This window comes from Osmerus eperlanus, chromosome 14 (genome assembly GCF_963692335.1).
Source record: "Osmerus eperlanus chromosome 14, fOsmEpe2.1, whole genome shotgun sequence".
NCBI lineage: Eukaryota > Metazoa > Chordata > Actinopteri > Osmeriformes > Osmeridae > Osmerus > Osmerus eperlanus.
Genome location: NC_085031.1, coordinates 7323951 through 7393757, shown reverse-complemented (window position 1 = coordinate 7393757; position 69807 = coordinate 7323951). Strand labels below are relative to the sequence as shown.

Genomic DNA, 69807 nt, shown 5'->3' with positions numbered 1-69807 from the left:
CACTTGACAGCACATAGAGGCTATGATGCATCATGTGACAGCACATAGAGGCTATGATGCATCACTTGACAGCACATAGAGGCTATGATGCATCACTTGACAGCACATAGAGGCTATGATGCATCATGTGACAGCACATAGAGGCTATGATGCATCATGTGACAGCACATAGAGGCTATGATGCATCACGTGACAGCACATAGAGGATATGATGCATCATGTGACAGCACATAGAGGCTATGATGTGTCACATGACAGCACATAGAGGCTATGATGCATCACTTGACAGCACATAGAGGCTATGATGCATCACTTGACAGCACATAGAGGCTATGATGCATCACGTGACAGCACATAGAGGCTATGATGTGTCATGTGACAGCACATGGACGGCCGGGCAGTATTTACTTGTATCAGAAATCCTCTTTGTTCATACAGATGAAGGTTATTTGTTTTAGTTTTTTTCATATTTTGATACTGTAATTTTCAAATGTATTATTCAGTGTCATCATACGTTTACTGCATCTTCCTGGAAACCGTCTGTCAGATATATTCCAGAAAGATATAGGAAATGTTGATCTGTGTTCACAGAATGTAGTTGTGTGGATAGAATAGAATATCTTTATTTGTCATTGTACAATGAAATTGAGGTAGCAGCTCTCAGACTCAGTGCAGTTGAAAAGTATCAATAAAAAGTAAAGACTCGATAGCCGTATCTGGAATGGATGAGTGGAGCCAGGTCTCTTATCAGCAGAATGCAACAGTCCTGTACAAGTCAGTTTGCTGCCATCTGTAGCTTCACAGCTCATCCATTTTATTCACGATGGATATCGTAAATAAAATACAGTATGTGCATTGTGTTTGTGCTTGTTGTATTAACTCTTACTTCATAGTAAATACACAGGAGAAGAGGAGATAATATCTAATATTAATGTGTACATTTCAGAATGAAAGTCTTGGAGTAATTTTCATTTCCATTTCACCTCTTTGACATTTAACGGTAGCTGTTGGAGGGTGTGATTCTCATGGTGAGGAGAGAAGAGGAAGAGGGACAAAGAGGAGAGGAGAGACAGCAAGATTAGATGTACTGGGACATTGAGGGGGTGAGAGAGGGAGGGAATACATTTTTTCCTGGTGAAGTCACAAAGTCTGCGGTAATAGTAGAGTGTCTCTCTCACACACACACATATCCTTGTGTGTCAGTTTGTGATGTGGAAAAGGAGAGAGAGAGGGAGAGAGAGAGAGAAAGTAAGTTGAAAAGTGTGAGTGGCTCAAACGATTGGAGAATTAAGTGAGAAAGAAATAGTCTAAGGAAATAAGATAGATGCCAATGGATAGAGAGAAAACGGAGAAAGAGATGGTGACAGAATTGAAGAGAGATGAAAAATGGAAGACTGAAAGAAACAGTAAAAAGTGGAGATTGTGATGGAGGTGCATTGCTGGAATGCATGCTATCTTAAGGAGGTGGAGTACAGAGGTAAACCCAGCCAAAAAAAGAAAAAGTAGATAGGCCAAATAGACTTGAGGAGTAGGTGGAGTAGGCATTCAAAGCCACTATGTGTGAAAATGTTTCCATTTTCATTCATTTTCTGCAGTGGGGCGGACTTCTGAACAAATAGTTTTCTCGTCTTATAAACAAAATAGGGGCATTGTTTTCTTGGGGACAGTAAGCTCAGTATTGTGTATATTTGTTATTCTTGGGTTTGTTCAAAACACTTTCATAGGGTATCTTCTTATGTCTGAGTCAAAGGCTAGTCTGTTTCTGTTCTGCCTCAGATATTTAGTAGGGGAGTCCCACAACCTGTTCCCTACAGTGCTTCCTAAAAGGGAAAACAGGGGGGAGAGAAGAGACTGAGAGAAAGGGATGTTGCATTGGATAACCCTGCTCAGTAAACCCTCGATGTAGCTTTCAGCTCTCCCTCGTTCACTGTGCCTCATGTTCTTCCTCTCTCACTCTCTATTTTCCTCCCTGTCTGATCCTACTCCTCTATCTCTGTGTTTTGGATGGCAACGTGGTGAATCCCTCAAAGCACCGGCAGAGGCAGAGGCAGGCGTTTAAGCGTTGTCCGTAATTGCCTCAGTCTAGACACTGTCTGGAATGGGGGAGAACAGACACACACACTGAGGGGGTGATGGGGGTGATGGTGGAGGGGGGGTTGGGGTCTTAACTTATTTTCAATTGAGATCATTTTGAATTGCTTTAGAACAGAACTACAGAATTCGTTGTGGAGTTATATTTAGTTGTGCATAGTAAGGAAAAGTGTTTTTTGGTCGACTTGGATATCTCTCATTGCAGCTTCACACCTGTCCTGTGTATTTACAACTACAGCCAGTACCTGTATGCATGTATCAGTGAGATGCTATGGCACCCGTCATGAACATAGGGAACTCTAATTGAAATGATTGTTATGATCATATTAATGAACCTTGTCACTTGTGTTTCAAAGAACAAACTCAAATTCACCTCTAACCCACAGCGACACGGGTAAATACTTCACTAGTTCTTTTACTGACAAGGATGAATTGCTAATACAAAATTACCATCTGATTTTGCATTAGTTAAGTTACCTCTTTTTTCTATTTTCTTTTTACAAGAAATGCATTTCTATCATACTCCCACTCCCCTTTGGAAGTAACAGGATTTCTTAACATGTCTTAACTGCGCATAGTGATACGCAAAATAGTTTTATTTCTTTATACAAAAAACTTGACTGTAGTGCTTAGCTGCTTAAATTCCCTAATTAGTCCCAGGGTGAAACACAATTTCATCACCTCAAAGAAGGGGGCTGATATTAGCCAATAAAATTCATTCATAAAAATAATCAAAAAAATATAGAAGCCTACAGTGAATAAATCATGGAAATCAAAGTTATCCACTTTGCTGGGTTTTTACACTAAATAGCTTTGTGAAGGCCCTTTGACCTTTTGTTCAAATCTTGTGCTGCTAATGTAACTTGATTTTGGTACTGAAGCAAGCTTGTCTACAAAGGGAGATGGAGATGTTATCCTTCAGTATGCATGGATATTCATCTAGAGATCCACCAGGTGTTTTGGGATGTACAGTACATGATCTTTGTTTATGCATTGCATTGTAGTTACATTATGAGTTCAGGCGCCAACAGTGTTTGCGATTCGCATGCGATTGCGATTAGATGATGAAAATATTAGCAGTCAGATATCCCAAATTTTGAATGAAGATTGAAGAAAATATAAACAAAAAGTACATTATAGTTGTGCAGGTTTGTGAACAGCATGAAATATTTATTTGGTAAAAAAAAGGGATGTTTTGGGATTCAAAAATGGAATGAAGTATGTGGCCTCCTAACAGTCTGGTAAGGATCATAAAGAACAGAGGAAAACTGAGATAAATAGTAATGGAAGATTTGAAATGATCTGCATGGGGAGGCATCAAGAAACAAGGGAAACAGAGAGAGGAACACAAACTACAACAGCAGTGGACCTTTTCCTTCTATAGTACTAGTAACTAGTAAGTGTCTAGTAATCTCTCTGTACGGTATCTTTCTTTCTCTCTCCCAGTTGACTCTCAAACTCAACAACACATTCAGATGGAGAATAGATTTATTTGCCGATGATTACAAACCACCTCCATTCTCTCTTTCACTTCCCATTACAACCCTTTAACAAATCTCATATCTATCTATGTATTTGCTTTGCGCACACACACACACACTTATACATCCATGTAGAGACACAAGCATTTGAATAGATATGAATACCAAAACACACACACTGACTGATGTGCACACAAACACACACAAAAATGTTTATGCTCCCACGGTCACAAATGCACGGACACACAGACATACACACACACCTCGACACACATAAAACTGGCCCGTTTCACACAACCTTCTCTGTCCCAAAGCTATCCTCACAGAAAACCTTTTCATTTTACAGATAGAGAGAAAGAGAGGGTGAGAGAAGGGAAGGCCGAAAGAAAAAAAGGGATGGGGTGGGGGCATTGCGGGGGAGGGAGAGTGAGGGATGGGAGGGGGGGTTTAGACAGCATTGTAAGGATGGAGCGCAACTCGATACTCTCGCATGCTGAATATTCCCCCAGAGGGCTTTTTCCATTACTCGAGCACAGCAGAATGGTAGTCGTTTAGTTGAGCTGTCTCTCTCTCTCTCTCTCTCTCTCTCTCTCTCTCTCTCTCTCTCTCTCTCTCTCTCTCTCTCTCTCTCTCTCTCTCTCTCTCTCTCTCTCTCTCACTCACTCACTCACTCACTCACTCACTCTCTCTCTATCTCTTTCTCTCTTTCTTTCTTTCTTTCTGTGAACCCTCACCATTTCCCCCCACTCCCTGCCTCCCTCTCTCTCCCCCTCTTTCCCCTATCCCTCCTCCCCCTCCTGTCTCTCCTCTCCACGCTCCCTCCTTGTGCCGTGTTTTTCCATAGGCACATTGTGTAAATGTAACCTTTCGTGAGGCCCCTCCCCCCAGGAAGTTTGCTGGCCCCTTTGCTGCCAGGAAATATGAAAAACTGGCAGGCTGCCCATTTAATCGGCAAACAGAGAGAGAGATGGAGGGAGGACGAAGGTAGGGAGGGAGAGCAGAGTGAAGGTGAGGTGGAAGAGAAGGAAATGTTGCAGCCGCACTACTGTAGATAATTTTTATGTGGATGTTCTCCCAGGCACTGACAGGCAGCACACTGCGATCATTGAAGTCAGGGACAGAATACATACACACACATACACACACACGCATTCACACAGCATGTATTTCTTCTCATGAATTGGACACACCCTTCTCAACTATTTCATACACTCCCAGGCACACAAGTAGCCACTACCATCGATACTGCTTGGATGGGGAAGTGACAAGCATGTTCCACAGCCTCAGTCCGTTGTCAGGGGTGATGACTTGATTATAAAAATGTCCACGTCACAAATTTGCTGGTACACAAGCAACTCTTGGCCAGCTCGTACACAAAGGCTACCGGAGGTTTGATTAGCCACCAAGCTAGCATTGTTGTTGTGTCATAAAACAGCCACAAATCACCAATAACTGCTGAATGTTATTAATAATGGCTCTCGGATTGTTTACTCCACCTCATCATCTGTCAAGGGCACCTTGGACTGTTTCTCACCAACTAACAAAATACAAACCAGTGTTTTCCTTTTGGAAAAAAAACTCTTGGGGCTGTCTCTTTAATGTTTCTTGCTTCAAATGTACTAACAAATACACAGTCACATTTCTCTCTTGGTAATATGTTCAAGTAACTAACTTTAGTGTGTTATTCTGATGCCCAAAGGGAGTGTGTGTTCATGTGTGTGTGTGTGTGTGTGTGTGTGTGTGTGTGTGTGTGTCTGTATGTCTAAATGTATTATAAAGTACATTTGTGGGATCATCTGCAGCAGATGTAGAAAGCTTGATCAATGTGTATATACTGCATGTGGACTTGTGTGTGGTAGCAAATATTTGCAGAGGTATATTTTACGTATGTGGATGTGTATTTGGAACTATGAACAAGCCTGACAAGGCTTCAGAGCATAGACCGGGCAGACTGAAGTGTGTTAGTCATCATCCCCCTTTGCACCCACCCACCCACACACACTCATACACATGCATATGGGATTCAGGCAAACACACCCCTGCACTCACATGGTCCTAAAGGTGGTTTTCCAGTCAGTAAGCTAAGACTTTACTTTTACAGGCTCCACAGTAGACAGGGTTTGTATTAGCAGACGCTGCAATTTACGTGTATGGGAGTGGAGGGAGGGAGGAGGAGAATAGACAAAGTGCATTTACCTGCAGTGCCACCTGGTGGATATGTTGAACAAATAACATGTACTGACTGTCAATGTGGGAACAAGTGTTTAGCACCTCCATTGGAGAAATAATATGTTTTGAAAAAAGGATGTGGAGAATTAAGGAAATATATTTTAACTATCAAGTTGCTGCTTTATAAATCTGACCATGTTGTTTTAATTTCTATCATACGGTCTCAAGACATGTAGTTTTCCAGTGCCTACTTTAACCGGTCAATGTAAAGTTGCCTGTCTCTAAAATTACCCCAAAAACATACACATCCAATATGCATCCAAACAACCCCCCCATATCCCAGACGTGTACTTCCTGGAAGCTCAATGTTCCAAATGACGCATTTCCTCTTTGTTGCCAGGCAATGGATATGGGGGTGAGTGGAACATGCACCAGACAAGCAGAAGAATGGTGAACCTAAAGGGAAGTGGAATAATACTGGAGTGTGTGTGTGTGTGTTTGTGTGTGATAGCACGCTTTCTCCAATTGTTCTGGTGCACCATTGTGCAACAGAGTGTCTCCTTTTAAAGGGTTAACAGTAAGTCGTGCCAGTTAAGAACAATGTCAGATCATACTGCTTTCAACCATCATTACTAAACAAGAACCAAGGCCCTTAATTGCCCTCTTTGAGCTTTGAGACAGATTACTATTGCCAGTGATCATGGTGGATGAACATGCATCTGATATCAACACTTTTTGGAATTTGTGCTGTGGCTAAAATCACTTCAACCAACGGCAGTTGAATACAAATCCATTGTTCTCACATTCTACCACTCCACTTGCTACCTCATAGATCTGGTCATTGCACTCTTCCCTATTACCATTTTACTTTGTTCACATTTTATACCGGTTTACAAACCATTGTTATTGTTACTTTTGGTTAGGTGCCAACTCATTGGATCTGTACTATTGCAGTGCACAATGACAATAAGTTGAATTGAGTCTTATTTAATTAAAAGGATGATGGCCAAGAAGGAGATAGACAATGTGAAGACCAGCACAGAGTTGGTGGAGATTTGACCCAGTTCTCCTTATGTTTGCATTAGGTACTAATAGCAGTCTTACAAACTTGCAGTCTGTGTTGTGTGGTAGTTGCTTACCTACCTCTTGCGTACTGCTTGGTCATGGTGCTGTTGTTAAACGTACAGATCTGAATGGGGATGTTTCCAAGCCTAATTGGACACAGTAAGGACTGGGCATGTTGCTATCTAGGTTGGTTACCACATCATTCCTAAATCCTATAAATACATAAAATACACAGACACAGAAGCAACAATGGTTTGTCGTGGGAGGGTGAGGTCATCTTATTATGTTGTCATAGCTATGAGAACCACATCATCAATTTGTACTGGACACAGACACACACACAAACACAAAGGCACTCAGTCATCTCTCTCCCTCCCTCCCTCTCTCATACACACATACTCATTTCAGCTAATGTACGTGACTCACCTCCACCTGAACAGAGCAGATAACCCCTCCCCCTTTCTCTTTTGTCAGAATCAGAAACGGCTTTATTCCCCAAGTACGTTTGCACAAACAAGGAATTGACTATGGCAGGAAGGTGCACCCATACAGAATAACCTGCACTTACCATGTATGTACTGTAACAGCTCTCCTTGCAAGGCACGGAGTGTGACCGGAAGAAAGCAGGCGACAGGCTATGTTAAGGAACCAGTAGGACAATAGAAATCGCTCACAGTGCATACACACACAAGGCAACATATACACAGCAACGCACACACACATACCTATGATTAGTTCATTGGTGTGTTTGGGTGTGCTTGTTCACATCTGGAACAAAAGGCTAAGCTCTGCTGCTCTATAATGAAGGAATGGAAATGGATCAGACCCCATGTTGTGTCCGCAATATATGAGGGTCGATAGTTCCACCCCCAATAGGTGAGCAGGTGGTGGAGGGTTGGGAAGGGCTGGGGGTTTGGGGCTTGGCTGTCTGTGGGGGTGGGGGACCTATGTGATTGTGTAACACACACCCTCACACCAGCCCCTATTTGTGAATTGCAGTCTGTGAACGGGCTGGGGTTGCAGGGTGGCTACACCCCCCGCCACGACCACTCCAACCCCCAAGCTGCTTTTACAGACACGTAGTGGGGGGAAGGCTTTTTTTGTGGGTGTTGAGGGGGTAGGGCAGGGGGACGTTAGCAGCGGGGGTAGTAGGGCAACTAGGGCAGCAGAGGGAGAGCGAATGGGGGTGGGCCTATGGATGGGGAGGGGGAAAGGGTAGCAGGGTGGGGGTTATATTTAAATTCCTGCTTTGTTCCCTAAAAACCCCATGCCCCCCAACACATGCACTCTTTATAGACCCTTATCTTTCTCTCTCCCCAGCCCCCTCTTGGCTCTCCCTCTCTCCCGAGGAAAGAGAGAGAAAAGCCAGGCGGGTAGAACAGGGCGGTCAAGGCAAAAGGGTGGAGGAGGGAGAACGAAAGGGAGAGAGAGAAAGTTCTAGAGAAACAGGGAGAGGACACAGCGATTGCCATAGGTAATGAGAGAGAGAGGAAAGAGAGGAACGGAAGAGAAGAGACATAGGAAGAGCGAAAGACAGAATGAGAACAGGAGTGAGAAGGTTCCGGGGAGAATGATAGATTATAAAGAGAGAGAAGGAAAAGGGGGTGCTTTGGAGGGATGGGTCTATAGCGTCTGCATCCTGTCTAGAGACCAGAATGGGATTATTCTTTGGACCAGGGGACAAATGTACTCCTGAATGGATAGATCTACAAACTCATGGAATAGAGAGATATAAAGGTGTAGATGAGCAGGTATAAAGACATAAAAGATAGGCAAGTTGAGAAATGAAATAGTTGAACAAGGAAGACAGAATAAAAAAGAGAAAGTTTGTCATTTTATAGATTGTAAGAGAAGACCATAAATCTACAAAACAAATACATTAGACTGTCCTGTGTCTTCTTCCTTTAGCACACCATATATTTTTATCCACTGAAAACAGAATGTATTAGCTTAAATCATAAAAAAATTGAGGCCTATCACAATAACTTTCACAGTAACTATGCCACCAATCAAAGGATGAAGCAATACTCCTTAGTGAAAGCAATCTTGGGTAATGGAGTTCTTAGGAGATACACAAGTACCACAGTTGGTTCTAGGGTACATGAGGCTTACGGACTAGCAGGGTGTGCGCTGTTGTGGGTATGATACCACGTAGAGTGCATGTGACCAGTTAGGAATGGCCTGGAGAGCTGCAAACACACACATTCCCTCCCTCCCCCACATACACACTCAAGCTGTTTCGCTCCCTCTAGATGGGTGTGTGTATTTTTGTGGATCTTCTTAGGCTGCCCTCTGTTGATTATCAACAGTCCAGGGAACTGTGAGAAGAAAACTGCTAGATGGAGAGAAGGAGAGAAAAGAGTAGAAAAGACAGGAAAGAAACAATATCAGGGATGGAGAAGAGATGATGACAAGGGAGGGAGAAAGAAAGAGGGAGAGAGAGAGAGAAAGAGGTGGAAAGCAAGAAAGAGAGACAGAGAAAAAGGAAAGGAGAAAATGTTATAGATGGGCAATGAGAGAAAGGTGAGAGATAGTGACAGAGAGAAAGAGAGAGAGATGAGTTGCTGTTTCATAGACACAGTCCCTGCAGCCATGCGCAGGCTAAAATTCATTAAAATTAGTTTCTCTTCAGGGTACACACACATACTCACCACATCATTGGCGCAGGCATTCACAGTTCTATTACCCTACTTAGAGGATAATAGTACACAATGTAGTCTAAGTTTCTGAAATCTGTCAACTATATACTGATTTTCTGTAAAAATCTGTAAAATGTCATTGAGGTAAGAGATAACATGGACAATTTCTCACCACAGGATAACATTATCTTATTTCTCCATGGAAATGTAGCAGTACGTTTTGTAATTACTAAACAGTAGCTATAATGGACTTAATCATGGCCATGCTAAGACAAAGCCAAAACATTTAGTCCTAGAAAAGAGTGAGGTCTACAGCTTTCACTTGCGCTTATAAGAAAGATGTGCCAATTAATTTATTTTTCTTTTGGTGAACAAACATAACTGATTCAACACTTAAAGAAAAGTATTCCAACATAATTCAAAGTTGGTTTGATGAGGATGAATAGTAAGGAGAAAGTTTGCTTTCATTGACTTCAGTCACTTCTGTCGTTCTTTTTTTACCTGCTGCGCAGTGCCACCTGGTGTGACATGGAAGAATAACAGATTATAAAAATGACAGGTATCATTATTCTGCCATGAGGAAATTACAACACATGTACTTCCTGCATTTATGAATAGAAAGACATACTACCCTACTTAATATTACAGTACCTTCAACTATGACTATTTGCACAACATTTGTATGGTTCTTTATTTCAGAGTGGTTTTAATTTTAATTTGGTCATTATTTTGTCAAAAATGTAACTTAAAAACAACTATCTTGAAGAACAAGTTTCTCTGATTAAAATAACATCAACAGAAGGTGCTATGTAGTTTTGTCCCCATTGTATGACTATCTGTCCACACATACTGCATCAATACATAGGCTACCATGCCAAGTGCACTTATCCAGTTTGTTGTACACCACACCAGATGTAAACTTTACTGTGAAGCATTAGAAGAATGTTTGGTGATACTGTGTGAGCGTGTGCTGTGTTCATTTTATTTTTTACATTAATGCTGCATGTGAATTGGTGTTTATTTATGGATCCCGATGGTATTTACTCATACTAAAGGGGCTCCAGGTCAAAAGAAATTCACTCTCTTTCTTTATGCACCAGTATAAAATTATTAGCGCTGCCGCGATAGCATATACTTCACTCTTCTGCTCTCCCCTCCCTGTACCCAATTACCGACACATTTATCCCTCAGCCTCCCCAAGCCTATACTGACGCCAACAGAACCTGCAGCCTCTTTGAGTTACAGCAGCTGCTTGTGGGTGGCTGTGGAATTGGTACAGCTGAAAGCAGGAATGAAGGTAGCAAGGATGAGAGAGGGAGAATGACAGGCAGAATAAGAGAAGAGAGGAAAAAATGGGAAGGGGGGGGAGAAGGGGGAGGAGAAAGAATGGAGATAGGTAGAGGGAGCTCGGAGTCATGTGGAGGGGAGGAGGGGAATTAGGAAGAGGAGTGACAGGTGGAATAAGAGAATGATCGAGGAAGGGAGAGGAGGCAGAGAACAGGGGATGGTGTGGGGGAGGCAAAGAGTAGAGAAGGGTTGGACAATAAAGAGTGATGCAAGCATGGGGAGCCGGTATATAGATGAGAAGGAGGGAGAAGAAGGAGATGGGTGAGAAAGAAAGGACTGAATCAACCGAGAGAGAGAGAGGGAGAGAGAGAGAGAGAGGGGGAGAGAGAGAGAGAGAGAGAGAGAGAGAGAGAGGGGGGGGGAGAGAGAGAGAGAGAGAGAGAGAGAGAGAGAGAGAGAGAGAGAGAGAGAGAGAGAGAGAGAGACGGTGCAGACAGAAAGAGAGAGTGGGTAGATGGCGAGGAAAAATACAGAAAGGGATGGTGGAAGAGGAGAGAGAGAATGACAGAGAAGAGAGAAAGACGAGGTAAGGCTGAGAGATATCATGAGATGGTAGAAGTAGAGAGAGAGAGAAAGAGAGTGAGAGACAAACAGAGAAGAGAAAGGAGAGCGAAGGAGCAAATGAAAAAGAGTAGGAATCAGCAAATGGGAGTTTGCAGTCCCCTAGCTTGGGGGTGAAGGGGGAGGGCAAGAGAGAGATCAATAACTAATTTCAGTCCTGAGCCGCAGTCAGACTGTTTTCCAATAAGCCTAGGACATAACGAGTTAGTTTGAATAGCTGTATAGTCCTCCTCGCCTCCCTTTCTCCTCTCCCCTCCTCCCTCCCCGACTCTGTCTCCCCAGACCCCAGCTACCTCTTGCAGCAGGATCAATACAAACGCAGGCCTCGACTCTGAAACTAGACGCATGGGTCTCGCCTACCTGCACTGCCTCCTAAGAGGCAGGCATCCACTGAGTAGACCTCTCCGACACTACAATGTTTAATCCAAGTTGGTTGTGAATAGTAGTAAGTGTTTTTTGCCATCAGCAATAGAGGGCTAAAGAGGTTCTGTTGTGTGTCATGGCCCAGTATCATTAGAAACACATACTAATCTGACGCTTGTGTATGTTAAGATTTCATCAGCATTGGGAGGCCAAACCTATATATTGAGTTTAATGGGCGGTGAGTTTTCCATCACTCATGATGACGAAATATATTAATGTGTACAAGAGCTAAACATGCTTCACAAAGTGGTAGGTTGTGTCTTAATCTTATATGATCTACTATCGCTAACCCTAGTTTAGGGTTTGTAAGGGCTAAGGTGCCCCCTAGTCCCCCCCCCCCCAAAATCAACCTTTTAATTGTGTCAATTGAACACACACTCGTCCGTGCGTCCATCTGCTACTCTGTGCCAGCGAATCGGTCTAATCCTCTAGAGACAAGAGGGCAGGGCATGGTGCCAGGCCCTTGCCAGCCACTGTGAGGCTCCCAGTGCCCAGAGAGAGAGAGAGAGAGAGAGCCAGCTGGGGTGCCTGGCATTAGGGGCACAAGCTCAAGAGGAGTCGGAGACCAGCCAGGATTGTGTCTCCATTGGCTCCATTCTGAAATGAAATCCTTCCACCGACTTGCTCCCCAAATCAAGTGTTTATGTTACATGCTGAGAGAGTAGTTGGTGGTTTTTAATCTTTCCAGTGGGAGTACCAAACGTTTATTGAATTTGTCTTTATAAAAAGGTTTCTGGAGTTGAATGGAATGGAATCCTCACCAAGATAATTAAATTAATTTTGCCCATCATAGTTTTCCCATATTTCAGTATAGTATTATATAATTCTGATTGACTCACTTTCCCATTGCATTGATCAGTTAATAATGATAATAAAAAAGTTATCGTAATTTGATCGAGATACACAATAATGCTTGAATGATCACCCAGAAAGTTATGACAATTGTCTGACTACTATGCCTGTTCAGTGGAAATTTCCACCAACTGAAGCAGCAGAACACCACTACCTGGAACAAACAAAAGCTCTGTAGAAAAAATGATTCCTTCAGGTAATCTGTCATTCAACATAACAAGACAGGTCAAAGCATGGGCTCGTCTTACAATTCAACCAATCCAGTCATGTCAGATGATTTAAAAAATAAAATGAGGAAGAAAAGATGCAGCATTTAAGCAGGGCCACCATCTTTGATTTTTTTTTTTTTTTTTTGATTGGGCTGGAGGAGAAGAGTACGGGGGGGTTGTCAAAAGTGGGGGGACAAGGGGGTTAGGAGGAGGGGCAGGAATGTGGATCAGACACAGACGTTGCCAGAAACCTCGGGGCATCATGTCTGTCTGGGAACATGCTGGCATTCTCCCACCCTACTCTGTATTTACCATAACAAAATGGCCCATAGAAAAGGAGGTTGGAGCTTGTGCTCATCCGTTACAGACATGTTGAATTGACATGAAGCTACACAGGGAGGTCATGAAGCTACACATGGAGGTCACAAGCTCAGGAAACTATCAACTTGGGGTTGTTTGCATTGCGCAACAGCTTTACAGCAATGTGTCTAAGATAACCAGGATGCTAGCCATCGTGAAGTGTTAGAAATGTACCTTTGTTGAAAATGGTAGAAGATGTCCACCCCAATTATACTGTTTTTTTATTAATTGTTTTACCTTAGAATTTTGGCGGTTTGGCAAGATTTTTTTCAATACGTAAGAAAATCTCATTTGTACTTTCCTTATTGAGAAGTTGCTTTTGTGAAGGGTGTTTGTGCTACATCTTAGCAAAGGCTTTGCCAAGATAAGGTCACCTCAAAGAGGCGTTATTATTCAATCTTTAACAGCTGATACATCAGAAAGAAGTCTTTTGGCATAGTCTATTCCACTTTCCATCACACACTACACAAATACAGCTCCCAACCTTTGATTACAATAAGCCACAATACTGGAGCATTTAGAAGTAAGGGCCCTTGTCAAGTGCCCAAGGCCAAGAAAAGGTAAAGGAACAGACAATGGCTGCACTTCTATTCCCACACTGAATTTCTGAATTTCACACTGAACACAGAAATCAAACTAATAACCTGTGTTCAGTTCAGGGTTGTGGTATTCTTATGAGAGTATGTGTGTGTATGTGTGTTTGTGTGTGTGTGTGTGTGTGTGTGTGTGTGTGTGTGTGTGTGTGGGGGGGGGGGGGGGTTGAGGGAAATAGCTCAAAATACAGGAGTTTCAGCAGCTGCCCTAGATCAATTCCTCCTTCACTGCCTCATTCACCAGAAGTAGGTTAGCCATCTACAGCAAAATAAGTCTATTTTGCTGTGGAAAAGCCATTCCTTTCCCCTCTCTTTTTGGGGAAAATAAGAATGACTGTTTTTCTCCATACAGTACCTCAAGTTGTGGTAAAATGATGGTCCTCCTCTTGCACCATAGTTTTCTTCTCTACCTTTCGTTCTCTTCTTGGCTTTCTCAAGCTAGCTGTCTTGCTGCAGTCGTGCAGGGGGGCTACTGAGTGGGAGTTTGCCTCCCTGAAATATTAATGAGAAAATGGGCCATGCATTTTTAACCATGCACCAGCCACCACTGAGGCCCCAGCTCTCAGCGCTCTCCAATCTCTCTCTCCTTCGCTCTCTCTGTCTCCCCTCTCTATCTCAGCCTCTGTGTCTTCTTTCATTTTGTCTTCCCTCTTTCTCTGTACTTGTGCTCCAGCTCTTCTCTCCTCATCTATCTTTCTATATTTCTATCTATCCATCTATCTATCTATCTAATCACTGTAGCATGAAGATTATTAAATGGTCAAAAAAGATTGACATTACCCAGTAGACCTGTACCTGCCTAAAGTAGATGTGTATGTGTTAAGGGGCATGGATCTGGTGCATATTATCAAAAAGGAAGTCAATGACATGCAACCAAAATCCCTAACCTTACCATCCCACTGACCTATATATCTCTCCTCTCCATTTCTTTCCTTTTTTCTCCCTCTTACCCCTACTTCCAGTTCACCACTCTCTTATGCCTCCTTTCATTATTTATTTCTCACACTTCCTCTTCTTTCTGCCAACTATCCATTTCTGCTCTCTCTTCGGATTTAAGTCCCCGGTCCTTCATGAACCAGGTTCTTCTTCATTCATTCTCCAGCTCCTAAATCCAATCTCTTTCTAAAGAGTGTGAACTGACAAGCTTCACGAAGGATGTTTTTAGCAGAACAAAATAGCACAGGAGCAGAAGTGATGGTTTGAAAGAAGGGTCAAATCCCAATAAAGTGAAAGGCAACTGAAAAGATAACAAAAAAAGCTCTTCCTGGTTAGGGTTTGTCTTCCTGGGGTTGAGTTCTCTCTGTCCTCCTCTGTCACTCCACGCTACGCCAACATCAGTGCCATTCCTGGCCCCAGAAGAACACAAAAACATAATCAGGGTGTTGCAATGCACTGATGTTGGCCTTCACCAGTGGCCAGCATATGACCAGGGAAGTAGTGGCCTTCTATGACCCTTTCCAATTTTGGCTTTGGCTTGTTGGGTGTCTGCCTTGTCATGCCCATGGGGCACCATCATAGACCCAAGCCACCACACACCCTCCTCCTTAGCTCCAAGCAGTCATGGGAAGCGTCGGCCACGGGACAATCCTACAGACCATAAACTGCCTATAATATCCCACCAATCCTAGTCATTATTTAACCTGTTTCTTTGTTTGCAACCAGGGCTAGGTCGCTATGGCTTCCACCTACTGGGACCAGGGTTTGAAATTTCCCGCCCCGAATGCAAATCCCAGGTGTGCCCACCTGCCTGGCTGGGTGATATTTCTTTGGGTTGGCGGTCAAGCCTGAACTCCTCAGGGCCTCCAACACTGCCTTCAGATGGGTTAGGTGAATCTCCCAACCCATGCTGTGGACAATGCACAATGTTGTCAAGGAAGGCGGCTGCGTATCTGCGATAGGTCCAGAGTATCTTATCCATCAGCCTCTGGAGGGTGTCCAGGTCTGCATTTAAACCATAAGGATGAACCTGGTACAGGAAACAATTGAGGATGCACTCTTCTCTTTGGCCTAGGGAGTCAAGGGAACTTTCCAGTATCCTTTCGCAAGGTCCAATGTGCTGATGGATCTGTCGCTATCCCATGGGATAGGCATCAAACAATGATATCTCATTCGGCTTCCGGAAATCATTGCATTCTACCATCCACCTTAGGGAGATTAGCAATGGGATTCCTTGATTACTCTGAAGGTCAGCATTTTCAACACTCTTTCTTCCTCTTAGATGGCTTTCCTGTGGGCTTCCCGGATCTGGTAGCTCCTTTATCTCCTGTTGGGGTTCTGTGACAAAGTCATGAGCTTTCTGCATGGTCTTTCTTGGACTGTGAAGACATCTGTGTTGGTTCACCAGGTCTTTCAGGTCTTGACAACCAATTACAAAGCCCTTTGACACATCAAGTCCACAGACAAATTATAAAACAAATCTGTGAGGAAGTCTTTAAGGTACACATGACAACAGCCGATTCAGCAACTCTTACTGTGAGAAATATACGTTGAGTACCTACCTTTGAGTACCTAACTACAATATGTTTACTTTAAATTTGATTCCAAACATTTCTAAATTACCCGTCATATAATTAAAGCGGTTAAGTATTTTGCTACCCATGCTAGGATTATTTTGATGACTAAGATTTCAACAATTTTAAGAACAATGGAGCGATTTTTTGGCTGCACTGTTGTGGATCTATGTTAGTTGGCCCACTAGCAAGTGTTTCCCAGTCAATAAGAACAATTCAGAAGCTATGGTACTGAGATGGATAGCCAGCTAGTTACATTGAAAAAAGGATTACATGGCTGTTATTCATCCAATGCATTACTTGACACTAACAACTAAAAATAATTAGTTCATGTATACCAACTCAAGCTTTACATTTTATGCTGTGGTTGAATCTTTTATTTTGATTTGTATTTAAGAGGCCTGAGGGAGTGCAAGTGTAACGTTCTTAATTCAGTGCCTTAGAAAATATTTCAAGAAAACCTATTGATGTAAAAATCATGTGAAATACACAGAAATATGTGTATCAGTTGGCGGAGGTAGTTCTGGCATGGCACTCGGGCTGCGAGTCACGTCGCCAGCTGATGTCACTCACGCAATCAACTGCAGGTGTGCTAATTGAAGGTCCAGGCCTTCCCTTCAGAGGACTTGAATACTGCATGCATTCACCTGACACACATACTCATACATCATGTGTTGCTGTGTACCTGTGTACCTGTATATCTGCATATTGTGCAATTGCTGCCACCCATCCCCAGCTACTCAATACTGTCTTCTGTTTGGTCACTACATGATGTTGTGAATGATCTGTGAAGCAGAAATGACAGAAATGCTAATGCTAAAACTAGCTAGTAGTTTTAGCAACTAGCTAGCTAGTACACACTAGTCACAGTAGCCAGTGTTAAAAGTAAAAGTAAGTATGGATACGCTGTCCTTCCTCTCCCCCCCACGGTATCCCTTCTTCCTTTCTTCCTCACCTGTCAGTCTCCCTACGAAAAGATCCATACCTCTTCTTCTGTTTCCTTTTGTCTTCTTCTCCATTCCACAACTCTTTCTGATATTTATTCCTCCACTCCTTCTGTTTCTTGTCTATCAGTTTCTCTCATTTACACCTTTGTTTACACTTTCTGGATCTATTAATTTCTCCCTGGTTTAATTGTGTTTTTCTCTTTTACTCCACTCTCTCATTTATCTCTTCTGACTAGTCAGCAGTTTCTTTCCCCCTTAACATCTCTCTCTCTCTCTTCGTCACCCCCCCTCCCCTCCACACATCCCCCCACGAACACACACACACCTGTGCCTACATTTCTTTATCTCTATCCCCTGTTCATTTCACCTCTCACCCTTTTCTCCATCCATATCTTTCAGCCTTCTCATCCTCTCCCATACCTTCCTACTTCACAACCATTACCTCTCCCTTTTCTCTATTTCTCTGTGTGTACACCTCTCTCTCTCTCTGTCTGTCTCTCTATCTCCCTCAACCATCCTCTCCCTTCATCTTATTTTCTCTCCTCCCTCTTTCGTTGTTTGGGCTGTAATCAGAATGTGCTGGGTAGATTGGAGCAGACAGGAAAGTGGAGCATGTGCTCAGTCCAGCCTCTCTGCCTGTGACCTAGAAAACAAGAGCTTCAAGCCTCAGAGAGCGAGAGAGAGAAAAAGAGAGAGAGAGAGAGAGAGAGAGAGAGGGTATGGTAGGGGCAGTGAGGGACTGAGGAAAAGAGGGGGCAAGAATAGATAAAAAGTCACTGGACATGGCATTTAAAAAATTTGGAATGGAATCCAACAATTATAATTATACAACAAACTTCATGAGCTGAATACATAATTACTAAACATCTTTACCATTTTATCCATTTAATTTCATAATTATGATATGTTTATTAGGCTGGTATAGATTTACGACTGAATAATAGCAAGCTTTATAAAAAATAAACAGTGGTCACTAGAAATAAAATAAAAAAGAAATGGTGTAAGAGTGCATTGGGGCAAAGCAGATAAATCAGGGGAGAAAGAGAAAACGAAAGAGAGAGCTAAAGAAATGGGTTAGACAAGCATGCTGGGTTGAGGGTGAGGTTGAGAGATTGTATAACACTCTGTCCTATTTAATCCTGTAAACACACACCCAAGCGTACTCACACACTATTCTCACACAAACCTGACTAGACATTGATCTTGAATGCACCAAATAACGGTTTTAATAAGTTGTGTTCAAGAGCAAATGTTGCAAATTCATGCAACATAAATAGATGTTCAGTTAAAAATGTCACTTAACATTTAGTGCAGCAATTAGGAACTTCACAGTTTATATAATTCGTTATCTTTAGTAACAATATATAATCATGAACACAAAATAAAAATTAAATAACACACCTAAGGGACGTAATCATGATTTAATTAAGGCTCAAAAAAGCACAATTATCACAAGAAAGACGTTACTGTGATTATTGATACAGCCGGATGGCTGTAGTGATGACCACCGAACAGTCAAAGGTACCATAGGTTAAAAAAAAACCTTAAAAAAAAAAGGTTGTCCCCCATCAATGTTGTGTAAGCTAACGAGGCCCTCTGAGAATTGCTTAACAACACAGACAACTCAGTGCCAGTGGAATGTGACGTCAGAGCGGCCCGAGCACTGTTTGGAGTGCACCGCTACTTTCCAGCCAATTAGGTACCAGCGATCTTCTTCTGTGAGGCACCTTTGCCCATTTTGTGACACCACTGTCAATCAAACTTGAGCTGCAAGGAAAGCGATTTTGACAAGAACAGGTGCTGTGTATCATATTTAATTTGTTTTATAATGTTACCTATTGCAGATTTAAGTTGAATCCCGTTCACATGAAAAACCAAGATTAAACCTACAATACATGTTTTTGTGGTTCACACAAAATACCCCTTCAGTCAGCCACATAAGTCAGCCTGGCATGGCCTTTTCCCGTCCTCCATCCCCACCCACACACGCCATCCCCCCGTCCTCCATCCCCACCCACACACGCCATCCCCCCGTCCTCCATCCCCACCCACACACGCCATCCCCCCGTCCTCCATCCCCACCCACACACGCCATCCCCCCGTCCTCCATCCCCACCCACACACGCCATTCCCCACCCCATGGCCACCCTCCAACTACCTAAACTCACTGTCTCTCCTTCTTTGACACGCATACATGCACACACATGTCCTTCACGGATGTTTTTCTCCTCCACAAGGAAGCAGCCCTAGATACCCAGCTCTCATGTCCCACATACCTAAGATTCCTCCCCCCTTCCTCCCCCCATGCAGAACTGAGGCCAGGTCTCCACCCCCCCCCCCCCCCCCCCCGCCCCACTCAACACACACACACTGCCAGGCTATGATGTAATGCAATAGTAATGCTGCACATCAAACAATCACTAAGCATCACAAACCTGCCCAGGCCCTGTGTGTTGGGACATCTGACACACACACACACACACACACATTGGAAGGATTGTGGTATACAGACACTGACACGGACATGCCTATACACTCCCAGACTATGACAGGAACAAAGACACACACACACACACATCTACACACATTTACTTTTACAAATGTACCGTTGATGATGAGTACTACCATGCATGGGCAAAGCCACAGTAACATGGTAGCTACATCAAAAAGCTAGTGAATAAACCCTGATAAAACCTGCGGGAAGGTTTGGTGGATTTACTGAGGTTAATAGTAATGAATTAAGGACCTGAGAAAACTGCACTGCTATGAGATACAGCTTCACATTTAGGTGGAAAGAGGTCAAAGTTTTTGTTGGAGTAGGCACAATGTACTGAACAACACCTTGTTATGGATAAAAAGTTACAGAGAGGGGAAAATGTTGAGATAATGTCTTAATATCCAGTTTAATTTCATGGTGTGTCTTAATTTTCACCGTATAATGTGAGCCCCGTAACTAGTGAACCTTCAGAGACGGCCCAGCATGGCTTTGGATGTATGTGTGGGAAGATAGAGAGAACATTCTAGACTTGCAGGCTGCTTGTGTTTGTGCTAGACTATAAATGGACATGCCGTGTGTGTCTGTGTACGTGTGTGCAAATGCTAGTGGATGGAGGATACACATTGTTAATTGTGTGTGTATGTGTTAATGTGTGTTGTACACACATCTATCATTCTGTCTGTGCGTGCATGTAGGAGTGGGAGGATAGCAGTGCCTGGTGTTTCTTGCCAGCATCCTTGTGTGTGAGTACTGCTTTGCATTGTTTAAGGCATCCAGGTTGTTCTCCAATGTCTGTGGGTGTATTTTCCATGAATCCATAACATAACTTGATTGGCTACATAAGTATGTATGTATGCACTATTGCAACCTATACAGAACAGTGTACATATATATATAGACAGAGAAAGAGAGATAGAGATATATTGATGCATAGACAGATATAACATATTACACATTTGAAACCCATTGATTTAGTTTCTGTAATAACAACCTTATGTTAGTGTCTGTGAAGTGTAAAGGTTGTTTGGAATGGTGGGTTGATGGTTATTGGAGGAAGGCAAGTGATGGGAAGATGTATCCAGGAGGTCGGGTCTGGGTATGGCAAAACTTCTACCTGGAGCTCAGCATGGCATCTGGAAAGCAGACAGAGAGGAAAGGAAAACATGAGATTGGGAATGGGTGTGAGGCAGAAGAAAAGTCAGCGAGGGGAAAGGAGTTGTGTGTTCTAGCATCCTTTTGTTTTTCATGTCCAACATTAGAATTATTTCCCTTTACAAACCCAAATTTGATTAGAATTTGGTCTGGGGTGGGGAATTCAATTAATATATTCTGTGCCTTGTCAGTCCTCAAATTGTCCTGTAGTCTTTTTATTTTACAAATAACTTCACATTTGGAAATACAACATTCACTCTGAGGCAATCCCGGATCTAATGTTATTGGATAGGTGAAAGCATGTACCTTTCTACTTGGCTGATACCAATCATGTTACTGTATGTCACTGCAGGTCTGGGATTTTCCGAGTTTGACAGGAAGCACTCTGCTTACTCAATCATTCTAACAGGACTATATAGAGCAGTGACACTCACTGTGAATGTGGGTGTCATAATGTGTAATTTCCTTGCATTTTAACAGAGCTACCTAATTTGCTATTATATTTTGTCAGGAAAAGGTTGTTGATGAGGAGGACTGTAACATTGCAGTATGTCATGGTTCAGGCTGTATCTTCAACCAACAGAGTAAAGTCATAACCTTGAAGTATTACACTGCCCTCCCCTGGCCCAAAGTTTAATGTATCTTTAAAATATTGGAGAACATGCAGTATATATCATAATCATATATATATCATATATATATATATGATATATATATTTTAAAGAAAACTAAAATGTTCATGTTTTCATTGAGCTTATTTTATTTCAAATGCTAAACAGTACAGATAATAGTCCTTCTTGTTTATGTAATCTAGTGTTGGATAGAACCTGCTAGTTTAAAGTCTGTGTCCCAGTCTCCCAGACACAGGCTTTAAAACCAAAGGGATCTTTTTTTATTTTATGTCTGTCTCCAAGTTTGAACCAAGTTATAATCTCTATTCAGCCAGAAGCTTTTGTCAGACTTTATTTACGATTTAAGATAATTTTACAGTCAAATTCACTAAAAATTGGTCAAACCAATCTTAAGTGGGCTACATATTAACTGTTGAGTTTATATTCATCTTAAAATAAAGGTACTCTAACTTTACTCATTCACCTGATTCAGCTTCCAAGTTGGGGTGGAATAGACAACTGTTGATACTTTCAGCTTTAAGTGATTGTGTAAAATTATCACACTGAGCCCAATAGACAGAACTCCCCCCCCCCTCCCCCCCCTCCCCCCCACAGAATACCAACAATCAAAGCACAACATTGCCATCTATAGGTGGGATCTCAGAATGGAAATGGTAGAAGAAACAGTTAAGAAAAAATATTTGATCTGAAGTTACACTACTGTTACTAATGCCAATAATGTTATGACACAAAACATCATTGTCCCACTCAGAGATCTTACAGACTTTTTGATTAGAATAATTTTGTTTGTTCTGATCTTGTTCTTATCCGTAAGCAACCGTCTTGTTTCAGTACCAGCTATTGCCTCACATAACGCCAGCTCTCTGACTTGCATTCCAACACACTCAGTTTTTAAATGCCATCTTCCACAATATTACGGATATGACAGACAGTTAAGAAATGTTCTCATCACACTCGAGACATTCATATGCATTCCTTCTTTTGTTCTGTGTGCTTACATATGTTATTCTTCACAGAGATATTGTGCAATCTTAACACATCTGCTGCCATCTGAACAAATAAGATTGACAATAATGCTGTTAAGGCTTTAAATCCATGGTCTAAGTTACAGTTACCAGAATTTTTGCATTGAATTAGATCTCGGTTTGAGCCATTTTTGGAAAAAGATTGTATATTATGCTTCACCGATCAACACCAGAATCTTTGTAACCTCAATACAAGTGAAAAGGATGAATGTTGTGTGAAGGTTTTCCATTTCCCAACCTGTTACTCTGCAATCGCACCCACAGTCCTTTACATTTCACTTTGAGTGGCTTGCAGTTGCCTCCCCTCCTCTAATTGGACAGTCTCCAGATCTTCCAGCAACATGATTGTCGACGGTCATTGTAATGAGTTTTTTATAGGTGCGAGAGACAAATAACTGTGGCACTACTTCATGCCTATTTCAAGCACCCCATTGACAGTCACAGTTGAGCAGGTATCATTTGAGCTATATTTCTTCAATATTTCCCATCTCAATTCAATGCAGTGATTGGTAATTCCCTTGGCTTTGAAAAATAATGACTAATATTTCAAATTCATATGACGTTCCATATTATGGAACGTGGATTTAAAATGGGGTTGTGAGATCATGGGTTTGAGACACAGTGATTTATATGTGTACAATTTTATCCCTCATATAAACTTTAACATTAATAACATAAATCGAGTCAGATGAGGGTCAGTGATAGGCATGTTTTCATGTGTACATTGTCACATTTGTTTGTGTAAGCATGTGTGTTATGTAAGTGGCCTTCACTATGTGTCCCCTAGTTTGACCTCCAACTCCCCTTTCCCTAAATAGCGATTCACCCATTGTGATGCAGACCCACATATGATTACATACAGTACATACAAACAGACACACACATGCACACACAACCTCCACAGTGTGTTCTCCTAGCTGAACTCCAATGCATGTGAAATGCATTATTGTTAGTGTTGCTACCGAAGAGCCAGCAGGGTGTGTAGGCTTTTCCTCATTCCCAACACCACAAAACAAGCTGCTTACAAAGAATCGAGATCCCAGTAAATTACTTATGGTGTATTTGGCCTTGTCTCTTGCTCTGGGCAAGAGGCGTTATGGAAGTGACGTGGAACAACTGGGAAAACTGGGTTTTAAATTTGGCAGAGACACGATAAACTGAGAAGAACAACAGCAGTGATTGGGAGCTAGTTGATAGCTAATGCTAGGCTCAAAGGGTGTTTGTTTATAGTTTCTCTATTTATCTATACATTATTTTATGTGACATTAACACCCACTTTTTTCAACAGAAGCAGGGCTTTACTGTATGTCTACAGTATTCATGTATATTTTGCTGTGGAGGTTATGAATGACTTGTCTTCATACAGTGATGAATGATAAAGGCCAATCTATCTACTGCATACTGTTTTAAAGAAAGCTTATATGTAGAATGTTGACTTTTTGTTCCCAATGCATTCCAATATTTGCCCTTACCCCAACAAACTACATAAAGTTACATGAAGTTGAAAGCCTAATTTAATCCTAACCGTAATGATGACTCCCAGGAGTTGAATGCAAAACCTGAATTGCCATTGATTAAGGCTATCAAATAATCTGTTTGTCTGTGTTTTCTATTAGTTGTGTATAATATAACATAAAAATATAAAAAATGCAACTCAATGTGCATATTTGTAAAGATTTGTTTTCCGTTTGTAATATGCATTTTGCAAAAGATCAGAAACCATCTCAACTGTTTTGAGAGAATCTTGCTTTCATCATCAGTCTTGGTCAAGCATAATAACCATGATGTGGCCTTGGACAAGTCAATCAATCATGTTTGGACATCTGGCAGTCAAAGTAATGCAGTGCCAGAACCAATCCCCAAAATGTGAGAAAGTGTACATTTAGTCTGCAACAACAAACAGCAGAGGAAGAACACGCTCATAGTGGACAGGAGGTTGACAGGAGAACAGAGGGGCAGTGGAACAGTGGAATGTAGTGAAACGGAGAGTGAGAGGGGAAGTGTAGAGCTCTCTCTGTAATTGCTGACTAGGGGCTGTCTGAAAAGTGTTGATTTTCTTTCAACTTCACCTGCTGTTTTGTAATCCTAAACAAGTGAGGGAGTGTCAGGGAGGCAGGGACATGTCAGATTTGGTATTGACTGGACTGGCATATACCTCATCAGCCAGTGAGTCATTAGTGATCTTTGTTAACAGCTCCTCAGAACAGAGAGGCAAAGGAGGAGAGGACAGAGGAGATGAGGAGAGAAGAGAAAAAATTATGTGGGACAAGTTTGTCATTTGAGAGAGGAAAAGGAATTTATAAAACAAGCTGGATTATAAATATTGTATGAACAATAAAGGGTAACACTTTACATTCAAGTTACATTACACTAATTTTGAGTTTAACTTTATTAAGTATGAGCCTACATTAGACACAAATGTAATACACAAACACTATACAGCAAAAGTTGATCAAATGTTGCGCAGCTGCGCTGATAATGACAGTATTGTCATACCGCGGCCTCAATGAGCTGAGTGTGCGCAATAGCCAAGCACACACGCATCTAAATCTAGATAGGTGCGTTCTCCGTCTTTGCGGCTTGCAAGAACATTCTTTCATGGACACTTGCAAGAACGTTCTTCTCAAGAACACAAGTACGTTATTCGGAATGATAAACAGCCACTGATCACTACGACGACCTTACTTGGCTGGAAAGGAAATTACGTTGAATGTGTTTCCGGGATGCTTTCAGTGGAAGGCACGGATGGCACAAAAAGCACATTTTTTAAATGTATGACATGATCAAGGTGTATATTATTTAGAAGTGAAACATATTCTTTCTCGAGGTAAGTTGTCGCCTCTCTTTTCTGTCTTAAGGTTTCCTGTGGTAGGACGTGTCTGTCTGTCTGATATGGTTTAGGCACTTGAAATCCTAGCCTACCGGCTAACTAGTCTGTTAGCACGTGCAACTTCTTATCCAGCGTCAGTTTTCGTAGACTATTCTGTTGATGCATCGTACAGAAATGTCTAAGGAAATAAGATGTCTAAGATATACAAAGTATTGTTGTTAGCTCGTTCGTAAGTTTGCTGTTAAGTTCGCTTGTTATTGGTAGCGTTTGACATCTTAATGAGTTGTGGCCAGTTGAACTGAAAAGTTGATTTTATTAAACTAGCCAATGTGTAAAAAAAAAAAAAAAGCTAAATTAAATCACTGTCATGCCTCAACTTTACCCTGGTGCTAGTCACAAGATGAGCGTAGTTCTGTACTAGGGCCAAGTAGGGGCAGAATTGGCTGTTACATACTTAGCAGGTGATTATGAATGGCATCCAGCCCATCCTGACCTAGGGTCAGGTTACACATAGTTTCCTTAGGTTTCTTTGTGAAGGCAAAATATAGTGACCAAAGTTTAGTGCAGCAAGCCTAGAGAGCATTTACTTACACATTTTCTCTATGCAACTATCTGCATGAACAATATTAAACCTATACAGTACTTGTTTGGGGTAGTTAGTCAAAAGCATACAAATCCAACCTAAACAGTGAAAGGTAGCTTCATTTTGTATAAGAGAAGTTTTATTTTCAATTTAGGTTTATTTACCCAAGACATTTGTGCTATTCAGATAAGATGAGTGACATTGTGGAGAATGAGACCATATTCTACGCCAAGGCAGAGGAGTATTGGAAGGATGTGGCGCCAACCGTGGACGGGATGCTTGGAGGCTATGGCAGCATCTCTAATATAGACCTCAATGGCTCTAAGACGTTTCTGCAGAAGTTCCTTGGCGTAAGGCATTCCCTCACATCAACTGAAACACATTGAAATGTACGTGGGATAAAAAATAAAAATAAAGTTATGGTAGCATCTAGTATAAATCTAGTATAGTTTCAGAGCCTTAACCCTCGTGCTGCCTTCGGGTCACATGACCCAAAGGTTCATAACGAACCATCGTTGTGTTTACCCAATTTTACCCAATACAAAAACAAATTAAAATAATTTTCTTTTAACCTTTGCAATGTGGGGGGTCTGAGACAGCCCAACGGTTAAAAGAAAATGCTTCACTTTGTCTTTGTATGCGGTAAATCTGTCGCAATACGACGGTGGGTCACAATGACTGATGGGTCAGAATGACCCGAAGATAACACAAGGGTTAATGAATCCCACAAGCCAGCTCATGTGTACTGGATTTATGTTTAATGAGGATACAAAGTACATTGTACTTGATTACCAATTGCAGAATCTGCCTTTGAAGAGCACAAACCTTTTCAAATGTGAGCTGCCGATAAATCAGCATGTCATGCAGCAACTTACGCTACTCATCCACTATCCGATCTACCCCTGCTTTAAAAGGAGGGTGAAGGAAAAACTGGCATGGGCTGTGCCCTGGACTGCGGCGCCGGCATCGGGCGGATCACCAAGCGCCTGTTGTTGCCTCTGTTCCGCTCGGTAGACTTGGTGGACGTGACGCAGGAGTTTCTGGATAAGGCCAAGGTATATCTGGGTGATCAAGACGGCAAACGGGTGGAGAATTACTTCTGCTGTGGCCTGCAGGATTTTGTCCCGCAGGATGGACGTTATGATGTCATTTGGATCCAGTGGGTAATCGGTAAGTCTTTTACAAGGACAGCAAGTGGTATTTGAAACTGCTTGTGGGTGAAACAAATGGGTTTGAGCCACTATGTTGATTTGGTAGTGGTTTAATGATTAGACAAGCATCGAGTGATGTTTTTGTATTAAAATATATACAATAGATCATATAATATAAACATCCTAGTAAATCTGTTCTCCTCTGCTACCTCTCAGGCCACTTGACTGACGATCACCTGGTGGAGTTCCTGCGGCGTTGCCGGGGTGGCCTGCGGCCCAACGGGCTGATCGTAGTCAAGGACAATGTGGCGTACGAGGGTGTGGTGCCCGATGAGGTGGACAGCAGTGTGTGCCGGGACCTGGCCCTCCTGCGGAGTTTGGTGGGCCGTTCAGGCCTGCACATTGTCCACGAAGAACAGCAAATGAACTTCCCCAAGGAGATCTACCAGGTCCACATGCTGGCCCTTAGATAGGGGCTGTGGTACTGAGACTCAGGGGAGGATGGAGGGTTTATTGTGTATGTTGATTCTCACTCTTTGCTAGCCTTTAGGATCTTTGTGTCAGCCGAATGGGAAAGGATTGGATGAGTTCAGAATTATGTAATGCAGATGAGATGACTTAAAACTAAAGGTCTCATAGAAATGGCTTTATTGTCCTCACTGGCTATCCTATCCAGTCCTTTCAGTTCTACACAAGTGCCAAAGGTCAAGGACCTACTGTAGCATTGAGCCAAAAGGATGGATGGTGATGCCAAATGCTGCTTTTGACACGTCCATGGAAGATGATTGCATCAAACCTCCAATAGCCCAGAGTTGGACTGTCCTGCCTAGTGGCTGTGTGTTTTGTCTACTTGTATTTAAGTAAGGTTTTAGGACATCACTATATTTAAGACTTGTATGTATGCATTGTGAGACTTCTGGAAGACCATGAATTGTAGGCATCAACTCCACATTTCAAGTCAAACATGTTGCTGGTTTGCCAGTGCTTGTTATGGAGTGTATTAAACAAGTGGCTATTGGTCCTTTTTATATTCCTGTTTTGATCATATTTACACATATTTGACCATTTTACATCCCATTTCTGAGATTCAGCCGTTATCTTGACTTTGTTAGGTATCTTGCTGTTGAACGCTTATAACACGATTGTTTTTGAAAGGCAGGAGTGAATTAAATATATATTTACAGAAATATAATCAGTGTTGTGTATATTTTATCGTTGAGTTTAGATTTAAACTGACACAAATTTACCTCTGCATTTTCTAATCTGACCTACTAGTTCATTACTGTTGTACAATATTGATCACAAACATTTCTAAAGGCTTAAATTGGAACAATAAATAACTGCATAATTGAATTGCATAAACTAGGCAATTATTTACACAAATGTACATACAGCATGGTCATGTCATACTACACATTATACAAAGCAGCAAATATGTCCTAATATTCAGATCCTTTCAACCATGCAGCTCACAATTAACTAGAAATATTCATTTTGTCAATCAAAATCAGAAAAATATTAAAATCTGTCCATAATTTCACACCTGGTTAAAGTATAGGAAATGTTATAGAAGTGGGCCATGAGGGGTATAGATAATTTAGTTGTGTTTGGCAGTTAAAGAAGTTACTTTTGAACTTTTATCTGCTTGAAATAAAGTATTCAAACATTCAAAATACTCTTAAAGTACTCCAATAAACAGTGGATATCACAACTCTTCACAGCCTTTCAAAACAATCCCCTTTGTCAACATTTTAAGGTTGGCAAAACCTAATTTGCAAAATGTAGTAAGCATACACAAGACCAATGTTGTTTTGCCATACAATAATGCTACTATTGCCAATTAAGGTAGATAGGATCCCCAATCTGTGAACACAGTGGTCAGTAAATTAGGACCAGGTTTCTCTCTGGAGACGGCCTGCTTTCTCCATGGCAACCAGCATCTGTTCAGCCTCCTCTGAGGACACACCCCCTTCGCTCTGAAAGACCATCTTCAATGCGTCACATACGCTTGATGGCATCTGTTTGGCATTGCTGCAAGAGGGACATAGTGGAAGGTCATCTATACATCCATAGTATCGCTAGGTAACACTGGATAGGTTGGCATGCCCACGAATGACTGATTTCTTCTATTGAAAAGTTACCAGTGCAATTGAACTCAACTCAAATCACAGACTAAGTGTTTGATACCATTATATGTGCTGCCAGTAATACTTTCTTACGGACGTATGTACATAAACCACATACCACAATCATTTTGACTTTGTACGCCACGTCAATGGATTTGACATAACTATCACTTGAATATGTTATAGTAAACAGCTAAAATTACAAAACTTATATGGACCTAACTGTATAGGCTCACCCAGCAATGTAAAAGTAGGCATTCTTATTGGCAATCAGATCCCACAGAAGTTTGGCCTGGTCCTTGACACGATGTTGTACATAAATCTTGTCCTCCTGAAGACAAAAAGGTTAAGTTGAGTTGACAGTAACCATGACATAACTGAAGGACGCATGATGTGTGCGTGCGTGTTTGATTAACCTGGTCTCTTGAAAATGCAGTGAACAAAGTGAGGTGCCCGGCCCTTTCCATCTCCTCCCATTCAGTGCGACAGTAGAAATCTTTGTACTCGGACCGGCAGCCAAAAAACAACACATTAACTGAAACCAAGAGGAGGGAGAGGACATTTAGCTTACATAAGTAAGCACATACCCCTTTTACATCTTTACACATACTACTTACATTTGTCTCGAAAGGCTAAACGTGTACATTTGTCTCACATCTGTGAATCACTTTCAGACGTCCTTTCCATCAGGGGAAGATAAACAATGGAGTTGGGTGTGAACAGGTTCTCTCACCTGTCCTACACTGGGCTGCCCTCTCCTGGACAGCAGACCTGAAGGGAGCCACCCCTGTCCCGGGACCAACCATTATCACAGGAGAGGCAGGGTCTTTAGGAAACTTTAGACTCCCCTTCTTCACCCACAGAGGCACGTATACGTCCCCTGAAATATGGTACAACCCAAATGTGACCACCATTAAATTGTATTGATTGCCATAATCCCAGATCACAATAAAGAAAAACGATGTCTGTAACATAAGCGTGAAAACAGTCCACCCTGCAAACCTGTAACAATATACAGTAAAGAGAATGTAGCAGCTGCAAATACTTCCTCACTGTTTAACAGACCTGACATGGGATCCAAGGAGGCCAGCCAAGAGGAACAAAGGCCTCTGCGAGGTTTCTGCATCTTGGTCTTGTAGCACACCACAGCTAGTAGGATCTGGATTATATTGGGATGCAACTGTAGGAGAAAGGGGGGGTTGTTTATTCAGTGTTTCCCCTACCATTATATTAGGGGGGCGCCCCGCCCCCCCAACGGCACCCCCCAAAGCTGTAAACCTAGGGGAAACACTGTTATTGATTATTTATTAGGAACTTTAACTAAAGTTTTACCCCAGGTATGACTGTTTATTGGTATAAAAGCGACTTTGTGTAAAAGTGTAGCACAAAGAGCATAAAGAGTAGCAAAAGCTGATTCAACTCCAGCTGCACCTTTTGGGAAGAGGCGATGGAGAATGAGCGAGGCTGGATCTCAGGGAACAGGTCCAATAGGTAGTCTGGCTTTAGCTCTGCAGTAGTGTGAGGGAAGTCTGTTAAAACCTGCCATGGAGAGAAAATAAATATATATTAAAAAATAACTATGCTGCTCTCTCAAAAGCCCTCTCTCTCGTATATATTATACACACACACACACACAATACATACAACAATGGTGGTGGTGTTGCATGTCAGGTGTGTAATATGCTTTCGACAGACACCTCTAGAGCAGTGCGCCGGGGCCTGTTGCAGTAGCCATGTAGTTCATCCTGACCCTGGGCGGAGCTAAACTCAGTCAGCTTCTCAAGCTCCAGCTCGTTAGTGGCAAAGGTGGTCAGCTGCTCAAAGAATGAGCGTCGTGGCACGGCGGCAATGTCCAGGAAGTTCTCAACAAGGTAGCGCACCGTGCAGGGCTGGGGAATCTGGGACGGGACCGGGGCTGGAGGAGTGGAGAGAAGGGAAGGTTGAATTACAATCTTCGTAGAGCAAGAGAGTAAACTCATTAAAGGCTCACCAAAAAGTGTGTTGAGTTTCTTAGCATTGTATGTACAGTGTATCAATGTTTCTTTCAGGATAAGCTTTCCAGGTCAGCTTCAACTTCAATCATGACACACGCACACACCTGAACTGTCATCTGTTGGGACAAGTGTAAACTGGGTGTCAGGGTTCAGTCTTAGTAGCTGACAAAACTGTTCTACATCCTCAACGGCATTACAGGGACGCATCATCACCACGTCACCAGCTGTGAACCTGAAACATGCACACAAGGACACACGCACGTGCACACATGGACCTTGGTGTGGCCAACACAATGCAGTCCAGAATGTTTTATAGCTGCATAGTCTCAATTCAAACTCAGAGCCCAATGTATGTCACATTACTGAATTGTTTACCTTAAAAGACAAAACCATTTAAAGAGTGTTGATATCAGTCAGGGTGGCACATTTTGCATCCATGCAGTCAAGGCTACTCACTCTATATTCGAGCCTGTTATGTCAAACTCCATGTGCCGGACATCTTGAAAATGAGAGGTGTGGGTCACTCTCAGATTAGACACCATCCTAGCCGGGAAGGGGTTAGACTGAGAAGGTGTGGTCTCATTCTCTGGCATCCTCAGCCTGTCAGAGGCCTTCTCTATAGAATTGCCCAGTAAACGGAAAACGTATCTTGGGGGGAGCCTGCAAAACAGTGTGTGGATTGAGAGATGGAGTAATGTAGAATCAGGGGAAGAAAACCTCAAATTAATTAATTTGAATGAGTTTGTTGCTCTTCTTGAGGAAGAAGAGCAAAGGTTGGGTCAATTGTCAGGTACAAAAACCTATACTAATGTCGAGACAAAAAAATAATATATATATATATATATTTGAGACGGAAAATATACTCAAAATATACTAGTAGATACACAGTAACGGTCAACCTGACTTACGGCTCACTGTCGCTGAGCTGTCTGGTACCGGTGGGAAGAGGATAAAGGGCGAGAACCTTCTCCCAGAACGATATGAGCCAGGGGTCGATCACGCCGTTTGCACTGTTGAACACAAGACATCCATATAATTCAGTGATAAGCATTTTTTTTTTGCATTAGCTAAACTCTGCAATCCGATTTCTGGTTTACCTAAAGGCCAACATCTCTATCCCATGGTTTGTCACTTACCCCAAATCATGTTGGTCATCCGCCAACCCCACAGGCAGTAACACATTGGCCCCCAGCTGCAAAAGTCGCTTATAAAGCTTCTTAGCTACAAAGTTGAACCTTCAAATGAAAGGAAAAAAACAACATGTCTCCATCATTCACAGACAGGGCTTTTCTTACTTATTGAATGTTGGTCTTCAATTCCGAATTAAGCGTCCAAACAGACATCTAGTCTTGTGTGTGTGTCCCTCCTTCTAGTGCCAATGTACAAGTGTAGGAAGTGGGTTATCGCTGTGTATGCTCGGTATGTCAGTCTCACTTGGAATATGATGAGTCTCCCAGACCCAGCACAGCACAGTCAAGGCGACATAGAGAACCAGCTGGAAGTGATTTCCTAAACAGGAACCGCCAGAAATTCTTTATGGTAAAAATAAATAGGTAATTTTAAATGATTATCACAATTAATAAAACAATGCATCTGTCTAATAAGCATACAGAAATGTCAAGGTTTTCACAACCTGTACCTTCATATTGTCTGGAGGATCACCTTCGCCAGAAGTAGAGCACACAAAGACAACCAGAGACTCAGAGATGAGGTTGCACTGTAAATTTTCCAGATTTGACAGAGTTAATAGCATTCATAGTAATTACACAAACCAAAACAAATCTATCCATGTGAATTTGCTTTTTCACCCCTTGGGAAATGTATACCCTGAATTGATTAGTACCTAGTAAACTGGCTGGCTGGCTAATGAGTATACCTGTTCATTGCACAATAGCATACTCATGTAATACACTAAGACAGTATTTATCTTTTCAACTGACCACACTGTAACTGTCGAGAGCTTCCACTCTGACTAGCATCCGCCTTCTGAGCGCCTGTCGACCAATCCGTTCTGCTGTGTCCTGAGAAGTTCCAGTCTGGCTCCCATAGAGTATCAGTAGAGACGAGGTCGACATTCTGACGGAGAAAGACACTTCTAAGACAGCAGTTCACTCAGCTGATAATATATTACAAAGCGTATAATATGTACAACATGTAGATTAATTGTGAACTATCCACCAAAGTTATAAGGAAACATGACAGACCACATGACAGCTAGACTGTCAACAGACAAGGCTGAAAAGGCTAGGTGTCTAATCCGTGTCTTAATTGCTATAGGAACTGTTTAATCGCGTTGGATCTTTAGCCATTTATGACAGAAATGAAATATAATGAACATCTAACGAATCTGCGAGTAAGAAACCCATTGAAATCAATGAACAGGTTAGACACAGCACAGTGAACAACATATCACAGGAACCTAGCCAGCAGGCCGTCAAGACCAACTTGCTTTCAGAAGTCAGAAACTAGATACACTGGGGTATCTCATATTGCATATATAATTAAGAAAATATAATAGACAATATATTTAGATGTAGGCTAGCTACCTGATAACCTGTTGAGCCCCCACCAAATTCAAGTGGTACACAGGCAGTTTGCTAATCAGGCGATAAGAAATACCTCGTTTTTTGGTTTTGCGGCAGACGACGCTTGACAGCGTATTACTGCCCTCCGCAGGTAAGGGGGTCACATTACAGTATGGCGATAGAGTTGGGTAGCCAACGGTGTAGACCTGGAGAGTTCAGTATGCTGATCCTCCTACATGGGGAGGCTGACGCCAACCCTGGCGAACTCACCACATATTCAATTGGATTCCCAGCGCCTGCTGGTTAAAAAAAGAAGACCCTGCTGCCCTGGCCTCCCTACTTTAGTACAGAATGCGAGCCTGAGTCACTCACTACCTTCCTGAATCCACAAACAACGTCGTCCATCATGCCTCTTCCATAGATTATTTTAGGTACACTTTTTCTTATGTTTTATTTCACAATAATACATGAAAATGAAATCTGATCAACTCATTCATCTACAATATGAAGTTTACCATGATGAAATTGGTTGGAAAAATCGAAGCAAAGACATGGAATGGGGAAAGCACATTTATTTTCCTATAGCAGGTTTTCACATCACACAAATAATATAGCCTACTACTGAAGAAAGGTGTCAACAACATTTACTTTTTTATATCTTGCCATAACATCTTCACCAGAGTGATATAATAGCAAATAACAATTGTGAAAAGGAACTGATTTTTTATAACCAAATTAATAAAACTCATGACATATACAGGGCTATTTTTAGAGTAGATAAAATGTAGATGTACTCAGCATTTAAGGCATATCATAGTCTGATGGTTAACACAGGAATGCATGATTCATGCATTCATGATTTCCATTCATGTCGTAAAGAAAAATAGGTCATTTAACACTGTCTGTTTGTGCAGTGCTTCAATAATTCAACAATTAGTTTAAATTTCAGCATACTGTGATAAATAAATGCATATACAATACAGTACATATGTGTGGTAATAAGTGATAATGCACAAGATACAAGCTCAGGAAAGATAACTGTATGTATGTGTGAGAAAGATAGTGTGGTAGTGGTTGGGTTTGGTTGACATTACGCCATCTTATATATATATAAACAAATTACCCGCCTCCTCTCTCCCTTCCATCTCCCTCATCAACTGCCTTCAAGATATCAGAAACTGGATGAACATAAACCTTCTCAAACTCAACAGCAAAAAGGCAGAGGTCATTCTCATCAGCGCCAAATCAACACTCTCCAAACAGCAAAACCTCTGCATCACCATTGATGACTTTCCCAGTTTATATATTTGATCTGTCCCCTGATTTTAGGCTTGTTTTTTTTTTACCTCCACTGTTTTGAACCTATACAGGCACACCCCCAAAATAAAATGTATTATTATTTTTCATATTCTTGGACTTGAAAGTAACATTCAGAATAAGACACATTTACATGACCACATAAAAAATAAATAATAATCTACCATATTTCACAATTAACACTATTCAATGGATTGCAATCCTGCATCTATTTTTACACAGATTGTTCTTTGTCGACATTACATACAATATTAATGTCCGTTATTTCCTGCCGCATGCCAAGTTATGAATGACTAAGCGCACTTGAATAGTGACGGATTGAAAAGTGCATAAAAATAGGTTAGCGACGGACCAACGATATAGACAAAGCATTAAAGGGTGCAGCGTTAGATGTGACAGACACACATACACACTTTCATTTTCGACTGAAGGTGTGGTAGGATTAATGGGGAAAAGGCACGCTAGGCACGTTAGGTCCAGGTGTGTGACCTAGGCATAAAACAGTCAAACAGATGCCAAATAGTCACAAGACTCTATCCCTTTGAAGTCATAAATTAATCAAAATTGCATCCAACAAAACTAATGGATCCACTGATATGCTACGTGGCCAAAAGTATGTGGACACCTGCTCAGTATGTGGACACCTGCTGATGGAACATCTCATTCCAAAATCCTGAGCATTCATATGGAGATGGTGCCCCATTTTACTGCTCTGACAACCTCCACTCTCCTGGGAAGGCTGTTGGGACTTGAAGTTGGGCACGGATGCTGGCCGGTTAGACATAAAAAGGCAGCTCTAGCAGGGCAGAAATGGACAAACTGACATGATGGAAAGGGAGCATCCTATGATGGTTCCACGTTCTACCGTCTAGATTGCTTGGCAGTGTCCTTAATTTTGTACATTGGTCAACAATGGATGCATCTAGAATAGCTGAATCCACTAAGTTGAAGGGGTGTCCAGATCTACTTTTGGCCATTAAAGTGTCTTGATGTTCTATAGAGCAACCAAAGTAAGTACCCCTTATTTGACCACCATTGGAGTTTGGCATTACCCAGTGATTTGGTTCACGATGATGAAAGATCTTTTAACCAAGGGGTAGAAGAATATCCTCTCAAGCTCTCCCCTCTCTCTTCACACTCTCTCTTGTTCATCCCTCTTTCCTCATCCTATTTAATACTTGATCACAGAGCGACTACAAACAGTCATGCATAAATTATTGTTGTATTTGGAGAGAAAGAGTTAATAAGGTTACATGGTATAAGTCATGTAATATAATAAAAGTGCATCCATTAAGCAGATGCTTTTATCTAAAGTGATCGGCAGTCACTGACCTACACCCAGATTCTAAAATTTTGTAGTATATTATTCAAAGGGATTCTATACCCAACAGGTGAAATCTAATTACTAGGTATATTTATAGTGATATATTTTCTGATGCCCCTAATTTAGGCTGGCGCGTGACTGTCAACATACGATTCAGACCGACTTCTTATGCCATATTCTCACTACGCCATCTTTTTACAGCACTATGAAACAGACCAATTCATAGTGTCTGTTATATGGATTACAAAGTTCAGAAAATTCATCATCTTTCTAACCTGTCCAGGTCCATGGATGTTTCAAACTTCCTGCACAGTGGCTTTTCTGTTTATGACACAAAAATGACGAGCATATTGTGCCACAACCACCCATGTCTGTAGAGTTAAGTGTAAAGTGTGCAAATGCGTAGTCTTGACGGATCATATTTGAATGTGTACGTGTCGGGTTCAGTGCCATCAGCATCGTTAGCGGGCCCTGGAGGAACCTAACTGTGAAAAATGCGTACCCGCTGGGAGATGTTACTGCGACACAGAGGGCAGTTCTGGATGGCTTGGTTGCACGTCTGGCAACAGCAGACATGGCCGCAGGGCAGAAAGATGACCCGAGACTGGAGGAAGAGAGAGAAAGAGAAAGGATGAGACATAATAAAGTGTTAACAACTAGCCCGAAACACTAGTAGTGGACGCAGCTGTGGACTCTTGAGCTTGAAACACGGGCCAGTACGTGTATGCATCTTCCATGTGCACGTTTCAGTATATATGGTGAGACCCGCCCCCCCCCCCCAACACCAACCCACCCAAACACACACACCGTACCTCACTCTCCATGCAGACCACACACTCTGAGCTGCCTGGTGCGTCCACAGGACAGGGGGCTGAGGGGGTAACAGGGGTCCCAGGGGTGCCGGGAGTCAAGGGAGGGGTGGGGGTCTGGGTGGGTGCCCGGGGGAGGGGAGGGGACAGTCCAGGCTCGTCCTCAAGTTGGACTGTCTTGGAGGCGCCTGCATGAAGACACAGATGAGGTTGTAAGGATTCATTATATTTAATATTTGGACGTCCACATCACCAGAGGAACAACAGTGTGTGTAAAAAGATTGTATTGACCTTCAGGGGGTGTGGCAGGCTGCTCTCTGGCCCAGTTTAGAAGAGCTTTCTCGACTCCCACCTCACTGATGCCCAGCTGTCAACAATACAGTGAGGTTGTTTATCTCATTCCATTGTTTCATTCGTTCATGCATGCGCTTAAACAAGTTCATTCAGAAAGTACGGCATATGTCTACACACCCATTCTACTACTTAAAATAAGCACCACACCTGTGGTGCTGCTCATTCAGTCGTTATCTCGGTGCCAACACTAATGTACACACACAAATACAGGTACTTGTGACAGGAAGCATGCTCTCAAACACACACCCACCTTAGTGAGGTCTCTGTCGGTCATGTGGCGCAAGGCCTCTGCGGTGACTCTGTGGTGGGCCATGATGGGGAGGTAGTGCTGGGCTGACAGCTTGTACAACAGCGTCACCAACCCCTTCTCTACACCCGCCTCCTGGTTTAGGAAGAGAGAGTAAGGGAGGTAGAGAGAAAGAGATTGAGAGAGTGGATGAGAGACAGGGTGAGAGAGAGAGAGAGAGAGAGAGAGAGAGAGAGAGAGAGAGAGAGAGAGAGAGAGAGAGAGAGAGAGAGGGGGGGGGGGTGAGTAGAGTAGACAAAGAAGATGGTATCATTCGGTCTGCTGGAGTGAGCATGGAGGGAGGGAGCCTATGAGAAGGGCTGGTAAGAGATGGTGGACTATTGAGCACCTGCAAGCGCAGTGACAGAGGTTTGGTGTCCAGCAGTCTCTGATATTGGATCATCCAGTAGTTCTGCTGATTTGACTCGCTCTTCTTCTCCATCTCTGCCTAAAAGACACAGACACACACACACACATAATAGGGGGTTGGGGTGGACACAGGTCTCCCCTGAAGACATAGAAATGGGTTCAGTGGTGCTTGGTTCAGTCTCATTCCCAATGTAGAAATGCTGACCCAGGGTGACTCACCAGAACATGCTGGAGCTCCACCTCTCGTTGGTCCTTTTGTTTGAGCAGCTGCTGGAGCAGGTCACTGAGAGCAGAGCGTTGATCTGACAACACCTCCTGAACACACACACATCTCTTTAAGAACAACCTGTGCATATTTCAAAAACATCTCTCTCCTATCGATGTGATACCGAATAAAGCAGCAAAATGTGCTGATTTTAATTACTTTTATCAGTTAAAGGACTAGTTTGATAGACAAAGACTGAGGCTCAGCCTGTGACCAATAAAACATTTGAATGGACATTGACTGTATGGATTCTCTTTCCTCCTTCTCCACCCCCCCCCATCTCCTTCTTTTTTTTCCTCACAATGGCGTGAAATGTTCTCATGGCGTAATAATGCGTAATAATAACAAAGGCAAATCTTGAATACAAAAAGGGGCACATTCAGGGTAAATGACGTGATGGATGAGGATTTTTGTTTTCAGCTATTTGTCTCCACACAAACATACCTGCAGGTTGTCAGTGTCCAGAGTGCGTCGCTTGACCTCCAGTTTAGTCACTCGCATTAGCTCACCTTCTATTAGCCTGATCTAAAGACAGAGATAACATGGGGTTTGGGTGAAAAGCGGATTAACTGAACTGGACTGAGTTTGTCTTCTGCTACAGCTGATTAAATAAAAGCTGCTTCTTTCATGATAATTTTCTCTACATAACTCCACAGTTTGCTTAAGTTCCTCAGCTATACGTGGAACAAATATATTATCTCCTCATGTACCACAAGATCTTGGTTAATCCTGTTCAGGTTTTTGCTTGGAATAACTACCTTTTAGTGATAGATCGTATTATATGTTTGAATTTATATAGTCAGATATTCTTTCAATATTCATTTTTTTGTAGACCTTATTTCCTGAAAACTTATTGGAGGTATTCTTCCATATTTATAGCTGATAAAATGAATTTAAAGTCAGATAAATTAACTTGATACAATGGTGTGTCAATCACACCGGTGTAAACAAAAGAAATTCAAAGAAGCTAATTGGATGAAAGGGGCAAGGGGGGTAGTAGGGGATTGGCTGTCTCGCGGCTAAGCAACGAGGTGAAAATGACATGGTAGAGGATGTGCATGGCTGATTTGGTCTGAGTTTCATAGTCCCATTAGAAACCTCAGGGTATTTGCTTTCTCTACCCATCAAATGAGACAGGAAACTGGAGCACTGAGGCCACAGTTTACCTCACCCGACAGCCACTGAACAGCCTTCGAAAAGGGAAAACTGAGGTCAACTAAACGCACATGAAATATTTGTGGGTTTTAGTGGCGCTAAAATCAATTCAACCGGGACTGATAGGGATTTGTTTGTGTTGATGTTTTTTTTCAGAGTATTTTAGAAATGAGTGTGTGTCAGCTGTCCGGTGTACCTGCTGGCGGATGTAGCCGTGGACGCTGTCCTTCTGAAGCTGCAGGGCCTGGAAGGCCGTCTTCTGCACCTCCTGCTGCAGAGGGCCACAAAGAGCAACGTTCAATACCCAGCAGAGATGGAACGGAGGATTCTAAAGGGATATGTTACCATGCTCCTCTTTTATGTTGGCTAACGGTCGCGGGTGTCTTTTTGTCGCAGGTGTTGACTGCTATATACAGCCTGGTCGTCGTTTGAGGTTTTATTCTCATTTTTTATGTTTGAGGCACTGCGTTTGTGTGTAGGCATACATGTACACAAAAATAAACGTATTTGTGCGGGAGTGTGTTGTGTATCTGTGTGTGCGTGCAGTGTGGGGTGGGTATGTAGTCACCTCCTGAAGGATGTGGGCAATGGCTTTTGATTTGTCAAGCTGTTGGAGCGAGAGCACAAGATCACACTTCCTGTCCTGATTTTCCATACTACAAAAGAAGAGACAGAGAGACAAATGAGTGCATGCTCACTAGCAATGACATGTTAGTCTCTAGGCAGCAAACTTAGTCTACTGGCATAGAGAACTACCACATCTAGGCTGAGGACACAAACAGTTATGCTGCATGCATGCCTGTGTGTGAGTGTGTGTGTGTGTGTGTGTGTACATCTGACCTCCTGCAGGCTTCTGTGACCAGGCTCTGTCTGCGCGAATCGCTTGCCTGCTGTAACAGACGCACGGAGCAGCTCTCTGATAGCATCTTCTGCATGGCCACTGGAGGGAATGAGGGAGGAAGATAAGAGAGGTCAAAAGCAAGTGAAAAAGAGATGGGGGCACAGGGGGCGGTGACAAGGTCAGAGGTTAAGAGAGGGTTGGGGGAGACACAAGATAATAGAGAAAGAAAAAGTCCAGCCTCTGCCACACAACAGAACTACTTAGTAAGTTTACCTGCCACTTCCTTCCTCCTCAGACAATCAGATTCTTCCTGAGTAATAGCAGCCAGGTACTCCATACGCATCCTGTAGTTAGGGGGGGTAAATATTATTCCATCCTTTCAAGGACTTTAAAATGGTAATTTCCTCATGGTGACAGCCATAGTGGTGCAATGACAAAAAGTAATTTCTTTAGCGTTTACTTTGAGTGGTATCAGATTACTATACTGCCAATCACTAATGCAAGCTCTCCCAGTTACCGATTCTCTTCCAAGGATTGGAGAAACTCTGCACTCTTGATCTGCCTGGAACAGAATACACACACAAGACATTAGTCAAATAGCACAGAAAGTCATTTAAATTACAATTACATTGTTTGTGTAGTTTTATGTTTGATTTCTCTACTTTTACCTATATTGTTTAGGCTTCATTCTTCAGCAATTATTATGTTTACCTCCTGTACAGCACTTTGGTCAACCATGGTTGTTTTCAAACGTGCTCTATAAATAAATATTGACTGATTGTTTGATTGATATGTGCAATACCATAGCACGCACACAACACACTGTGTGCACACAAACACATTACCCTCACCGCTTGTTATCGAGTAGCAGGTTACTGATGCGGCTAATGACATCTGTCTCAGCTTGCCTGACTTTTCCCAGAATCCTTTGCCTTTCCGCCTCCTGGGACCTCTGCTGCAAGGATACGCCCATCTCAAGACGCTCCTGTTCCTGCAGGGAGGGAGAACAGGGGGTTGGACAGACTTTGGTGTAACCGTTTCTTTTGGGAGACAAAACATCAAAGGTGAAAGCTTGAATCCAATACTACTGTTAGTCATGTTTAACCACTGATTTTGAACATAAAGATGGCAAACATCAACTCACGCCTTCAACTTTGTGTATTATGTGTGTGTGTGTGTGTCTGTTGGTATACCTGACGGACTGACTGTAGGATGCCCTCCTTCTGATTATTATTCATCAACAGTAGGTGAGTGTGTTCTTTTTGCTTCTCTTGCAGCTCACGCTCAAAGGCAAGCTTCTCCTGCTGCTTCTCCTGCTGTGTGTGTGTGTGTGTGTGTGTGTATGTGTGTGTGTGTGTGTGTGTGTGTGTGTGTGTGTGTGTGTGTGTGTGTGTGTGTGTGTGTGTGTGTAGGAGTGTGTGTAGGAGTGTGTGTGTGTATGGGGGGGGGGGTGACAGGGGACAGAGACAGGGAGAGAGATTGGGCAAGTAATCTTGGTTGGCAACCATTTTAAAAAATACATCGAACATGGATCCAATTTGAATCATTTTTCTATGCTTTCTTGGAAATTACAGAAGTTGTCCAATCCATGTAAAGGAGCAAAGTATTTAACCTATTCAGTCATGATAAGATTAGAGATACTCTCAAGAAAAATAGGTAGGAAAGGTTACATTTATCAATATTCAAACACAGCCTGGTAAACCGTACAGACCTCTTGAGCTCGCGTTCTGTTTCAGTCCCTAGATCTGTCTGGTCTATCTACTATAAGCTGTTCTAATATCATATAGTGTGTTGAGTTAATGTTAATGCCTCCCCCGACTGGGTAAAAATGAGCTTCCTGAGCCATGCAAAGGCAAAGCAGATGGTTCCACTACAGCATACCTGAATCGCCCCGGTTAAGCTAAGCATGTTTGCACTTACTAAGCATGCTAACGACTACTGGTATGTGCACAACTGCATAGAGTATATTTCTTTTTAAATTGTATTTAATTCAGCATAATAATAAAGGAAGTGAAACAAAACTTGAGCTCAGCTACAGGTCTGGATGCCATTTCATGAAAAGAAAGTCTCTCTTCCTGTACCTTTCTCTTCTCGTAGTCGTTGAACTTGCTCTGTAAAACACAGAGGGGAGGAGAAGTAATTAGATTCGATTCAACTTTATTGTCATTGCACAGAGTACAAGTACTGATACAACCAAATGTTGTTAGCATCTAACCAGTAATCTGCCATAGGCTATCATTACTTTTGATGTTTAATGAGATTACTCCTGTCATGCTGTCCTAGGTAAATAAATTACATTTGAAGCCAAATAGAGAGTGTGAAATACTGTGTGAGAGAGAAGAGTGAGTGAAAGACAACAAAAGTCAAGTATTGGAGTGACTAGTTGAGTTAACCAACCTGCCAGGCCAGGTCCAGACCATCCACAGTGTCAGCGTTCTGGTTTCCACAGTCATTTTCCAGTACAGGCAGCAGGTACTGAGACGGCGGAGAGTATTCTTCTCCCAATTCTAAAATGCAAATGTGTGAAGAAGTCCATTGTGTTCCATTAAGTAGAATGTGTAAGCATTTAACCGTATTCAAAATGTAGGTAATACAATTAATTTATTAATAACTACAGATAAGACATATAATAACTAACCACTTTAGATTAAGCTTAAATGATGTAGCAGAAAATGAAAGGGATTTTCATTGCTTTCCTAAATCAGCTAACCAGATAATCCTAACTCCATTCTTTCTTGAAAATGTCCCAGGTTTATTTGCAATATGTAAACAACAGTTCAGAGAGAACAGCTTGACTGACCAGTGCAGAGGAATTGTTGGATGTCTGCCGTTCCCCTGATACACACTGAGGCAGGAGGATAGGACATCCCTGCAGCATCCAGCGTCAGGCTCTGACATGGAACACAAGCAAATACACACACATCCCCCCACAGCTGTTACTTAAAGTTATAAAGTATTAGTAATAAAACAAGGCAACTCCCTTGGATAAACAAACAAACAAACAAACACACACTTCCAGAGTACGGACGCGGGCCAGGATCTGAGGCAGCTCCCTGATGGTGTTCTCACTGATGTCCATATTACGCAGGCTGCTCATTTGTCCAACAGAGATGGGCAACTCACTGAGGTGGTTTCCTGTACAGACAAGCAGTGAGCAAAACCTTTCAACACCAACACACAGCCGCACATTTAAAATACAAAATGGTTCCATTTCTCCCTAGAATAATTCTGAACTGTGTTTTCTACAAAAGTTGACTCAGAACGGCTTCCAGGCCCTATTTTCTTATTTAGTTGCAAATTGTTACTTACAACATACTGGAACGCAGGTCTCTAAATAAGTGAAAGACCTCAGTATAGCCTGGATACTGTACACCAAGCCAACAATCAGATCCCTCACCTTTAACGTTGAGCGTTTGCAGAAAACGGAGATCCCCAATGCCCTCCGGCAGGGCCTTCAACAGATTATTCTCCACATTAAGCACCTGGGAGGACAAAATGCCCAACCACGAGTGTCATTTACCCATGAAGATCCTTTTATTTTGTGTTAACTGTTAATATTTATAGTTCCATGTCAAGTGCAGTCTTGTTGATTAACAATGTAGAATGCAGAATACATTTAAGAACCATGTATAAAATGGAAGTATCTGTATATTTAATACCATGCCTACCACTGCTGTAAAACATTTACTGTTGCTATAGCAATTAAACTTTTATTTTACTATTAAACGTGTTTGAAAAAATTAAACAATGGTATAAAAAATTACGGCAAAAATGTGTGGGGTATTTTGTGTAAATAAACAGCAAACAATCCAATGCCTATTTAACAAAGTCTATAATAAAACAAAATGTGGAAAAAGTTCAGGGGTCTGAATAATGCAGATGGAATTGTACCTGTAGGGATGACAGTTGACCAATATCATGAGGCAGAGAGGTCAGCTGATTATCATGTAAATCTAAGACCTGAAAGAAAGAGAGGGGGGGTGCGAGCGAGAGAAGGGAAACAATTTGGTTATTCACATACTATCAAGCACTTAAAATCCTTTTACATGGCTCAGTCATTCTAAATAATACCCTCCTTTTGAGTTTCTCTACATAGATGGTGGTTGATTAAAACAAATCTGAATGCACTGTAAATATTGCATGTGACATATAGTTTAATATGTCCTTTTTTCGATTATTTACTTTGTTGTGTTTTATTGTATGAAACTGTGGTTTGGCCTCTTTGACACAGTTTAACACTTTACCTACCTTTAGGGTTGCAAGAGAGTTGATGCAGCAGCCTTTTGGCACCAGAGATTTCAGCTCATTGCCATGGAGAATAAAGACCTGGGTTGGGAATAAGATCACAGTGATGTCAGTGCCTATTGCCTTATTAATATGATGCTTTTGTTCAAAGACTTGCCACCATGGAATTTCATGCCTAGAGGAACAAATTATATTATCTTGTCTCAACATTTATTTTTACCCGTACAGTATGTCTGCAGCTGCAACTAATCTGTAATGTCTACATATTGTCTAGAAGTTGTAACTGCACAGGACAGTACTTTTCATTAACACGGTGCTATATTTACCCATCCCATCTTGAAAGAGATTTCAAAGAACATACCTTCTTCTGTAGCACCTTGCATATGGAGATGGCACTACTAGGAACCTGCAAAGGATACCCAAGCCATTATAGTTACTCTTTTGTCCAAGTAATTTAGTTTATTATTATTATTCTGAAAGACAGATATGATGTTACCTGGCAGGGGGCAATACCTTTTTTCACTTAAAACATGCAGGTTTCATTACATTGCACACAACAACCTGTGAATTATTGGTCCTTTTTTTTAAATTATCTTCTGACTCCTTTTCTTTCCAACCAAATGATATGTGAAAATGCACAACAAACAACCTAAAGGTTCATAGAGGGGGAAAATACATTTTAACAGCACTGTGTGTACATAACAGAAGCAGGACTCACCTCAGAGAGTTCACAAATTGAGATGTCAAGAATGTCATCAGCCCCTGCTGCTTTAGACTGTCAACAATTGGAAGACAAAGGTATTTTTAGAACATAGAAAGATAAACCAGCACCCACACATATTTTCACTCCTCATTTCAGTCTCTCTCTGTCACACACATACACACCAGAGTTATCTGGTACTCCAGACGTTTTTTGGAGTCCTCGCTTGGTTTCCTCTTTCTAAAGAATAGAGGCATTTTTACATCCGCCTGATCCACTGGCGGGCTTTATGTGTCTGTCAGCCTGTCTTAGTCGGCTCCCTTTCCTTTGACGGTCAGTTCTGGTTAGGTTTAGAAAATGTCATGGAAGTTGTCTCACCAATACTGTAGATAAAGAAGAACAACACAGCAAAATTAAGGTTTGTGTTACCATTGCCATTAGCCTATACTCTTTTAGCTGGTAGGCCTAGGCTATAACGTTTTTATTTTTTTCTGGAGCCATCCTAATAGTCATTTGACTACAATGCATCACATTAGCTGCATAATTGAAATAGCCTAGATGCTAGCAAGCAGCACATTCTTCATGTTTTTCATGTCTTCATGATATTGAAAACAAGTGGTCGTGTAGCCAGTATGTTGGCTCACGGCGTTCAAACAGATTTGGTGATACATGTGTTTGTAATCACAAACTGTCCGCATGCAAACATTTCTATAAGGCTACAGACAGTACAGTAGAGGTCATTTATCATGTTTTAAGCAAAGAGATTGACAACCTGGGAAGATAACTAGCTATCTTGTTTAACTTGTAAACGTTGGCTCGTGGAATATTATATATCTAGCTAGATTCTAGACTAACTATCTGGTCTAATCTGTTTTACCAACCTTGGATGTCTCTTGACAGGAATGATGATAGGACGTTGTGTTTAGAAGCACGTCGAATACATTCAGACATTCAACCAAGCGTTTTATGATGACAATTATAGCTAGCAAAATAGTTAGCTTATACCATCACGATATTATTATGGTTATTCTAAATATTTATAAACCACTATTGTTTGTTCCAAAACTTCTTCCAACTTCTCTCTTTGATAGCTAGGCTAACAACAACTGGACCACTACCCGGAAACTAAGAAACATGTTCCAGACGCAGGAGGAGACGAAGAAGGGAGGAGACGGGTTAGGTACTAGGCAAGCTGATGTACAGTACAGTAGGCTACCTATGCGGCAGAAGGGGAAAGCTAAATCAAATTTCCTGTTGATTGCTTCCAAATTTAAAAATAAATATCACGAAATTAATATATATGTTATTTTTTACAATTTAAACCCACTGTATGCCCCATCAAAATGGGTGAGAAGCAAACTAGCAGGACTAAGCTACATGGGATTTTAACGTCGTTTTACTGTTAGCTAACAGTTGGTGGCGGTAATGCCCCAATAACGTTGAATGTCGTTATGCAACACCATAGAATAAGAAGTAACAGACGAAATCTCGCGTGACTTTCCGTTCTTATATTACCAATTATGTCCCTCCATCTTTCCTTTCTTTTTCACTTTAACGGTGAAGGTGCAACAGTAATCGGTCGTCCCGAATCCGGGTTCATCCGACACCCTCACTTATTCAAGCTGAACTGAACTCAATTTCTACAAATCCAACATGCCTCCCAAATTCGATCCCACCGAGATTAAAGTTGGTATGTGTGGAATCTACTGTATAATAGCTTGTGTTTCAGGTCGCGTCGCAAAATGGAGACGGTTCTTAGTTTTGGGAATCCATCTTCTACCCAGTCATCCTTTTTTTGGAATGTGTTCCATGTTTTTTTGTTGTTCTGGTAGTATTTGTAAGCCAGTGATACTGGTAACGTTCCAGCTATCCCAACATGCTGTCATCCACGTGGTGCTCTGTTAACTTTAGACTGAAAGCATCATGCGTGGAGACATGAGTCTCCGAGACTTTTCGAAGACTGAAAAAACCAAATGCATATTTAATTTTTCGGTTTGCAGTTATTTGTTTAATATACATAATTCAACTTGCATTGTAAATTGGCTTAAGGCATGGATCCATATATACCATCATGACTAGACTATAGAAAATATGTTGGATGTGCGGGCATCGTTTAGTCATGTGTCCTACTGTAAGCCTGAGGCATAAAGGACCTGTAGTGAGTAGTATCTGTTAAATATTACCTATACTACCTATATTTGTTGTGATTGAGAGGGAGCATTGTATTGAAGTTATACAACGATTTCTAGTAAGTGCAGTTTTAGAAAATGGGTTTTCTGATTGACAAAATACAGCACAGAGTATGAGTATGCTACTGTTTATTGTAATCCAGAACATGGATTGTTTGTTAGCTGTGCGTCTGTCTATGCACTATAGTGTTGTCAAGGAATAATTTAAAGAATTTGTTTTGACAGTGTACATGAGGTGCACAGGAGGAGAAGTTGGAGCCACTTCAGCGCTGGCCCCAAAAATTGGACCACTTGGTCTGGTAAGTGAGTGAGATATTCAGGAGATTGTAAGATCAATGTTCACCAGCCTCCTGCCACTATGCCTGTCATTTTTTGTGAATTGAGTATAGTCCAGTGGAAGCTAAGACGGAACCAGCTCTAGGAAGCAGGTCTGCCCACACTATTGGGCAACTCTGTGCCGAAAGGTCTGGAACATCAACCACTTAAGTACTAATATCAGAGTCAGGTTTATTGCCAAGTGAGTTACACAAACAAGAAATTTGCTGTGGTGGGTTGGTGCATAAAATGGAGGTAGATATATGGGAAACAAGTACTAAAAGATAAATATTGTGAAATAAAGACTTGCATTTAACTTGAAGTTATTTTTATATTGGTCACATATTAAAACCAATAAGATTCAGTATGCCGGAATAGTACTTAGGTCTTAATGAATGATGTCCATTTTCTTATGATTTTCTTCCTGCTGTGCTCTAGTCTCCCAAAAAGGTTGGTGATGACATTGCCAAGGCAACTGGTGACTGGAAAGGCCTGAGGATTACAGTCAAGCTGACCATCCAGAACAGACAGGCTGCAGTATGTCTCAAATATTCTTGCTCGTTAAAATCCCTTTAGCTTGAAGAAATTGTTTCAGCCTTCTGGTCTCAACATATTTTTCTGGTGTAGGTTGAAGTGGTACCCTCTGCTTCGGCCCTGATCATCAAGGCCCTGAAGGAGCCTCCTCGTGACAGGAAGAAGGTTAAGAACAGTAAGTCACCCTAAAGTTCGGTCAGTAGGAACCACCAGTTTTAGTTGCTGTGAGGAGTCTTTTATGGCTCAACTTGCATTGCCTCCCGCCACTAGGCTCGTCTGCTTTGAGTGATTGAGTTTAGTCCAGTGGAGGCTAAGAGAAACCCAGCCTTAGGAAACAGGGCTGCCCAATCAGTGGGCAACTCTGTGCCGCAAGGTCTGGAACACTTAACAAATGTAGATGACCTGTGTCCATTTGCTAACTAGTGTTAGTTCAGAATGTCTAGCACCCATCCAAGCAATTCTTATTTTTCCAGTTAAGCACAGTGGCAGTGTCACTTTCGACGAGATCGTGGGCATTGCCCGTGTGATGAGGAACCGCTCTATTGCCAGGGAGCTCTCTGGTAAGACCCCTGTCATTGTTGGCACATCAGTCATTTATACAGTAGTCTTCAACCCTGGTCTTACATGTTTTAGATGTTAACCTGTTCCAACACACCCTATTCAAATGAATGTTCGCTATCAGTCTTCTGCTGAGCTTCATAATCACCCATTCCTTAGAATCAGGTGTGTTGGAGCAGGGAAACATGGTAAAACATACAGGGCAGGGAGTGCCTGAGGACCAGGGTTGAAGACTAGTGGTCTAATGCATGAGGGGACAATTGGCAATTCTAGGCTGAAGCTCTTCAACCATACATTGGTGTTAATTGCTTTTGGTTTTTTTAATTCTCAGGAACCATCAAAGAGATTCTCGGTACATCCCAGTCTGTGGGTTGCACAATTGATGGCCGCCCTCCCCATGATGTCATTGATGACATCAACAGTGGAAAAGTGGAGTGCCCATCAGAGTAACATCAAATGAATAAAGTTTTTCTAAAATGAAGTGAAAGTTGTTATGCATAATTCTAAGGTGATGCATAATTCTAAGGTGATGCTTTATTTAATATGGTAATGGTTCAGTAAATACTTTCATAGAGGGTGTCTAGGAGTTTACCCGTGTACATTGTGCGGTAGACAATTAACTTGACCGTAAAAGAACTGACAACATTTAATTAACATTTTTATTGAAAAATGAATTGCATATTATATGCTACAAGTACAAATGTATTTCAAATTGGTATGTACATCAAAAAGTCAACTAAGCCCTGTGGCAAAGTTAATTGTCCAAAACTTGAAGCCTTTGGTTTGACCAGATGGTCCATAAGGTCAGTTTAACCATTTTCCCTGAACTGAGTATTTCCAAATGAGCCTTCTGAGAAACATTGGTAAACCCATTTTTTGGCAACCATTTTCCAAAACTTACATTTGTACCACTTAAATGAAAAATATAGATTTGGACAGGTTAAACTTAAACAAGTCAGACACATGACCCAATTGTCCTTGCCTACATAAACTTTTGTAGGGACTTAAGCCCATCCCGTTAGTGGTACAGGTTCTGTCCCTTGCCTAATAAGTCGTCTCATTGGCTGTAGCAATAGTTTACGGAGTTACAGACATCTGGTATTTATGGAAAACTAGGGTATACAGAAAATGTGCACTTAAATTATTTCAACCAATACTTCATCACTGCTGGTTGCCAGTCTTCAGTTTTCAACTTCTTCTGCTTCATTCTCAGCTTCCTGCTCTTCATCCATGTGCTCTTCATCATCCTCCTCTTCCCTACTCTTGTCATGCTCCTCCGTGTCAGTCTTTTTCTCCTTGTCTTTGCGCTTCTGTTCTGATGCTTCTTTCTTTCCCTTCAGACCCTTCTTGTGAGCTGCATTTGAATAATATGTTTTTAATGTTGAGTAGCAGGTATGCACAGGACTGGCCTCTACAAATGGCAACTTATCAACACAAGAAGCGTAACCCCCTAAGTACCTAAATGGTACACTTCAAACCCAGCTAACTAGAAGTCACAAAGTGAAAAATTAAGTTGTTTGATTAATTAAGTTATGTTGATGTGTCAAGAATCCTTTGAAACACTCACCCTCCAAAGCTTCACGCAGAGGCTGTAAAAAGCGTTCAAACTCCATCTCCTCCATTGCTGCCATTACGTCCCCCGCATTTAGAGTTTTCCTCTTTGCTTTCATAGCAAAATTGTTTGCACTGTAAATGGAGAAACAAATGTTCAACAAAACGTTTATGCATTAATGGATATGCTACATTTTGTCAAAATATATTGTCACTGTTTGATGAGGCACTTTTTGTTACCATGATGTCGCATACAGGACGAACACACTAGCAGCTTGAGAGATGGCTCGTCTGGCTTCTTTAGACACATTTACTCCGTCTGGAAGCTGTTCAAAGGAGTAGCGTGGGTACCATCAACCAAACAAGATACAGACTGTACATAAGACAACCAGCTAATGCTAGCTAGCTAGCCACCACGGCACACAAGTTGTCAGTGATGCCACATGTATTTGTTGCAGGCTCATTGCTCATAGGTTGAAGAAAGGCTTCACATGTATAGATGCTACGTTTTGGGACCTTACACGTACCGACTACAATCAAAGTGAACTCACCGCTTCCTTGATAATGCGGGTAATGACGGCGTTGGGAAGATTTAGGTCTTCGGGTCTCTCTGCCATCGTGTTTCAGTGTACTGTATAATGCCTCGAAAAAACTCAGTTGAAGTTACAGCCTCTGTAAAATGCTTACAAATTGATAGCTAGTTACGAGCCAATTTGCCCGTAAAGGGCTTTTGTGCTAGCTATAGTAGCCTATAAGCTCGACCTCGTACTAGTATATACTACTTCACAGCATTAGCAAATCAGAAAACCCCTTGAAAATAAATATGAACCTTATTTTAGCCGATGCCAGTCTGCTGCAGTTACAATATGCATTCAGTTGTTTAAACAACCAATTGAAACACAAACCAAAATGTTGGGTTTGGCTATCAAATTCTGACAGTCTGCTAGATTTGTTTATTATAGCTCGTTCCCGCGAAGCTTCTAACCATGTGGCTGTTCTTCTTTTTTACGTGACGTTTAACGACGGTTGGCCACAAACAAACAGTTAGTCGCCACCTACTGGGTTGGAGTGTGATCCCGAGTGTCTTGAACCTCGTAAACCTGTGTAGAGTTGCAATCTTGTAATTTAATACGTTTGAGATTTAATTCATTTACCCTTGATATTGTTATGGCCGTTCATTCTATGACCTATGGAACTAGTTTGTTGTTGTACCAAGAGTTCCCCGTGCGTTTGAGTGCAATTCCAGATCTTGTCTTGTCAAATTTCGCCACAAGATGTCACAATATACAAATAGTATAGCCTACATGAGATTAAATGTGAGGTTTAAGCGACATAGACTGGCACTAATCTATGGTTCTGTACAAATGTATGTGTGCAATCAGCCCAAATAAAGCACAAAACCAGTGAACAAGTGGTGTACATAAAGACGCCGACAATCACAGAATTCGCAACTCAAAGTGCATCTATGGTCAAAGAGGTCAAAATGAAGACCCGCCCCACAACCCCAAACATGCTCCATCGAATGCATCCTGTAAATTTGAACCATAGCAATGCATGTGAAGCTGTTATTATAAAAGTGAGACCAGATTTTAGGAGGCTAGAAAAAATACTTTTTGAAGGCTATAAATTAAGCAAATTATGTCAACTTGCTCTACTGGAATATCTAATATCTAAGTTTTTATTCCATTCGCTTAAGGTTATGTAGAATGTTCAGGTTAAAGTTCATGAGATAGTGAATGTGAGAAGGACGCTCAAATCTGTCCTGGTGGACGCCAGGCTATTTTAATTGAGAGCGCTAGCGTCTATTTCGGCGCTTATTTAAACTGGCTCCACTGTATTTCTGGGGGCTGAACCTCATCCACGTCACAGGAGGAGTGAGTTAAATGTGTAAGGAGGAGTAGCAATAGCTTTCCACACAGACGGAGAGCGTTATGTCCGTAAGGAAGTCGTGAACTCGTTTGCCGCAACATCAAAATTCATTATAGGCTACAATACGAATCTATTTAAAAATGATTATATTTAGGCCTAATATGTAATGCTCATTGTTTTTTTAAGCTGGAAGTCTTGAAGTCTGTTTAGACTACCTTAGTGCGAAGAAAAGCAAAAGGAAGAAAAGGTTAGGCTACTTTCTGGAATAGGATAGTTTGCATTCTTTTCATTTGGAATACACAACGGCTTAGTTGTTACACCCAGACATTTTTAATCATCTGTCGTTGAACTTGGCAAGAACACGTCTCGTGGTAGTGCGCACCAGTGTCAAGATCATTTCTACGCGGTGGCTTCTCAGACACTAGCACAACGGCAAGGTGAGCGATTTGGAATTAACATGCTGCATCACGTAGCTTTTTACTTTTCTCAATTAAGATGTTTCTCGAATTCTGCACTACACAGTGTCAAACTGGCGCTTTAGATAGGTCTCGAGCTGTTGCCTCCAGTTTCTAATACAATTCTTCCCATGCTACACTGGAAAGCGGGCTACCAACCTAATTGCGTTTTTTCTTTACAGAAACGGGACGTGACTCACTTTTACGACTCAAATGCAAAATGTATTTGGGGTTGTAATGTGTTACATGGAGCTACAATATATTGTCCAAATTAAAGTCCTTACATTGCGGAGTTGTGAGCTTGTTAAACAGACCCGGTGTAATGGAAAAAAAATCGATGAGTGTAGCCAACTGAGCACGTTATTTTGAAAGGATGTTTTGCTAGCCTGTGACGGTGCCAAGTGGGTCTGGTCATAGAGTTGTACTTTTGGTACCATACCACTTCTGACTGCACCATGCTGTAAAATGTTTTCTTTACAGTAGTTTTTCTTTTAGCACAAGTAATAGCTAAATGACTAAATCTGCTAAATGACTATATGTAATAGGAAATAAGATCGGACCAATCCTCCTTTGGGAGAAATGTGGACTTGTTGATGCACATCAATTGATGCAGAAGTATGTACAACTATGCTATACGAAATGTTTTAGGTGATATGCTACATTTGATGAAACATGTCATTGTATTTACCAGAACAATTAAGTTATTCATTGGAGAAGACTTATACACTTCGGTTTGGTGAGTGAACCATCATTTGGTCTGTCAACCTGAAACCTCATGCAATCCATCAGTCTCTTGTCTGACAGCGACGGTATTGTGTTCCTCCTCATTAGGTTCCTCCGGTAGGAGGGAACCTATTGTTATTGTTGGTATTCTTCTTATTATTATTATTTTCTCCTTGCGCCCCAATATCTCAAAAAGTCCCTGGTCATAAATTTTCTAATTTGGCACATTGATACTACATCCAAGTGGGTACCCCCACACCAAATATGGGCCACATCGGACCATAGGGGGCGCCACAGGCCACGCCCAAAAGTCCGATTTTCAAAGTGATGGCATTTCCACCCCATTGCTCCAATTCTTCTGAAACTTGGTGTGCATGCCTCATTTTTCATGAGGAACAAAAAAGCCTCAAGGACCCATAAGGTCCGCCATGATGGATTTTCCTGTACTGTGATAATTTGGGAAAACCTTCAAAATTCCTCTTCTCTTGAACCAAAGGGGAAATTGACTTGAAATTTGGTACAGATATGTATCATTGACGTATTTAAAAACGTTACTTAAGGCAATTGAATCAAGTACAAAATGGCTGAAATGGGTGTATTTATGTAAATGTCCACATTGCCTCAATATGTTTGTGTCACTAAATCAAATGTATTTTTGAAGGATGGTTCAAACCTAATAGGCTTTAAGGTGACATGCCCCTGAAGTATCATGCAAAGTTTCACCTTGATATGTCAAAATATGACTGAATTACAGCTGTTTGAACTTGGACCAAATCTGACAATGCTTGCCATTGGAGAAACTGCTTTTTTTATTATCCAGTTGCTGAACTTTGTGTAATCCATGTCTGGGAATGGCTCAATTGGCTGAGGAGCTCAATTGGCTGGCTAAATTGGCTTACATTTTAATACCTGTTTAGTTAAACAGGATGACATCGTTCTGAAGTACCATGCGCAATTTTACCTTGATATGTCAAAAGATCATTGAATTACAGCTGTTTAAATTTTGGCTGAATCGAACAATGTGTGCTACAGGAGAAACGGCTTCTTTGTTATATACAGTAACTGACCACATGTTCTCAACCTTGACGGTAGCTCAGTGGATTGAAACGGTGTCCTGCAAAGTGCAAGGTCACAGGTTTGAATCCAGCCACTGCCTTTGGGAATGTCATAATTTTGATTATCTGTTTAGTTAAACAGGATGACATCATTCTGAAATACCCTGCGAAACTGCAATTTTACCTTGACATGTCAACCGTTTCTTAACCTTTGTCCCAAAGCTGACCAAAGCTAATACTCATCACGCAGTCGGAGCACAGATAGATAATCAGCGTCAGCACCCTTGTGTACCCAGCATGCAGTGCGGCATGTCAAAAAACGCAAAGACTTGTGGAAAATAGTTTGGTTACAACAGCCGTGCGAGGGATTTCAGTTGTTGTGTTCATTCAGTTAGATGTTTGTAATGTTATTGTTTGTTAGTTAATATAATCTTGTTGGTCACCCTGATTGTGCATGTTGTGTAGTTTAATGGGACCAGAGAGTCGGCTGCTGTACTATCACAAGCTATTCTCGCAAGCAGCTGACCCTAACCCTAGCAACATGAGCTCTGCCTAGCCCCGTTGCCCACATCACTATTGTTAATTGTGCATTGACTGAGATTCTGGAAAGAGATCAACTCAAGAAGAGTTTCAATATCCTATAAAAAGCTAATACTCTACCCTTTCTATTCATAAAATCTCAACAGTTGCTGTGTAGCAGAGAGGGTAGAGAGACTGACTTGTAACCTTATGCTCATGAGTTCAAATCCCCATTCAGCCTATTGTCGTTGGCCAAACATGAAGTAGTTTTGCTCTCATGTTGTCCAAGTCTCGATCTTCTACAGTGTACATGTTTATAATATTTAGCCATTTTGCGGAGGAACCCGCATCGCTGCTTGCAGCTATATTTAGCTTTTGTTTTTAACGGTTATTTCATCAATCAGTCTATTACCAGAGCAGAACAGAGCCATCCCTTCAATTCAAGTAACCTTTGTTTGGGCTGGTAATTAATTAATTATTGATGTGAAGGGCTTATTACAAGCTTATTACAAAATCCAAACCCACTGAAGTTCATCAGTAATAGTTAATCAGAAGTAGTTTATCAATAGTGTAAGAGTCGCTGTGGCAGACTAAACTTAAAACTTATGTAGACAAAAATGACTCCCTTCTTGATGTCACCCGTACATGCAAACACTTGCACATTCTTCCAAACTTTCAGCCACAGTTTATAGTCAGTTAATGGGCTCCTATTTATTTATTTTTCTTCCTGGCATGATTTCATAGACATTAAAACTAATTTAATGCCTTGCATTCATAAAGCCAAGATGGTTTTCTGCCAGCAAAGGCTCTGTGTATAGTGATACAGTTTGGTTTCAACATTACATTTTTAAACATAATTCTGCACGAACCGATAAGGAAGAACAGCAAGTCCTTAAAACCTTCTAAAATATGTAGTCCTCTTGTGTTTTTGGCAACGTGAAGGATAAGATTGCATGGGTATTGTATAGGATCATGTAATTGTTCAGGCTTTTCTCACCAACAATAAAACATAGGATTAGCATTTCTTTGTTTTTTACCTTGTCATATAAAAGTTATTTGGTAACTCTGAGCACAGGCTGGTTGTTGGTCCTGCAGGTGTGCTACACTATTTGCATTCAATGTGCTGCCGCAACTTGTCTCAGGCATGGTTTGGAATGCTGAAAGTGAAGTTTCGATACATAACTTAAACACTTTGTTTTAGGTGGCACCTGGCTGCTACAGGACAGCAGTCAGGCCTCTGCATGTAGACTTAAGATGAGATGGTACCCATCCCAATATAAAAGTTTTTTTTGGTGTACACAATTAACTTCAGATTAATCATATTTAGCAGAAAGCTCTGATTCATTTGGGTTGAACTTGGTCCACTGTGACTGTCATGAAAAGTGTTGTGACCTGTTCAGGGTGTCAAGGGAATCAAACTGGTCTGAATTGCCACTGACCTAGTAAAAGGCCTGAGGCATAGAACTTGCCAGAGGGAGAGAACTGAAATAAACGGAAGGTCAGATTTGAGCCTCTGTTCCAAGGTTTGTACCAGAATTCGTTGTAACTTTCTTTTTTTGTGATGGTGGAGGCTTGTGTAATGAGAGTATAGGCTTAGTAATTGATTTCACGCACCTAATACACTGCCAAAGGATTCTAGTTTGAGACAGGAAGTGGAGGGGAAAACACAGGCACGTAGCGGCTCTTGTGCTTAAACTACAAAGTTAATGACTAAACACAGGATTCCATGAATTCCAGATTCATGTTACTGTACATAATGGCTTCATTGGGCTAACATTATAGACCTTTTTTATAGCTGTATGCTATGACTGTTGCCCACGGTTCTATTGCAACATTTGTTTCTATAAAACCATTGCAGCTACCCTTGCGTTTATTTGTTCCACCTGTTTTGTTTATCCTTTGCTGTAAACATATTACTTTTTGTATGATTTGCATTTTAAGGTCCTAAACACACTTCATAACTCCAAGCATACCTGAATATTGTCTTAACAGCTGCAGCACTTTCCCCCAGGACCTTCTAGTTGACCCTGACCAGGGGAAAGCACACTTCCTGGTGATATCTATAGTCTGATGGTAAAGGACCTGCAGTTAAACAGGATGTGTGGGGAGACCTGAAGTCCTTCTCCCCAACCAGCATGCCTGCTTGCTGGTTGGGGAGAAGCTTGTGGCTGTGCCAACCTCTGCCGATGCATGGTTGACCTTCCCCAATCAGTGGCCAAGCTGATGATTTTTATACTCCCTGAACTCAACCGGGGCATCTCCATTCTGGTGCCTGTTTCTTACCCCAATAGAAGAAACTGAAAGAGGAAGCAGCTGATTACTGTCTCAGTCTGTTGCCATCTGCACCTAGACGTAAGACCTCTATTTCCTCTGCCATCTTTTACTTTTAGATTTTAGGCAACAACCTTCCTTTGTCCATTGATCTTGCAGGGTTTAGTGGTTCTTCAACATCCACAAAAGGGTTAGTCTTGGGGGGGGGGGGGGGGAAGGGATGTGGAAACCATGCCAGTGCTAGAACGTATGTTGCTTATAATTCAGAAAGATGTACTCTGGTTTCCACATAAAAATCGACACAAGTTGGCGAGACTCAGCCCTTTTCATTCCAAGAGGGGGTGACAGTTGTAGACCGCAGGCAAACATTCCTACAAGGATGGAACCTCCGTAGCATAATCTATGCCCGCCCAGTTTGTAACTTCAATGTACAACTCACTGATTCTTCTTTGGCCAAGGTTCCTGAGTTAGCAACTTGGTGTCCTGTGTGGTGCTTGGGAGAGAAGAGGGGTCTGTCCAGCTTTGCAATGACCCTCTTAAGGAACTCCTTGATTGAAGCCAGGTGTCGATGTGGATAGCGAGCCGGCTGCGGTCAAGTAGTTGCTGGATTTGAGTGTGTAATGGGAAGGGCACTTGTGAAGCTAAATATGCCATCACCACAAAATTAATAGCACTGGAGGACAAATTGCAATGCTGCTGTTAATTTGGAAAATAAAATCCAGTCCCCTGCAATTATTTACTGTTGTTGTTGGCTGTAATTATGAATCATGGAACCCACTGCAAAGCAGCTGAGCTGAATCCGCGAAGAGTGGAGTGCTGGTATGGTTCTACTTTGCGTGATTCGAGAGGAATATTATCACCAGCTGTGTTTGAAATCTGTTACTTTTTGCTGTGGAAAAACGGGATAGTGTGCATATGTGTATACGTACTGTCGATGAGCGCAGCAAGAGTAGAATGTATGTCAGTGTAGTTTGTCAGTGTGCTGCCCCTTTAAAAATATGTTTCTGGATCACAATCATTTTAGCATTCCAAGCTCATTTCCAGTATTTAAATAATCAAAACTATAAACTATTTGTTTCAACAAATGAGTAGAAATGACTTGTGTTAAGGATCATTTTACACTTGTTAGCAACGTATTCATGGTGGGTACAAGTGCATGAACGTAAACAAATGAGTCTTGCCTACAGGACCACTGCAACACAACACCCACCTAAACTCGGAACACCAAAAAACATGCATTGAGAGACTAACATTCCACAACATCAAAGGTTATTTGCTGCTGAGCCCAAATAGATTTCCTTTCTGGACTGTGTGAGGAGGCTTGAGTGATACGTGTAAAGGTTACTGTAGGACATCTTCCATCCAGAGTAGCCGTTGCCTGGAAGGTGCATAGTTTTAAGGGGAAATTGTCTAAGCCCTAATGCCAGAGGGGGTCCCACTCTTAAAGCCAACTGATAAGGCATGGTGCCAAATGGGAATCCAAGTCCTTCCTGTCTGTCGGACTTCTCTGTCACCCACGGTCCTGCTGTGTGGTATGATATGGTATGGCATGGATTTGTGCGGGATAAGTGATAATAACACGGATGACTGAGAGGCAGTCCTCCTTAACATTCCCAAGGAAGCTCCAATTTCCTGGACTTTCCTGACTTTTGGGGGAGTTAAAGCGCATGTGTATTTGTTTATTTCACATCCTTTATAAGAAAGGCTTGTGACTAGGTTAATTGGTCCTATTCTGTCATAACATGTTCTATGTGATATAAATGTTATAGCTATGTATTAAAATCTTCGCTCAAAATGAGAACGAATGCTTATTTAGGCCAATAATTTATCTCATTGTCATCAGACTGCCTGTAAGCCATTGAAATAAATGTTGATTTTTATCAACTGTGACTGTTACCGACGAGTGTCTCATAACCCTTAATATCAGGTGTTATGCCCATCTTAGAACCATTGGAGAAGCTCAATGTCAGAAGGCTATAAACCCAAGTAAATCTATACGTGTCCCCTGTCACTAAACATCATGTTTATCCCTTCTTTCTTCCGCCTTCAGGCCAGCAATGGTAAACAGCCGGGTGGAGGCGTCGGCTGTGTCGGTGACAGGGGGCGGGGTGGCAGGGCGGCAGTGCGCCGGCTGCGGGGGCCGCATCGCAGACCGCTTCCTGCTTTTCTCCATGGAGCGCTACTGGCACACACGTTGCCTCAAGTGCTCATGTTGCCATGCCCATCTGGGTGAGATCGGCAGCACCTGCTACAGCAAAGGGGGCATGATCCTCTGCAAGAATGACTACATCAGGTGAGAAGACTGGTGGGAGACGGGGTGTTAACAATATGGCTTATTGTATAGCTCCACCTCTCCTTCTGGAAACCCAGGTGGTAGAGAAACGGAACGCAATGGAAAAAGCAGGGAAGACTGTTCGTATTTTATTGTCCAATCTGGTTCTGGGGTGGGAAGATCAGCAAGAGAACAGTGACACTTCATAGAATTATACAAATTAGCTTTTTGACCTGGATATGTTTTTAAAGAGCAATATCTTTGGAACAGAATAGGAAAGAGAAAGTAAAGGCACTTAAAATTGGAAGTCCTGGAGATCATCTCTCAAACTATTAACTGCCTATTAACTCCTCTAACACTTTCCAAACTTTGTTTTGGTGTGACTGAGAACTATGTGTGGGAATGTCAAGTACAGTTATACAAAGAAAGAAGTTTTATCTTGAAAGAGATATGTTAGTTAGTTTGAGGAAACTGACTTAATCTCCTGAAATCTGTGTGTTAACATCTTCACTGCAATGTTGGGGCTCTACTTAATGCTATAAGTCTAGACTAGTTACGTAGGTGTGTGTGAGCACATGTTCTCATTGGTCTTCTGTGTGTTTGTGTGGTGCATCTATTTTACAATCATTTGCTGAGCCTGAACCTGAAGGAGGTGTGTGTGTGTTCAAATGTGCTTATTGGTTCTGTGTGCTTGGTTTTTGTAGGGCAACACAGACTGATATACAACTGGTGCAACATAGGCAGAGGACTGTGTGGGTGCCCTTGCTGGCAATGCCTGGGCGGGCACCCTCCAGGGCAAATATTGGGCTTGATCCAGTGCCGTCTGGAAGCCCACAACCCAATAATGCTTGTACAGAATTCTGCTGAGAGCCACGCATACTGGGCACTCTGTATGTTAGTAATGATAATACACTGTAGGGAGAATGAGAGAAACACTTTAGCATTGGAATAAACAGAGCTCTTTCACTCAGGCACGGCCGGTAAGTGTGGCGAATCTAGCAATTCTGGCTTGAGTTCGAAAGGATTCAAACACCCCCTCCCTTCAAAGCCACTCCCCCAAAACACATGAATGCGCTGCCTGACTACTGCCAGGAAGTAGGTAGGTAGACAGACAAGTAGCTCGTCCAATCATTGCATTTGTCTGAATGCCGTCCAGTCATTAAGTTTGGTCTGAACTAAATGATTGGACATGTTTATTACAAACCTGTGATGCCCACTGATTTTTAGATTTATGGTTGCTATCAGGATGTAGCAAAAAGTGCATCTCGACAACATTACCAACCCAGCCTCTAAGATGCAATATGGCTGTCAAAATATGTTATTCTAAATTAGATGTGTAAAATGTCAGTTTGGCAAATGTCTCCAGTCAAGACATCAACTGACGTCAGTGTAAAAGAGCCGAGTATCTTATCTGTCCCAGTTGCAAATGTAAACGGTGTCCTTCATAGCATTGAGAGTGATAATGGCCTGCAATTCACAACACAATATGTATATCACTGGTAGCCTAAAGAGTTGTAATCATTGCCAGGTGGTGTTGAGGCAAGGGGGTAGGAAGGAAGAGAGGGAGAAAACAGGGCTCATTGGGCACTCTTATACAGTTACTGTTTGGATTGAGATCAGGGACACTGATATGGAGAGTGTGTGGGTGTGTCTCTGGAAGGGGGTAGGCTGCAATCAAACCGGTCTGGTAGGTGTCATGAGGAACAGCAATAAGGAGAGCTTAAGAATGGAAGAGAGGCTTCCTATTAAACACAAATCTACAGTTCAAAAGCATTCCAAATAAAGAGCGGGGGAGAGGGCTATTTGTGTTTGTTGTTTAAGGCATCATGAGTTTAAGAGAAGAGCAAACTTGTGAACATGTACAATACAGCTGTATTCTACATCCACCAAATGTGTAACTCTTGTCCATAACATCTAAGTCACATATATTCTGACCACAACCACCTCACATGCCTCTCATTTGCTGAAACCAGAAACAGTTAGGATAATTGTTTTATGTACTTTGTTCTTTGGTGTACACGTGCTGTACCCAAAGGGGCTCAACAAATTATAATAGAGGTCTGATTCTGAATCGGTAGGTGGAAAAAATGCAAATGTACTTCCTCCCTGAAGTGTTCGCATTGGAAGTTCTGACCTGAGTCTTTTTGGGTTCAACCGCAGACTGTTTGGGCATACCGGGGCTTGCAGTGCCTGTGGGCAGTCCATCCCTGCCAGTGAGATGGTGATGCGGGCACAGGGAAACGTCTACCATCTTAAGGTGAGTTCTATTTCAATTGAGGAGCTATTGTACTATGAACCTTCAATCCCCTTGTGCATATCCAGGACCATTTTACACTGTCTGAGACTGCAGTATGGTTGTGGGAATGTTCATGAAAGTGGACACCATTTGTTAGTGCCACACACGGTTCACACACGGTTCATGTGTTTGTTCTGGTGTGTGCTTTTGTGTCAGTCAATAATTTGTTCTCCATTTCTTTCTTCATCCTCATCTCCCTTTACCCCTCATATCCCTCTACAGTGTTTCTCCTGTGCCACTTGTAGGAACCGCCTCGTTCCTGGTGACCGATTCCACTATGTGAACGGCACCATTTTCTGCGAACATGATCGTCCGGGGGGAGGGCTCCTCAGCAGTCACCTGGCACCGCTGCAGGGCAATGCCATGATGCCTGACCAGAAAGTGAGGCTAGGGCCAGGATTTGAGCTTCCTATCCATCTGAATCAAGATTAAAATGAATCCAAATGCATAAAGTATGTATTCTCTAAATACTCATTTCATTATTTCACTCCTAGGTGTGCTGAAGAAGATGATGAATTAAGCAACATGTGCCTTCTCCTCCTCCTACTTTCTTTTCTCCACCTGGCAATGTATCCTGCATCATCTATCCATCCTTTTATCCAGGCTGTTGTCTGTGCACATTACTGACACTGATACAAGTGTCAAAGCCTTTCTCAGTACAATCAAGTTCCCAGTCAAGGGAATAGGAAAGAAGGGAAGGGGAAGATTACATTGATTTAGTCAAGTTAAACCAGTGTCTAATTTTGGCCAAACAATGATGGTAGACTTATTAAGAAGAAGTGGCTTACCTGGAAAGGACTGGCAAATGTCTATTCATGGAGCCCTCTTGCATAATGGGGCACCTTGACCTATCCTGCCTGTTGTGCACAGGGATCAATAGAGGACATGGGGAACTGCTACGATAACTTCTATATCAGAAAGACTGCATTCAAATCAAGACATCACAGAAGAAGATTCCAGATGTTGGTCAAAGGCAGGAGGTGATGTGGCTGTACAGTAGATTGTCAATGGATGTGTCTTGCACTCTAAATGGTGCTGGATCTGCCAAGTGAATGTAGTAAAATCTCCTCATTGTACATCCAACCTGCTTTCAAAAATGGACTGTACAAATATAATAACTTTTGGATACTCAAACAGAGGATTCTGAAATTGATTTGTGCTGTGAGTTATTTCTAGATTGTCTTTTTAAAATTTGTGTGATCGTTTTTGGGGTGATTATAGAATTCTAAAATTATGATTATAAAAATGTTATTGGATATCACAACAATGGAAAAGTGTTTTAGGTTTGAGGCTCAAAACATAAACCTCGATAAACTGCGCGTCTCTCAAACAAAGGAGCGCCCCACATACCAAATGAACACAGTGGTTTGGGTTTTATGTTGACGTATGCATTTGTGCTCGTCTTTGAAAAGGTGTTTCTTTCCGTGGGATGTCTCTTGCTGCCGTGATCCATGGATCTAAATGTTCTCTTTCTGTCAGTGCGGTTTGAACCGGTCTCTTTCTGTCAGTGCGGTTTGAACCGGTCTGTTTCTGTCAGTGCGGTTTGAACCAGTCTCTTTCTGTCAGTGCGGTCTGTTTCTAAACTGGTCAAAGAAACAGAAAAGGGACTTTTGAATGGTGAACTATTATAACTGTACAAATATTTTTTATTCAATTGCATTGTGTTATATGGTTAAACGATGTGTGCATAGCATTGTAGGTACAGGCCCCATTTCAAATGCTGTAAAGCAGCTATATTGAGACAAAAGTACTTTCTAAATAACTAATAATCATGATATTGCCAGCCACTTGTCTCGTATCTCTAACTGTGTTATTTGAAAATATTTCCCTGATGCTCAGCGATTAGGGTTTAGGAGAGTGAGTGGATGTGTAGCAAGGTGTGACAAATGGTCCTTTCAAACTGAAATGTAGCTTCGGGTAAGGGAAAGCCAGAAGCACTCAGACAAACATGGCCGATTAGCCTTTGAAATTCCATTCTTAAGGGTAATCTGGTGAGCAGGGCTAATTAAAAGGGAGGGACCCCTTTCCTATTTCCAAGTAGAAATCTTCATTGTGAAGCTGTACTTAACTGCACTGAAAAGTTGAGAAGGGGAAAAAAAACAAAGAATTAAGTGAACTTCTATTTTTTGCTATTGTATAACCAAACCTTCCTAGTGTCTCTCGTCACATCTTAAAGGCTTCTACTTCATGGCATGCTGTAATAGTTTTTTGGCACTAATCCTACTGCAGATCTTATTTATTTAATTAGCTAATTAAACAACTCTTTTTAGCCATGGTGATGTCTGAATATTACAAGGCGTTTTTTTCGAATCTTTTTATGATCCTTATTTATTTGTATACTTATTTTTATTATAATTATTATTATTCTAAAGAGAAATTAAAACCAAACAGTGCAAAAGTACAAAGAGGTTAAGGCAAAACGGTTCACTTAGCCAACTGTATCTTAAGATTGTGTCCCCAGAAAACTTGTGTACCATGAAGCTCTGTGGTGTCTCTTCATCATAATTGGGCCAATGAAGGTACACACCCAAATTAATAACTATTTAGTGTCAGGGTTTAAATTATGTATTGCTGAGTGGTTTGGGATGAACCTATTGCCCTGGTTATGAACTGGTAATGCTAACCTAAACTTTCTAAAAAAACTCTTTGTTGTGCCATAATGAAGGTATTTTTATAATTTGGTGTTAGTTTTCCCCCGTGTGACCTGTCACTTGTTCCACCCTACCACTGACAGATCAGGATTGAGTCTGAGAACCAGTCTAACAATGTCTTCATTCTCTGTTAGATTCAGAGCACTTTGAAGAAGAAAGGTTCAAGGTTATTGTCAATGTAAAGAAATAAATCTCCAAGCCTGCTATGCATACTGCAGTGTACTTGTTGTAACAGTGTATTGGTCAAACTCATGTTTGGTCACTCAACCTCATATTTCCTCTAAGTGTAATACATGGTTATGGTGGACAACACACTTGTTTGTGTAGATATGGGTCCATATAGTATCAAGCCAGCCAGGATTGTGGAACAGTTTGGTAACAGCTGGTACGAAGGACCACGGAAGCACTCAGTGGAGCACCACTGTGGGACCAACCTGCTTCTGGAGGTGCTCCGTATTCAGCATTCAGTAGAGCAACCCTCACACCTTCTACACAGTGCCAGCTTGATGCCAGCCCATGCGCATAAATGCTGATATGTTATCAATTTTTTTTTGACAAGTTTGTCATTTTGAAAAGCATCAGACAAATTAATTAACGTATGCAAATAACCTTAATTGCAATCATCTCCATATTTTGATAAGTAGAAGGGGGAGGGAGTCTTCCAATCCTACTCTGGTGGTGCAAGTTATACTTTGAATTCAAACCAATCAAGCCTCATCTACATATAACTAATTAGTAGTTCTCTCAAATATCTCCCAAGAACTATTTTGCTTTTTTGACAGAAAAAAGTTTAAGATGCACAAACTTCACAGTAGGGTTCGTTTCTTTTATTTCCCCCCTCCTCCATTTCACTAATTAATCAAATTAACACATGCAAATTGGTGTAATTGCATTGTTTTGTCACCTCATGTTGTGTGAAGAAAAGAAAATTGTGCAGGCAACCTAACAGCCCAGATATTTTTACCAAGTGCCAGGAAGAGAAAGATGCCACTGATATGCCACTCACTGCAGGGGTTTGGCTATAGTGAGGATGCCATGAGGCTAAGCTCATGGGTTGGTGTCCTAGGAGTAGGTTTAAGGTAAAATAGGTAAGACAAAACAAATGTTGCGTCCCCAATAAACATGTTCTGTAAGCTAATGAGGTCCTCAGAGTTGTTCAGCAACACAGACAGCTCAGTGCCAAATTTGTGGAGCAGCCTGCTACTTTCCAGCCAATTATGTTCCAGCAATCTTTTTCCAGCCAATCGCCTTCGGCGAGACAATGTGAAACCACTGTCGATCAAACTTAAGTTGTAGGAAAGTTAACACAAGAATTGGGGGCGCTGCTTTTCATATTTGAATTCATTTTATCATGTTACATATTGTAGCTTGAAACTCAAGATGACAAATAAAACAGTAAATTGGAAAACTACATTGGGGTGTGTTGACATACAATTTACTTCAATGTTCCTGGAACCTTCCTACTTTTGGATGTTCTGTGTAGCACCAATAGCGTGATGATTATATTGTCGACCAGACGGTGAGTTGGCAACTCCTCCTGGTGAAGCCAGAAAGAAACTTCTCCAAACTAACTTTAACCCTCGTGCTGCCTTCGGGTCACATGACCCAAAGGTTCATAACGAACCATCGTTGTGTTTACCCAATTTTACCCAATACAAAAACAAATTAAAATAATTTTCTTTTAACCTTTGCAATGTGGGGGGTCTGAGACAGCCCAACGGTTAAAAGAAAATGCTTCACTTTGTCTTTGTATGCGGTAAATCTGTCGCAATACGACGGTGGGTCACAATGACTGATGGGTCAGAATGACCCGAAGATAACACAAGGGTTAAGATAAGAAATGGTCACGTTACATTGATCATGTATGGTACAAATCAAGCAAAATACAATTCATTGAATGGGGAGTAGAACTTCCCAGAAGTGGGCCTTGCTACTAACTAGCCTACTTGGCTTGAATATTTTTCAAAATCACAGGGGTTTGGGTTCTCCAGTCCAGCTGCAGCTGGGCTTTGTCTTTACCCTATTGCTTCATCTCCATTTGTAACAGGTGTTTGGCAGCAGTGGTGGAGCTGGTGATGTGTGCCAAACAACTCAAAAAGTAGTCCTGAAGAGACCCTCATCTGTTGATAGGATTGAACATTTAATTTTAACTTTAATTCTGCAGCAAACACAGCTCGACCTTGCAAGGAAGCAGCTGGATTGCACAGACTTAATATAGCCACCCCTCCCCTAGTCCTACCCCCCCTTTTGATGTTGACGGAAAACAAACGAGGTAGTGAAAGAGTAAAGTTGCGAGGTGTTGTTGGCAACCAACTCAGATGAATCAGCCCTCATTAACTTGAGTCATGGGCCCAGTCTGAGGACAGACTAAACCTTTAAAGCTTGTGAAGGGAGCAGGCTTCTTGCTTGTCAAGAACCAAGACCACATAGTGCGAGGCTAAAAGTGTCAGGGATAGATCAAAAAGATTTGTGTCAGAGGCACTTTTTTGGTCAATGATAAAACATCTTCTGACTAAGGGTTTAAAACTAATTTGTAAATGTGGGTTATTCTTTGCTAAGGCCTTTCTCTTGTTTTCAGTTGATATGGCTAGGGTTATCAAGTGCCCATATCCATACACAAGTGCACCATGGTGATAAGGCACATAATAGGACGCTGCAATATTGGTGGAGCTACTGGGGCGTGGGTGGGGGTAGCAATTCCGTCCAATCACAGTGCTTTGAATAATTAAACTGATCAACTTAATTAGCTCAATTAAGTTGATTTGACCACAGAGCCTGGCCATATGGTGTGAGGAAACAAAAGAGGGGGAACTAATTAAAAGTAAAATAATGAGGATTTTAATTAACTGGTTCCCCAGACGTCAGCAAGCGAGGCTGTGGAGTCGTAATTAAAAATGCTGTAGTGCTGGCAACATTCTCTCCCTCCCTGTCTTAATAACGGCAAGGGCTCCATCCATCTAATTAAATCTGTAAATGAATTAGCAACATTGAGGGTCCCTGCTTGATTTTACACTCCACCTCCCACACTGCACTTCCCAAATAACTACGTAGACACACACCGCCAAATGTTCATCCCCACATAGAAAATATACAGTACACGCGCATAATGTACACAGGTGTAACACACATACGGTTTAGAGGGAAAAGATGTGTTTGTCTCTGCTAAGGGCAGTTTGTCTCACATCCACCTCCCAGAAGGACAAGCACTTCTTTCAACTTAACTTCCATATTGGCAAAACAAGAATGAGTATTGTTTCCAAAGACAAAGAAGGATAAGAAATATAAGTGCTAAGGGTGGTGTCTGCATACAGCAGTATATCTTTACTGCACTATGATTGAGGTCCTCGGGTGCATTTTCCTTTTTATAGTACCTTCCTCCATCTTGTGGAATCATATAACTTCAATGTGAATAAGAACAAATTCTTGATACTGGTAAACCGCATTACAACCAGGTTTTAAACCACCATATTCATTGCCTTGGTGTGGGAATTCAAATTAGTATTAGGAGTTGCTCTCCACTATTTGGACCCTGACACATGTTGTTTCCAATAGTCCCTGTGGGCCTGGTTCCAGTCCTACCCAGTCCTACCCCCAACCACAGTCTACCTCTTTTCTTTATCTCTCCCTGGAGGACACACTGTCTGCACCCTATCCTCCATTTCAATGGGAAATGGGATATGCAAGACTAATTAACAGAAATCACACAGACTGACATGGACGTAATTTGCATATTAAATTAATTGGCTGCTGCTGAAATGTGGTAAGAGGTTATATACAAATTGAACATGGAGGTGTGTATTAATCTCTTGAAATATTGTTGGCTTATGTCTTAATTTTACACCGACATATGTCTGGTCAATATAGGTGTCACAGAATAGGTAGAGCAGTGTTGGGTGGAGGTGTCGGTAGGGATTTATTTATTTACATATTCAAGTGTAGGCAGTTCATAATGTAATTTAGCCTAGTTCAGTACGTTTGAATATTAACTTATTCTCTAAATATTACCTTCATGGTTAATGAGTTATTGCTTATTCTGCTGTCCATATTTTTGTCCAATGTTAATATGACAAACAAAAGTTCATGATTGACAGAAAAATGTCTGTAAGCAAACACTAATTTACTCCATTAATTTGGAGTAAATTGGAACAGAAGAATGGTTACTGTAGCCTTTTAATTCCCAGATGCATGCAGCCTTCAGCCATCTAGGGTTGCTGGAAATAGTCTGGAGATGTCCTGGGCTTAACATTAAAAGACACCTTTCGATCAGACAAACTTGCTTCACACCTGCTGTTATCTCCAATCGTTAGCTTTGTTTACCTCGGGTGTGCAGCAGTGGCATCGCCAGCCATTTTTGCCGGGGCTGCAGCCCAGAACCTTTTGAGTATAGCCACGAATGTCATTGTAATATCTCAACAAAATAAAACAATGTGTGGGATGTGTGAACTTTTGTAACATGCTGTCACAGTCTGTCAAAATAAATGTATATATAAATGACTTGACTATTTATCCATAAAACAAGCTCAAGACATGCAACATGAACGCCTGTTTTTGTTGTTGCAAAGTTGTAATTGGCCCATGGAAGGACACACACAAGGAAGCAAGTGATGACAATCAGTAAGGTTTGAATTCAAACATTTTCCACTCATCTGAAGAATAGAATATACAACCATATGCTACGTGTGTACCACTGGACTTCACTAGAAAACTTGTATGGTCACAGCAGTTAACATCCCTATCCCTACTTCTGCATCTGACCTGGGGTGAGGTATGCCCATCCTAGCCAGTAGGGGGATCACAACTGGTTCTAGTGGAGGTAGCCTCTGTGCAGCAAGCCCCAGGTCAGTTTCTACGTAACTGTAGTTTTTCAGTTGTTAGTCAAGTTTCATTTGAGGTCACCATAGTGGGTGTATTACCAAAATATTGTCTTGACTTGACATGAGTGCTCAGTACAAATGGGGCAAACTTACTCTGTCTTTCCAAACTTGATCTAAATGTATAACTGTTTTTCTAGAATAGACAAGAGTATGTTAACAGAGTATGAGTATGAAGGGGAAATTTACCTAATGTGGATCTATAGAAGTTGGGAGGGAGGATTGTTGAGAAATGTTTTATTACTTTATTG

General features: G+C 41.7%; 6 protein-coding genes and 2 non-coding genes across 12 annotated transcripts; 5 read left to right on the top strand and 3 right to left on the bottom strand.

Annotated features, from left to right (window-relative positions):
- Positions 1-25211: 25211 nt before the first annotated feature.
- Positions 25212-28309, top strand: ntmt1 (N-terminal Xaa-Pro-Lys N-methyltransferase 1). Of its 2 annotated transcripts, none has more exons than XM_062477863.1 (4): positions 25212-25380; positions 26158-26316; positions 26881-27136; positions 27334-28309. In XM_062477863.1, the coding sequence occupies exons 2-4, from the start codon at positions 26158-26160 to the stop codon at positions 27588-27590; spliced, it is 672 nt and encodes a 223-aa protein (XP_062333847.1). In that variant the 5' UTR covers positions 25212-25380; the 3' UTR covers positions 27591-28309. The 2 variants fall into 2 exon arrangements, with proteins under 2 accessions (XP_062333847.1, XP_062333846.1); XM_062477862.1 differs by having other exon boundaries at positions 26153-26316.
- ndor1 (NADPH dependent diflavin oxidoreductase 1) lies at positions 28282-33978 on the bottom strand. Of its 3 annotated transcripts, none has more exons than XR_009932148.1 (15): positions 33178-33756; positions 32877-32954; positions 32672-32769; positions 32374-32472; positions 32146-32247; positions 31694-31897; positions 31342-31469; positions 30941-31158; positions 30675-30782; positions 30309-30423; positions 29977-30123; positions 29660-29778; positions 29480-29574; positions 28425-29148; positions 28282-28388 (listed from the first exon to the last, which is right to left on the bottom strand). XR_009932148.1 is itself a non-coding variant. In XM_062477861.1 (15 exons), exons 2-15 carry the CDS (start codon positions 33310-33312, stop codon positions 29004-29006), a joined length of 1791 nt encoding a protein of 596 aa, XP_062333845.1. In that variant the 5' UTR covers position 33313; positions 33857-33978; the 3' UTR covers positions 28347-29003. The 3 variants fall into 3 exon arrangements, 2 of the variants coding, with proteins under 2 accessions (XP_062333845.1, XP_062333844.1); XM_062477861.1 differs by adding an exon at positions 33857-33978 and having other exon boundaries at positions 28347-29148; positions 33178-33313; XM_062477860.1 differs by adding an exon at positions 33784-33853 and having other exon boundaries at positions 28347-29148; positions 33178-33313.
- A 340-nt stretch (positions 33979-34318) lies between these two features.
- lrsam1 (leucine rich repeat and sterile alpha motif containing 1) lies at positions 34319-46736 on the bottom strand. 2 transcript variants are annotated; one of them, XM_062478325.1, is made up of 25 exons: positions 46309-46736; positions 45613-45810; positions 45446-45502; positions 45089-45133; positions 44731-44808; positions 44374-44442; positions 43880-43964; positions 43496-43617; positions 43283-43373; positions 42880-42989; positions 42564-42593; positions 41676-41795; positions 41334-41473; positions 41000-41044; positions 40756-40826; positions 40482-40581; positions 40210-40297; positions 39838-39912; positions 38931-39011; positions 38441-38536; positions 38202-38300; positions 37817-37948; positions 37504-37579; positions 37216-37400; positions 34319-37007 (listed from the first exon to the last, which is right to left on the bottom strand). In XM_062478325.1, the coding sequence occupies exons 2-25, from the start codon at positions 45682-45684 to the stop codon at positions 36885-36887; spliced, it is 2190 nt and encodes a 729-aa protein (XP_062334309.1). In that variant the 5' UTR covers positions 45685-45810; positions 46309-46736; the 3' UTR covers positions 34319-36884. The 2 variants fall into 2 exon arrangements, with proteins under 2 accessions (XP_062334309.1, XP_062334308.1); XM_062478324.1 differs by having other exon boundaries at positions 41676-41798; positions 46309-46735.
- Positions 46737-46956: 220 nt separating this feature from the next.
- Positions 46957-49504, top strand: rpl12 (ribosomal protein L12). Its single transcript, XM_062478327.1, has 6 exons — positions 46957-47117; positions 47842-47915; positions 48370-48468; positions 48559-48640; positions 48939-49025; positions 49355-49504. Exons 1-6 carry the CDS (start codon positions 47081-47083, stop codon positions 49471-49473), a joined length of 498 nt encoding a protein of 165 aa, XP_062334311.1. The 5' UTR covers positions 46957-47080; the 3' UTR covers positions 49474-49504.
- LOC134034430 (small nucleolar RNA SNORA65) lies at positions 47966-48093 on the top strand. Its single transcript, XR_009932235.1, has one exon. It is a non-coding gene; the product is annotated as a small nucleolar RNA SNORA65 (small nucleolar RNA).
- On the top strand, positions 48725-48851 carry LOC134034429 (small nucleolar RNA SNORA65). Its single transcript, XR_009932234.1, has one exon. It is a non-coding gene; the product is annotated as a small nucleolar RNA SNORA65 (small nucleolar RNA).
- Positions 49505-49669: 165 nt separating the features above from the next.
- On the bottom strand, positions 49670-51582 carry pole3 (polymerase (DNA directed), epsilon 3 (p17 subunit)). Its single transcript, XM_062478328.1, has 4 exons — positions 51126-51582; positions 50815-50900; positions 50591-50709; positions 49670-50377 (listed from the first exon to the last, which is right to left on the bottom strand). Exons 1-4 carry the CDS (start codon positions 51189-51191, stop codon positions 50205-50207), a joined length of 444 nt encoding a protein of 147 aa, XP_062334312.1. The 5' UTR covers positions 51192-51582; the 3' UTR covers positions 49670-50204.
- Positions 51583-52429: 847 nt separating this feature from the next.
- Positions 52430-64302, top strand: lmo4a (LIM domain only 4a). The gene is made up of 5 exons (XM_062478326.1): positions 52430-52880; positions 59517-59759; positions 61899-61995; positions 62257-62415; positions 62529-64302. The coding sequence occupies exons 2-5, from the start codon at positions 59524-59526 to the stop codon at positions 62535-62537; spliced, it is 501 nt and encodes a 166-aa protein (XP_062334310.1). The 5' UTR covers positions 52430-52880; positions 59517-59523; the 3' UTR covers positions 62538-64302.
- Positions 64303-69807: the final 5505 nt, after the last annotated feature.

Coding starts and splice junctions, on each gene's coding strand:
- ntmt1 (XM_062477863.1), top strand. CDS start 26,158: ATGAGTGACATTGTGGAGAATGAGACCATATTCTACGCCAAGGCAGAG. Junction 26,317..26,880: donor TTCTGCAGAAGTTCCTTGGC/GTAAGGCATTCC, acceptor CTGCTTTAAAAG/GAGGGTGAAGGAAAAACTGG. Junction 27,137..27,333: donor TTGGATCCAGTGGGTAATCG/GTAAGTCTTTTA, acceptor GCTACCTCTCAG/GCCACTTGACTGACGATCAC.
- ndor1 (XM_062477861.1), bottom strand. CDS start 33,312: ATGTCGACCTCGTCTCTACTGATACTCTATGGGAGCCAGACTGGAACT. Junction 30,424..30,674: donor CCATCGCCTCTTCCCAAAAG/GTGCAGCTGGAG, acceptor TTTCTCCTACAG/TTGCATCCCAATATAATCCA. Junction 29,149..29,479: donor GCCTACTTTTACATTGCTGG/GTGAGCCTATAC, acceptor TCCCTCTTGCAG/CAATGCCAAACAGATGCCAT.
- lrsam1 (XM_062478324.1), bottom strand. CDS start 45,684: ATGCCTCTATTCTTTAGAAAGAGGAAACCAAGCGAGGACTCCAAAAAA. Junction 40,582..40,755: donor GAGGAGGAAGGAAGTGGCAG/GTAAACTTACTA, acceptor CATTCCCTCCAG/TGGCCATGCAGAAGATGCTA. Junction 37,401..37,503: donor GCCTGCCACACCCCCTGAAG/GTCAATACAATC, acceptor GTCTTCATGCAG/GCGCCTCCAAGACAGTCCAA.
- rpl12 (XM_062478327.1), top strand. CDS start 47,081: ATGCCTCCCAAATTCGATCCCACCGAGATTAAAGTTG. Junction 47,916..48,369: donor AAATTGGACCACTTGGTCTG/GTAAGTGAGTGA, acceptor GCTGTGCTCTAG/TCTCCCAAAAAGGTTGGTGA. Junction 49,026..49,354: donor TATTGCCAGGGAGCTCTCTG/GTAAGACCCCTG, acceptor TTTAATTCTCAG/GAACCATCAAAGAGATTCTC.
- pole3 (XM_062478328.1), bottom strand. CDS start 51,191: ATGGCAGAGAGACCCGAAGACCTAAATCTTCCCAACGCCGTCATTACC. Junction 50,710..50,814: donor GTCCTGTATGCGACATCATG/GTAACAAAAAGT, acceptor CTCCATTTACAG/TGCAAACAATTTTGCTATGA. Junction 50,378..50,590: donor TCTGCGTGAAGCTTTGGAGG/GTGAGTGTTTCA, acceptor ATTCAAATGCAG/CTCACAAGAAGGGTCTGAAG.
- lmo4a (XM_062478326.1), top strand. CDS start 59,524: ATGGTAAACAGCCGGGTGGAGGCGTCGGCTGTGTCGGTGACAGGGGGC. Junction 59,760..61,898: donor TGCAAGAATGACTACATCAG/GTGAGAAGACTG, acceptor GTTCAACCGCAG/ACTGTTTGGGCATACCGGGG. Junction 61,996..62,256: donor GAAACGTCTACCATCTTAAG/GTGAGTTCTATT, acceptor ATCCCTCTACAG/TGTTTCTCCTGTGCCACTTG.